Source organism: Nerophis ophidion, linkage group LG01, assembly GCF_033978795.1.
Source record: "Nerophis ophidion isolate RoL-2023_Sa linkage group LG01, RoL_Noph_v1.0, whole genome shotgun sequence".
Lineage (NCBI taxonomy): Eukaryota > Metazoa > Chordata > Actinopteri > Syngnathiformes > Syngnathidae > Nerophis > Nerophis ophidion.
This window is the reverse complement of record NC_084611.1, coordinates 50,390,390-50,444,278: the sequence shown is the minus strand read 5'-3', so window position 1 is coordinate 50,444,278 and position 53,889 is coordinate 50,390,390. Positions and strand designations below refer to the sequence as shown.

The following is a 53,889-nucleotide window of genomic DNA, read 5'->3' as shown; positions in this document are numbered from 1 at the left end:
AGTAAAAATTTGAGTGTGATGTAAGGTTGGACCTTAAATCCTACTGAATAGCTCTTAATCTTCTTCCCTTTATGCGATTTCAAATTACTGGTTTTGAAATCAGCCTCCTCCATTTTTAAAATGATGACAGGGGAAGTTTCACTCGTGACGTCACGAGTTTGACCAGGCAGTAATACTAAGCATGCGCTAATTATTTTGCGAAGCGAGTTTGACCCGGCAGTAATTCAAGGCAGGTGCACACTATATGCCCTGCGGCAATTCAAGGAAATACGGTATATAATTTTTTGTTATAAGCAGCCTCCTGATGGCAGCCATAACTGTGTTGTATCCCTCAATGAAAACTAGTTGGACATCTCTGATCTATTAAGTCACTTGAGGAAATAGTTGATATATTATTGATACGTTATCATGCTATTTACCAAAATGACAACATATTCCTCAAAATGCAAACATAAATGCATAGCATGATATTTGTGTAAAAAAACAAAAACAAAAAAAACAAAAACATTTTTACACCTTTTTCTATGGCCTATCTTTCCTTTGTATTTTGGTTTAAACAGCTGATTATATTAAGTCCATAAAGGTTATGCTAAATGTAGGTATTAGCAGCATTAATATTTTCTTTAAGGAGGGAATATCTCCAATAAATAAATAAAATAATTTCCTGGCAGAACAAAAAGCAATACATCCTGCAGCCACAAGGGGGCAATGCAACAACAGCTATGAAATAAAACAGAGGCCTGCTGACTTTAGCTCAACTTTCATTGCTTTGTCCTTGGAAAATGAATTAAAAAACATTTCCCCTTAAAGCGACTTAAGTCTCCTTCCTGACATCTCAGCCCACTTTGTCCACGTTCATCTTTCATCTCCGTCTCCATGTGTCCCTCGGGGCGCTAAATAAGACAACAGAGTGGAATGTTCCAGGTATGTAGAGCACGTGATTAACCTGCTTTTAGGAGGGCCTGGGGATCAAACTATTATAAACAAGACTTCATATTTATTCCTTGAAATGTACTCCCAATGAGGCGGTGCTATTTTGGAGTATTTTTGTTATTATTATTATTATTATTATTTTTTTTTTTTACAGATATCACTGAAAATGGCTTCATGCTAAGCTAACACGACAGCAACAATGAATAACTTTCACTTTTAGCTGAAGACATCCACAATTTTGTCACATTTTTGAGCGGCAATAACTCTTAAAAGTGTTCACTTATCAGGTTTTCATTAAGGGCCGCTTGTAACAGTAAATCATGTAAGAATTTAATTTCATTATTAATCATATCAATTGTTTTAAGTCAGGGGTGTCCAAAGTGCGGCCCATTTGTGGCCCGTAGGTAATTTTTTAACGGCCCCACGCCACATTTTAAAAATACGATTGAAAACTTTTTGAAACCTAAAAAGTGATATAAGAGAGCAAACGGGTGAATTGTAACAAGAAAATGTTGCAATGTTTACTCTAATAACACAAAGCTACCAGGCAGGCTGTTTCTTTCTTTAAAAAATAATAATGAATCAAAATCAATGTCATTATGAAATATTGACCTATTCAGGGCTCCAATTACGTCACATAAATTTTCCACTCTGACATATTTTTGGGGGAAAATGTTGCATATTTTGTGTTTGCCATATAAAAAAACTGAGCTGTTTTTTTTTTTTAAAAAAGGGCCTAAAATGAACAAACAAAAAACATAAACAACAATAAAACTTATATTTGAAGGATAAATCTAAAGTTGATCTCGAGATAATTGTGTTAAAAGTAAACAGTAAAAAAAATTATAATTTATTTTCTACCAGTTTAATAATTTATTTTATATCACTTTAATGAGTGTTAAAATCACACAATAATTTTTGTGTGATTTGTTTTTAAGTGTCATTGCTCAAAAAATTAGAATTAATTAAAATCAATGGTGTTATGAGTTATTCACCCTTTTAATGCAGCAATCATTATATAATCTCAAATATTCCACTTGAAAAAATTATCAGGTGAAAATATTGCATATTTTGTGATTTTTCCATTAAAAAACTTATTTTTTGTGACAGAAAAAGCATACAACTTAAATCTTTAAAATCATTATATTGACAGATAGACCTAATGTTTATCTAGAGATTTAAAACTTGAATAATAATTAAAAAAATACTATTGAATAATGACACATTTTTAATATTTTTGGGACAAAAACCCTTTGGGATCCCCAGGATCAAGCCTGAGTGGAGGCCCAAATATATATTTTTTATACATATATTGTATTGTTTTTTAAAATAAAAAATATCAAAATAGCCCTTTCTTGCTTTGATTTTTCAGTATGCGGCCCTCAGTAGATAAAGTTTGGACACCCTTGTTTTAAGTGGATTGTCCATTTTTCAGTAAAAACATTACACTTACTACATTTTACTGTAACAATTTATACCGTTTTTTGAATGTTCTTTTTTTTGTTTACAACATTTTATAGTAAATGGAAAAACAGTACCATTGTTTTTTGGGGCGGTTTACAATAAAAGTTGGCAACTTAGTTGCCAGAATGTTAGTGTTAAATTAAAATTTTTACAACATGACATTGTTCATGGAAAAACAGTAAAAGTTATTTTTTCCATTTACAAAATTTTACTGTAGAATATAGTGTTGTTGTTTGACATAAATGGAGAAACAGTACCACTGTTTGTATGGGGTTATTTTTTGGGGGGGGGGGGCGTTATGGAAAAAGCTGGCAGCTTAGTGCCAGAATTTTCGCGTTGAATTAACATTTTTACAACATTATATTGTTCATGGAAAAACAGTACAATTAATTATTTTACATTTAAATAATTTTACTGTAGAATATAGTGTTTTTTAATTTTTTTACAACATTTTACGGTGAATGGAAATTCTGTACCACTGTTTTTTGGGGCGGTTTACGGAAATAGTTGGCAGCTTAGTTGCCAGAATTTTAGTGTTAAATTAAATTTTTTACAACATGACATTGTTCATGGAAAAACAGTACAAGTTCTTCTTTTCCATTTACAAAATGTTATTGCAGAATATAGTGTTTTTAAATTTTTTTAACAACATTTTACGGTAAATGGGAAAAACAGTAGCACTGTTTTTCTGGGATTTTTAATTTTTTTTGGGTGTTTGTGGAAAAAGCTGGCAGCTTAGTTGCCAGAATTTTTGCGTTGAATTAACATTTTTACAACATGATATTGTTCATGGAAAAACATTACAAGTTCTTCCTTTACATTTAAATAATTTTACTGTAGAATATAGAGTTTTTAAATTTTTTTACAACATTTTACGGTAAATGGAAAAACTGTACCACTGTTTTTTTTTTTTTTTGGGGGGGGGGGGGGGGGGGGGGGTTATCGAAAAAGCTGGAAGCTTAGTTTCCAGAATCTTAGTGTTAAATTAACACTTTTACAACATGACATTGTTCATGGAAAAACAGTACAAATTCTTCTTTTCCATTTACAAAATTTTATTGTAGAATATAGTGTTTTTAATTTTTTTTATAACATTTTACGTTAAATGGAAAAACAGTAGCACTGTTTTTTGGGGATTTTTTTTTTTTTTTTGGGTGTTTGTGGAAAAAGCTGGCAGCTTAGTTGCCAGAATTTTCGTGTTGAATTAACATTTTTACAACATGATATTGTTCATGGAAAAACATTACAAGTTCTTTCTTTACATATAAATATTTTTACTGTAGAATATAGTGTCTTTAAATTTTTTTTTACAACATTTTACGGTAAATGGAAAAACTGTACCACTGTTTTTTTTTTGTTTTTTCGGGGGGTTATCGAAGAAGCTGGAAGCTTAGTTTCCAGAATCTTAGTGTTAAATTAACACTTTCACAACATGACATTGTTCATGGAAAAACAGTACAAATTCTTCTTTTCCATTTACAAAAATTTATTATAGAATATAGTGTTTTAAATTTTTTTATAACATTTTACGGTAAATGGAAAAACAGTAGCAGTGGTTTTTTATTTTTTTTAATTTTTTTTTTTGGGTGTTTGTGGAAAAAGCTGGCAGCTTAGTTGCCAGAATTTTCGCATTGAATGAACATTTTTACAACATGATATTGTTAATGGAAAAACATTACAAGTTCTTCCTTTACATTTAAATAATTTTACTGTAGAATATAGAGTTTTTAAATTTTTTTACAACATTTTACGGTAAATGGAAAAACTGTACCACTGTTTTTTTGGGATTTTTTTTTTTTGTGGTGTTATCGAAAAAGCTGGAAGCTTAGTTGCCAGAATCTTAGTGTTAAATTAACATTTTTACAACATGACTTTGTTCATGGAAAAACAGTACAAGTTCTTCTTTTCCATTTACAAAATGTTATTGTAGAATATAGTGTTGTTGTTTTTTTACATAAATGGAAAAACAGTAGCACTGCTTTTTTGGGATTTTTTTTTTTTTTTTTTTGTGGTGTTTGTGGAAAAAGCTGGCAGTTTAGTTGCCAGAATTTTCGCGTTGAATGAACATTTTTACAAGATGATGTTGTTCATGGAAAAACATTACAAGTTCTTCCTTTACATTTAAATAATTTTACTGTAGAATATAGTTTTTAAAAAATGTTTTACAACATTTTACGGTAATTGGAAAAATATTACCACTGTTTGTTTTTTTTTGTTTTTTTTGGTTATCGAAAAAGCTGGAAGCTTAGTTGCCAGAATCTTAGTGTTAAATTAACATTTTTACAACATGATGTTGTGGATGGACAAACAGTACAAGTTCTTTTTTTACATTTACAAAATTGTACTGCAAAATATTGTGTTTTTATTTTTTATTTTCATACATTTTACGGTAAATGGAAAAACAGTACCACTTTTTGGGGGGAGGAGGGGTTATGGAAAAAGCTGGAAGCTTAGTTATCAGAATGTTAGTGTTAAATTAACATTTTTACAACATGATGTTGTTCATGGAAAAACAGTACAAGTTCTTTTTTTACATTTACAACATTTTTACTGTAAAATATAGTGTTTTAATTTTTTACAACATTTTACAGTAAATGAAAAAAACAGGACCACTGTTTTTTTTTGGGGGGGGGGGGGGTGTTAGCTGGCAGCTTAGTTGCCAGAATTTTAGTGTTAAATAAAAAAAAAAGTAAAACATTATATTATTCATGAACAGTACAAGTAGTTTTTTTACATTTACACAATTTTACTGTAAAAATAGTGTTTTTTTGTGGGGGGGTTACAACATTTTACGGTAAATGGAAAAAGGGTACCACTATTTTTTTGGGGGGGTTGGTGGGGTGTTAGTTTTTAGTGTTAGTTTTTTTTTCCTTTAGCACCACAAATGCCATCTCTAATGAAGCATGAGAGCATCGATTGTTAACATTTCTCATCACATCACACAATCATTTGCTCACCTTGATGGATTGTTTTCAAGGACAAGGCTGCAACATACCTTCCTCCTGTCGGGAAAGTGCAAACTCGACACGAAGGGTAGCAGTAAAAACTTTTTTAATGGTGCTTTAGCATACAAAACACATGTTGTTTGTATCTACTGATAAAAGTCATAAAAAGTGCATTTCTCTCTTCTGTACTTTTTGCATTAACGCTTTTTGTCTTCTCGGTTCAGGATATCATTAGTGGGCTTTGGAAACACGCCAGTGCAGTGTCTCACATAAGTCATGTCTTTGACACCTTCTCAAGGGACTGTACCACAAAACGTACATTTACTTTAGAGTAGTCAGTGTCCAGGTTGCCAGATGTACTACGCACGGAAAAGGAGACAATATATTTGATACAAGACAGCTATTGTTGTGGAGCCAGGGGCGGAGCACCAGATTCTGGGCAGCATCCTCCTAAAGGGCCTCCCATCCCACCCTAATGTTGTGGCCCCATACACACACTTGATATGTTTATGTGCACTAAAAAAAAAAAAAAGAATGATTGCATGAATTTAGTTGAGACCAGCTTTTTAAAAAACATGGGCAAATGTTAACTAGGTTTTTGACAAGATAGGATTAACATACCTAGATCCTATCTCGATAAACCCTCTAAATAAGTTGGACACATTTCAAACACAGCTGTCAACTCAATGCCAGGTCGATACATAATTTAATGTGGCCCACCATCTCATTTAAGTGACCCATCATGTCATTCAATTTGACCTGCCACCTCATTAAGTATGGTCCATCACATCATTCAATGTGGTCCGCCACGTCCTAAAATGTGGTCCGCCATGTCATTTAATGTGGCCTGTCATGTCATTCCACCTGGTCTTCCACGTCATTTAACATGGTCTGCCACATAATTTAACGTGGTCGGCCACATCCTAAAATGTGGTTGGCCACATCATTTAATGTGGCTCGTCATTTCATTCAACGTGGTCCGCAAAGTTATTTTAAGTGGCTCACCAAATCATTTAAAGTGGCCCGTCATGTCATACAATTTGGTCTTCCCCATCATTTATTGTGGTTCGCCACGTCATTTAATATGGCCCGTCATGTCATTCAATTTGGTCTTCCACGTTATTTAACATGGTCTGCCACATAATTTAATGTGGTCCGCCACATCCTAAAATGTAGTTCGCCACGTCATTTTACGTGGCCCGTCATGTCATTCAATGTGGTCCGCAAAGTTATTTTATGTGGCCCACCAAATCATTTAATGCAGCCCATCATGTCATTCAATGTGGTCTTCCATGTCATTTAATGTGGTCCGCCACATCATTTACTGTGGTCTGCCACCTCCTAAAATGTGCTTCGCCATGTAATTAATGTGGCCCGTCCTGTCATTCAACGTGGTCCGCAAAGTTTTTTTAAGTGACCCACCAAATCATTTAAAATGGCCCATCATGTCATTCAATGTGGTCTTCCACGTCAAGTAACGTGGTCCACCACGTCCTAAAATGTGGTTTGCCACATCATTTAAAATGGCCCGTCATTTCATTCAATGTGGTCCGCAAATTGTATTTAAGTGGCCCACCAAATCATTTAAAGTGGACTGTCATATTATTCATTCAACGTGGTCTGCCACATCATTTATTGTGGTCCACCACATCATTTAAAGTGGCCAGCCACATAATTTAAGGCGTGGCCCATCTAATGAATTAATATGACCCGCCACGTCATTCAGTATGGTCCGTCACATCATTTAAAGTGGTCCGTTGCGTCAATTATTGTGGTCCACATCATAATTCAACGTGGTCTGTCGCGTTATTTAAAGTGGCTTGCCACACCTTAAGATGTGCTCCACCACATCATTTAAGTGGCCCGCCATGTCATTTAATGTGGTCCGCCATTTAATTTAAAGTGGCCCGTCATTCAATTTGACCTGCCACATCATTCCGTATGGTCCATCCCATCATTTATCTTGGCCTGTCACATAATTTAAACTGGTCCGCCACGTCCTAAAATGTGGTTGGCCGCTTTAATTAATGTGGCTCGTCATGTCATTCAACGTGGTCCGCAAAGTTATTTTAAGTGGTCCACCAAATAATTTAAAGTGGCCCGCCATGTCAATCAATTTGGTCTTCCACATCATTTATTGTAGTCCGCCACATCCTAAAATGTGGTTCGCCACGTCATTAAAGTGGTCCGTCATGTCATTCAATGTGGTCTTCCACGTTATTTAACATTGTATGCCACATAATTTGAAGTGGTCCGCCTCATCCTAAAATGTAGTTTGCCACGTCATTTTACATGGCCCGCAATGTCATTCAATGTGGTCCGTAAAGTTATTTTACGTGGCCCACCAAATCATTTAATGCAGCCCATCATGTCATTCAATGTGGTCTTCCATGTCATTTAATGTTGTCCGCCACATCATTTACTGTGGTCTTCCACTTCGTAAAATGTGGTTCGCCATGTCATTTAAAGTGGGCCGTCATGTCATTCAGCGTGGTCCGCAAAGTTTTTATAAGTGACCCACCAAATCATTTAAAATGGCCCATCATGTCATTCAATGTGGTCTTCCACGGCATGTAACGTGGACCGCCACATACTAAAATGTGGTTCACCACCTCATTTAATGTGGCCCGTCATTTCATTCAATGTGGTCCGCAAATTGATTTTAAGTGGCCCACCGAATAATTTAAAGTGGACCGTCATATCATTCAACGTGGTCTGTCACATCATTTATCGTGGCCCATTATCTCATTCAATTTGGTTTTGTATACTCTAATAACACAAAGCTGCCATGCAGGCAGTTTCTCTCTTTAAAAAAATAATAATGAATATAAATCTGATGTCATTATTAATTATTGACCTATTGCAAATTTTGTGTTTGCCTCATAAAAAACTGAGCTGCTTTTTTTTTCAAAGAGGGGCCTAAAAGGAACAAACAAAAAAACATAAACAACAATAAAACTTATACTTGACGGATAGATCTGAAGTTGATCTCAAGATTATTGGGTTAAAAGTAAACAGTAAGAGTTAATGATTATTTGCACAAAAACTGTTATTTTTAATTTTTTTAACACTTTAACAAGTAGGACCCTTTTGGATACCAAATATTTTTAGTGTGATTTGTTTTTAATTGTCATTGCTCAAAAAATAATAATGAATTAAAATCAATAGGGTCTGCGTATCTGTGTGGGCCCTGCCATGAGGGAGCGACTTGTCCAGGGTGTACCCCGCCTTCTGCCCAAATGCAGCTAAGATAGGCTCCCGTGCCCCCCGCGACCTTAAAAACGGACAAGCGGTAGAAAATGGCTGGATGGAAGGTTGATTGGCAACACTAAAATGGCCCTAGAGTGTGAATGTTGTCTCTCTATGTGTGGGCCCTGCGATGAGGTGGCGACTTGTCAAGGGTGTACCCCGCCTTCCGCCCAATTGCAGCTGAGATAGGCTCCAGCGACCCTGAACGGGACAAGCGGTAGAAAATGGATGGATGTTTTTTAAGTGTCATTGCTCAAAAAATAATAATTAATTAAAATCAATTGGGTCTGTCTATCTGTGGCGACTTGTCCAGGGTGTACCCCGCCTTCCGGCCGAATGCAGCTGAGATAGGCTCCAGCAACCCCCCACGACTCCGAACGGGACAAGCGGTAGAAAATGGATGGATGGAAGGTTGATTGGCAACACTAAATGGTCCCTACAGTGAGAATGTTGTCTGTCTGTCTGTGTGGGCCCTGCGATGAGGTGGCGACTTGTCCAGGGTGTATGTCGCCTTCCGCCTGAATGCAGCTAAAATAGGCTCCAGCGCCCCCGGCGACCCCGAAAGGGACAAGCGGTAGAAAATGGCTGGATGGGATATATTCATATACTCCAAATATATTCTATTTTAATATTAATCATGGTTATTTTATTACGGACGTTGAAACGGCAGAAGAAAATCCAGCCCACTTTGACTCATTTTAGAGGACAGTGCATCTCTGCTGTTACGCAAGTTGCACACTGATTACTCTTAAGTAACATTTTGACACCTTTTGTCCATTGAGAAAATGTAATGCAATGCTGAAATGTCATTGTTGGGAGCTGCTGTATGTCTGATGATGAACGTCGATTCAAAGAAACCACATAAACATTCGTAGGGTTTCTCCTCTCTGTTATGCTTCCTTTGAAGGTGTGGTCTGCTGTGAGGGAGCATGGTGGACCTTTTCAGACACTGGACAAGGACGGGGGAAGATACTTTACAAGTGAACGAAAGAGGAGTGAGAGCAGCCTACATTTGGATCTGTTTCTACTAAGTACAGTAAGTACCTCAACTTGGGAGCTCTATTGGTTGTGTAACGAAGCTCGTAACTCACAACACTCGGATGTCAAATCCTCCTTCCCGCGGTCGGAAAACAAACTTCAGATGTTTTCTCAAATTTTGGCTGTCAACTCGCGGCTGACGTAACGTTCTTTGGTCAAAATGTTGCATAGATTGTTTTACAGACCGTCTTCATGCTGCTTTCTTACGTGCCTTCAATTCGACAGCATCTTCTCCCCTTCATCTTTGCTGCACCGGTAGTTTTTTGCGCTTCCGTAGCGAGTCTACTCATGGACGTAAGTTACAAAACGTTGTGCAAATGGTAAATAAAAAGAGAATACAATGATTTGCAAATCCTTTTCAACTTATATTTAATTGAATAGACTGCAAAGACAATATAATTAAAGTTTGAACTGAGAAACGTTGTCATTTTTTGCAAATATTAGCTCATAATAATAAAAATAAAGCTGGCACAAGTGGCATAAAAAGACTGTGGAATGCTCATCAAACACTTATGTGGTACATCCCACAGGGGAACGGGCTAATTGGGAACAGGTGGGTGCCATGATTGGGTATAAAAGCAGCTTCCGTGAAATGCTCACTCGTTCACAAACAAGGACGAGGCGAGGGTACCCACTTTGTCAACAAATGCCTGAGCAAATTGTTTAAGAACAACATTTCTCAACCAGCTATTGCAAGGAATTTGGCGATTTCACCATTTACGCTCTGTAATATTAGCAAAAGGTTCAGAGAATCTGGAGAAATCACTGCACGTAACATTGAATGCCCGTGACCCAGTCCCTCAGGCGGTACTGCATCAAAAAGTGACATCAGTGTGTAAAGGATATCACCGCATGGGGTCAGGAACATTTCGGAAAACTACTGTCAGTAACTACAGTTGGTCGCTACATCTGTAAGTGCGAGTTAAAACTCTACTATGCAAAGACAAAGCCATTTATCAAGAACACCCGGAAACGCCGCCGGCTTCAAAAATGTGTCTCCTCAGTTCCCAAACGTTTACTGGATGTTGTTAAAAGGAAAGGGCATGTAACACATTGGTAAACATGCCCCTGTGACAACTTTTTTGTCATTCAATTCCTAGTTAATGATTATTAGCACAAAAATAACAAAGTTTCTCAGTGTGAACATGAAATATCTTGTCTTTGCAGTCTATTTAATTGAATATAAGTTGAAAAGAATTTGCAAATCATTGTAATCTTTTATATATATATATATAAATATATATATATAATATACATCCATCCATTTTCCACCGCTTATTCCCTTTTGGGGTCACGGGGAGGCGCTGGCGCCTATCTCAGCTACAATCGGGCGGAAGGCGGGGTACACCCTGGACAAGTTGCCACCTCATCGCAGGTGGCGACTTATATATATATATATATATATATATATATATATATATATATATATATATATATATATATAGAGAGAGAGAGAGAGAGAGAGAGAGAGAGAGAGAGAGAGAGAGAGAGAGAGGGCAACACGTTTGTACACCCCTGGTCTACATTATGCTCTTAAACCGAATAAATAATCAATAAAAAACTATAATGTAAATAAAGTTTATAATGTAAAGTAATCATAAAATATAATAATAATGCAAGTATTAAATTTAATATGACTTAAACCTACATTTTCCATTACTGTAGAACTTTTGACCGTTGTACTGTTATTTAAAAGGTAAATGACTTTGTCCTAAATTAATAAATAATAAAACTTTTAAGTGACTCATTTCTGTAAAAAAAAATGTTTACTTTTTTTCCTAGTTAGAAAAACGACGTTGGATGTTGTAATTTTTTTTGTCTTTGAGTTTGGAATGTCATGAGAATAAAGTCGCATAGAAATGAATCTTACAGGAATAAAGTCCATCCATCCATTTTCTACCGCTTATTCCCTTTTGGGGTCGCGGGGGACGCTGGCGCCTATCTCAGCTACAATCGGGCGGAAGGCGGGGTACACCCTGGAATAAAGTCAGATTTATTTATTTTTTTAATGTTGCTTTTTTAAAAAGAAATAATGGTAAACATTTTTCTATACAACATAGTACTTTCATTTTAGTTTTTTTCTTTAGTTTTTAGATTTTGACAAAATTCAAGTTGTATTTTATCAAGAAAAAGGCGAATTTGCAAGTAAATTAAGTTATTTCTGTTAAAAAAAAAACGCCATAAAGTAAAACAATTAAATAACGATAAAATTTTAATATACTTTTTTGATATAGTCATAATCCTACAAGAATGCTGTTGCATTTTTTTCCTTAAAAAACTCAAATTCACGATAATAACGTCCTCATTTTTCAAAAAGGATCGTAGTCTTAAAAGGGTGCATCGAAAGGGGATATTTTTCGATAATTGTCGTCTTTTTCAAAGACATTTTTTCTTAAGTAGTTCTAACTGTACGAAAATAAAATGTAACCGCCGAGTAACATTTTTTCTTTAAAAAGGTCATAAATCGCAAAATACCGGTAGATTAAAATTTATAAACCAAAAAAATGTGAGACAGGCATTTATTTATCGAGAAAAACATCAACAGGATGCAAAAAGAAGTGATGGTAAAAGTTTTTTTTCATTACATAGAACTTTAATTAGAGGTTTTTTTTTTTGTTTTTTTAGAATTTGACCCAAATTTGACCAAAACCTAGTTTTATCAAGAAAAACGCAAATTTGCAAGGAAATTAAGTTATTTCTGTTTTTAAAAGAGTCATGAAGTTATACAAATAAATAATTTAATTTTAACATAATTTTTTGATATAGTCATAATCCTACAAGAATACTGTTGCATTTTTCCCCCTTAAAAAACTCAATTTCACCATAATAACGTCCTCATTTTTCAAAAAGGACCATAGTCTTAAAAGGGTGCATCAAAAGGGGATATTTTTGGATAATTGTCGTCTTTTGAAGACATTTTTTTCTTAAGTAGTTCTAATCGCACGAAAATAAAATGTAACCCCCAAGTAACATTTTTTCTTTAAAAAGGTCATAAATCGCAAAATACCGGTAGATTAAAATTTAGAAACGAAAAAAATGTGAGACAGGCATTTATTTATCGAGAAAAACATTGATAGGATGCAAAAAGAATTGATGGTAAAAATGTTTCTTTATTACATAGAACTTTAGTTTGAGTACTTTTTTTTTTTTTTTTTTTTAGAATTTGACCCAAATTTGACCAAAATCAAGTTTTACCAAGAAAAGGGCAAATTTGCAAGGAAATTAAATTATTTCTGTAAAAAAAAAAAAAATGTCATGTAGTAAAACAAATAAATAACAATTTAATTTTAACATAATTTTTAATAATAACATTTTTTTCTTTAATAAGGTCATAAATTGCAGAATCAATTTTAATTTAGGAGTGGCAAAAAATGGGAGACGGACATTTATTTATCCAGAAAAACATAGGTAGGCTTAAAAAAAGACATATTTTTGCAAATCTCTTTTTAAAAAAAGAAGAAGTTTTTTAAAAATACCACTTTGTCATGGTTTGACCTTTTCCTCGGAAAATATGACTTTGTTCTAGTCAGATTACTTTTTTGTATATAATTATTTTGGAATCCTATCCTCAAACAAAATCAACATTTTATTCTCTGTGACTTTTGTGCTAAAAAAAATTCATTTAATAAAAATAATCTATTTAGTTATTTTTTATGTATGGCCCTAATAAATATTCCCTTAGAATATAGTTATAGTCATTTCAAAATGTCTGCGATGAGGTGGCAACTTGTCCAGGGTGTACCCCGCCTTCTGCCCGAATGCAGCTGAGATAGGCTCCAGCGACCCCGAACGGGACAAGCAGTAGAAAATGGATGGATGGCATTTTAAAAATAAAAAATTGGAAACTCCCTAACCATCACTAATGAATAAATTATTTTTAAAAACAATTCCATCCTGCAGCCTGAGTTACAACTATTCGCTACTGTGCATCAGAGATGGCAACCGGGGAGGATGCACGTGCATGTACGAGCCAGTCTGCCCCACAACAAGAGGGTCGCAAATAAGAAAGGAACTATTGACTGTAACGTCAGACTATTATGGCAGACTCGCGCAAAGATCTTCGGGTAGATCTCTACCATATATAACACCCGGTACCATATACACCATATATGGGTATATAACACCCGGTACCATATATACAATATATGGGTATATCACACCCAGTACCATATACACCATATATGGGTATATCACATCCGGTACTATATATGCCATACATGGGTATGTCACACCCGTTACCATATATACCATACATGGGTATATCACACCCGTATCATATATACCATATATGGGTATATATCACCCGGTACCATACATACCATATATGGGTATATCACACTCGGGAAGAAGGTATGCAAATTCCATACAGTACGTTGGGAGGAAGTATGAAGGAGGGCAAGATTGTTTTATAAACATCTCCGCCATGGTGTATGTCACCTTTTCGGGACTTATGCAGATCCCAAATACACAAAACCAATACCAATCGTTAAGAAAAGTTGCTTTTGCACAATAGGTCCCCTTTAACGCGTTATAGTTAGCTCTTATCTCAGAACCCTCTCCAGTTGAGGTACCACTGTACCTGCAATGAAAGCACACTATATTTACAAAGTGCAAGTTTGGTTTCCTCAGAGATGGTGCAGTTATAGTTCTTGTCACTGGAGATAAATCCGTAGTCGTCGTTACCTAGAAAGAGAATGTACAATACCTCAAACCAGCACAGTTTTTTTGGCTGAAGCCAAGACATGAGTTTGAGAGAAAGCCTTTTGTTCCAGATGAGTTCAAAGGACTCGGATATTGAGAGGAAACAAAAAGGAGGTCTTGACTGGTGACTGGCTTCAGACTCCAGACTCTCGACTGATGTATAAAGGTAGACCGGGTTGCAGTTTGTCGAGACTGATCTGATTGTCGGTGTCCAGCATGCAGAGCATCTCAACCATCTGCTCCTTTACAAATGTCTCCTTGAGGCCCAGGTGAAATTCCCCTCGCAACTTTGCCTCTTCTAGGCTTCCCGACTCCCTGTTCTCCTCCTCCTCCTCCTCGTCATCATCCCCACAGCAAAGTGCTACCTCGTTTTCGTAGCAGAAGGCGCTCGGGGAGTGGAGGCCCAGGAGTTGGCGGGCCGCCCTGGGAGCAAACGGTGAGGGCGACCTGGATAAACTCGATGCTGAAGATGAGGGCGGACCGCCGCTACCTACCTTCTGGCTGAGCTCCCTGGCACTGCAGTGAGGCGTGGATGGCACTTCGTACGTCTTGTGGAAGCGGGAGTAGTCCACATGGTAGCGGTTCCCCTTCTCAAAGACCACCGGCTCAAATCGTTGACCCCACAAGATCTCCTTTGCTAAGTAGGAGCTACGAGCCTGAGTGGTCATTGCCGTGGCCTCCACCATTCCCTCGAGGATGACCACAATCTCAAAGTCTTCCTTCTGTAGGTCTGTGCTACTCAGATCGTACAGAGGACTGCTCTTGTTGATCTCGTGAACCACCACAAGTGGTGACACGAGAAACAGTCGGTCCAGACCGTCGTCATAACCAACGTCTATGTCTGTTTGCTCCAAAGGGAGGTACTCGCCCTCAGCAGTCACTTTGGGCTTAATAAGCTGGGCACGGACATGCGCCTCGACGATGTGGCTCTTGCGCATGTTCCCCAGGCGCCACATCAGGCACAGCTTCCCGTCTCGTAACGCGATGACGGCATGATGCGAGAAGAGCAAGGTCTGAGCCCGCTTCTTGGGCCGCACCATCTTGGCCATGATGGTACCTATCATAAAAGAGTCAATAATGCAGCCCACGATGGACTGCACCACCACGGTCACCACAGCCACTGGGCACTCTTCCGTGACACACCGAAAACCGTATCCAATGGTAGTTTGGGTCTCGATAGAGAAGAGGAACGCTCCGATAAAGCCCTGAATGTGCAGAATACATGGTCGCCATTTGTCCTGGCCGTCTTCCGCCTTGCTTGGAGTGTCGCCTTCTTTTACGGCGACGTGGAGGTCGAAGTCTCCATGAACTAACGCCACTCCCCAGAAGACAACGCCGAAAAACAACCAGGACAAAAGGAAAGTGGTGGTAAAGATGAGCAGCAGGTAGCGCCAGCGTATGTCCACACAGGTGGTGAAAATGTCAGCCAGGTATCTGCGTTGTTTATCCTCCATGTTGTCAAAGACCACGTTGCACTGGCCGTTCTTCTTCACAAACCGACTGCGGAGGCGACCCGTGCCCAAGTCGAAGCCGACGTGTCGACAGGACGGCGAAGCGCAGCTGCTGTTGGGGACCATGGAGTCGTCCGTCGGTCTCAGAGACAAAGCCCCCCGTCTTTCTTGTTCCCCAGGGTATTTTACCGCTCTTTCATCCTCAGCGTGCATGCAGGATCCCGTCAGGGTCTGCTGAGTCAGAGGACTATGGCCATTATGGAGGCCCAGGGCTGAGATCTTCAGGGCATCCTCGTCTGTGGAAACAATGCTGTATCTGAAAAACAGAAGATTGTCTCCATGTCAACACTGAATGATTTTTGGTCTTTTAGTTTCAACAGCTAACAAGTTTTCTGATGGGGTGAATTATAAAGGGAAATTCAAACGTAGTTACTGAAACCAGTACATTGATGACTCTGTAATAAAATAAATATATCGTCGTGCGAACTGGCCTCCTCTGCAATGGTTATGCAAAACATAAATGTCCACTGTAGAGGACGGTGGGTCTCGGATATACGCCAAGTACATTTAAATAAACTACTCTAGGGGCTGCATTTCTAGGAGGCTAAGGACCGAGGGGCAGGACTTCTCCCGTCCATCCATCCATCTTCTTCCGCTTATCAGAGGACTTCCCTCTCCCCAGCCACTTAGTTCAGCTTCTCTCGGGCGATCCCGAGGCATTTCCAGGCCAGCCGGGAGACATAGTCTTCCTAACGTGTCCTGGGTCTTCCCTGTGGCCTCCTACCGGTTGGACATGCCCGAAACACCTCCCTAGGGATGGGTTCGGGTGGCATCCTGACCAGATGTCCGAAATACCTCATCCGGCTCCTCTCCTTTTGGAGGAGCAGAGGCTTTACTCTGAGTTCCTCCCGGATGACGGAGCTTCTCACCCTATCTCTAAGGGAGAGCCCCGCCACCCGGGGAAGGAAACTCATTTTGGCCGCTTGTACCCGTGATCTTGTCCTTTCGGTCATAACCCAAAGCTCATGACCATAGGTGAGGATGGGAACGTAGATCGACTGGTAAATTGAGAGCTTTGCCTTCCGGCTTAGCTCCTTCTTCACCACCACGGATCGATACAGCGTCAGCATTAATGAAGATGCCGCACGGATCCGGCTGTAGACCTCACGATCCACTCTTCCCTCACTTGTGAGCAAGACTCCGAGGTACTTCCACTCCTCCACTTGGAGCAAGATCTCTTCTCTCTCCTCCCGTTAATAAATATATTCTTATTTTGAGACTCAGCATGGACATTAGTTTTTGATCAATTTATTTGATCAGTTAAACATTAATGTAATGTTTTATTTTTAGGTCTCCTCATAGCTAGCATTAAAAGATTAGAGTTGGTACAAAATGCTGCTGCTCGACTTTTGACAAGGACAAGAATATTTTATCATATTACGCCGATACTGTTTATACTTTTTTATATACCTACATACATCATCGGCGGTCACTGGGGGTGGTAGGGGGTGTATCCCTTTATGGAGGATGCCTGTGCGTGACTTGTTTTACATGGGGAGACTGGTGCACAGACAGTCACCACACAATCCTTGACAGAAACGGGTCAGGGTCCAGTGGCATGGAGTCCAAGACGACTGGGGCCTTCTTCCGCCATCGCAGCCGTTGTGGTAGTTCTTAAATCTACCGTCTTCCGCCCACTCCGCCGTTGAGGCCTTCACCGTATCCCTGGCTAGGGGTCAGTCAGGTATTAGGCCTTTGCCAAGGGCCACCTGGGGTAACAGTAAGTAAAGGGGTTAACATCCTAGTACCCCAAGACCCCCTAGAGGAGCCTCCACTGCCGGATTCACTTTAACGTCATGTCCAGGAAACACCTACATATATATACCTATACTGGCCCACCTGCACCAGCTCCCAGTACACTTAAGATGCGACTGTAAGGTTTTACTACTTACGTACAAAAAACTTAACGGTTTGGCAACATCTTATCTAGCTCAGTGGCCTTGTAGTTAGAGTGTCCGCCCGGTGACTGGGAGGGTTGTGAGTTCAAACCCCGGCCGAGTTGTACCAAAGACTATAAAAATGGGACCCATTGCCTCCTTGCTTGGTGCTCAGCATCAAGGGTTGCAATTCGGGGTTAAATCACCAAGTGATTCCCGAGCGCGGCACACGCTGCTGCTCACTGCTCCCCTCACCTCCCAGGGGGTGAACATGGGGATGGGTCAAATGCAGAGGACAAATTTCACCACACCCAATGTGTGTGTGACAATCATTGGAACTTTAACTGATTGTGTTCTACACTACGTCCCGTCCAGAAACCTCCGTTCCAAGAAAGCCGGCTTTTTTTGTGATTCTTAGGGCCCAGAAAGGGTCTGCAGGCTTTAGGTCGTTTTCTATTCAGGCTCCAGTACTCTGGAATGCCTTTAGAGATGCAACCTCTATAGAAGCAATTAAGTCCCACCTTAAAACTCATTTGTATACTCTAACTTTCAAATAGGCACTGTTTTAGACCAGTTGACCTGCCACTTCTCTCTCTTTTTGGAGGAGATGCTAACAGTTCTGAGTCATGACTTAGTGTGGACCACTTCTCCATGACTTGGTTGGAGACCTCCTATGTTGCCCCAAGTGGACTGGACTCTCACATAATCATGACTATTATGATTGTGGTTTTTGCAGTACCTTCTAGGCACCCATGATTAAGGGCGTTATAAATTAACTCAGATTGATTAATTAATTGATACTTAAGACGATAGACTTGTTATGCAACATAAAAGTGTCGACTGCCGTGAATGGTGGTCTTTGGGAAGATAAATATCGGTGCAAAGATGTGATTTTTAGGGCCCCAAAAAATCTGCAGGCTCTAGACCGCTTTCTATTTGGGCTCCAGTACTCTGGAATGCCCCAGTTGGAGATACCGCCTCAATAAAGTAATTTGTATACTTTAGCTTATAAATAGACTCTGTTTTAGACTAGTTGACCTGCCACTTCTCTCCACCTCGGATAAGCAGAGGAGGATCGATGGATATATATATATATATATATATATATATATATATATATATATATATATATATATATATATATATATATATATAACACATATATATATGTATATGTATACACTATATATATATATATATATATATATATATATATATATATATATATATATATATATATATATATATATATATTTATATATATATGTATATACATATATATATGTATATACATATATATATATATTATTATATTATATTATATATTATATTACAGCTTTAACTCTTCTGGGAATGGCTGTCCACAAGGTGGCGGAGTGTGTTTATAGGAATTATCGACCATTCTTCCAAAAGCCAAAAAGGCCTGGCTCTCAGTCTCCGTTCGAATTCAACCCAAAGGTGTTCTATCGGGTCCAGGTCAGGACTCTGTGCAGGAAAGTCAAGTTAACCCACAGCAGACTCTGTCATTCACGTCTTTTTGGACCTTGCTTTGTGCACTGGCGCATAGTCATGTTGGAAGATAAAAGGGCCTGCTCTAAACTGTTCCCACATGTTTGGGAGCATGGAATACGTTGGAATGTTGGATTAACTCTTAAAGAGTTGATATCAAATCCGTTTCAGATAACAGTCTGGATTGTATATACCTACCTGTTGACTCGCACCGCCCCCATGGCAATGGTGATCATCAGTCTTTGTCTGGAGGTGCAGAAATGTAGGCTGGGACGGGCGGTGCCAACCATGAAAGTACTGTTGCTGGACGAGGATGCAATGTGAGCTCAGGTCTGCCTCGCATTTGTCAACGACAGCGTCTTCTCATCACACATTTTCTGAAAACAAACATACAAAAAATTTACTATTTTAATATGCATGTAGTCACACTTTATATACAAGATCAAGTACTATACAGTATTGTTGGATTAACTTTGTATTTGTTAACAAAGCCATGAAAACAACAACGACAACCTGAACTGCGCTGTTTTGCCAACACAGAAGTCCCTTTGATGCCCTCACAAATGATCAGAAATCACACAAATCCCACATTAGCATTTTTCTACCATAATAAACATCTTAAAAATGACTGTCCGCTTACAAACAGAAAGGAGTAGACACAGGTAGGAGAGACCTGGTGTGTGTGTGTGTGTGTGTGTGTGTGTGTGTGTGTGTGTGTGTGTGTGTGTGTGTGTGTGTGTGTGTGTGTGAGTGCGTGCGTGCGTGCGTGCATGCGTCCGTGCGTGCGTGCGTCCGTGTGTGTCCTGTTGGAAGTGTCGCTGCTGAACAAAAGGTAGTCCTCGCCTCCGTTGTGAAATAAATCCACTTTTCGGAAATTCCGTTCTCATCACAATGAAAAAACTTGCCATGGTACGAAGCCTGCTTCAATACGAGCGAGCACATAAATGGCTGCCAGCGGGACAGGAAATGAACGAACGAAGCCGTCCATAGCGTTCCTACGCCTATGTATTCTTCATCTGTCATTCCAAGCAACGTTTCTAAGTTTTACAATAAAACTAAAACTATTCTTACATATTATAGGGTCCCATGTGCGACATCTGTTGGAGTGCTATATTTACGTGCTATCATGTAATGACGCTAACATAGTGAGCATTAGCTAATATGCTAACATGTTTACAAGTGTCTGTTGAAATGCTAAAATGATAAATAAATAATTAACAACATACCCCAATCCAAACGTATATAAACACATTACTGTCTGAAGAACTAATATACTGTAAATTGCCGACTATAAGCTGCTACTTTTTTCCTACACTATAAACCCTGCGGCTTACTAGACGGTGCGGTTATGGATTCATTTTCGCTGACGGCCATAAAAACAAACAACCAAACAAAAACACCCAGCAAATACAATGACAAGATATTTTATTGTTTGTGCATGGCTCCCTCTTTTGGACGAGTGCCGTTGAGTCTTCTAGCCATCCATAGCGTTGCTACTTGTATGGAGTCTTCATTCTTCACTCCAAGCAACGTTTGTAAGTTTTACAATATAACTAAAACAATTCTTACTTACTAAAGTGTCCCATGTGCGACGTCTGTAGGAGCGTTTTCATGCATATTTGTACCTGCTATCGTAATGTAATGAAGCTAGCGACATTAGCATTAGCTAAAATGCTAACACGTTTTCAAGTGTCTGTGTTAGTATTACTAACTTACAAGGGCATTCTTTTTGTGTTCTTTCAGTTTTACAAATCCCTTAGTAAATTCACCAAAACGTCACCGTGGAGTTTTTGAGTCTGTTTAGAAGATTAGAGAGTTAGCTTGCGCAGCTGGTGGCTCCGTGACCATGACTGACGTTTTGTTTGATCAGCCAGTTTACTGCCCTGTTACAAACAATTAAGGTATGTAAATAAACATTGACAGAATATTTCTGTGCAAATAACTAATTTCACAAGGTATATATCTGCGGCTTAATAGTCCGGTGCGACTAATATATGGAAACATATTTTTTTTCCTTCTAAAATTTAGTGGGCGTGGTTTATAAACCGATGCACTCTGTAATCCCAAAAATACGGTACTTGATTAATACAATAATATCGAGTTAACTCGACATTTTAGCCAGCACTCTTCATAAGATTTTTTTTGTAGTTTAAGTCATATCTTTATATACTTCAACTCAACGTTATTGTCAACGTTATTTCCCTGTAAAAACAAAAGATGTCAAAATGAATGTGTTTGTACTGATTAATAACTATTATTTTTAAAATTAGTAAAAAATAATAAAATATTAATAAAAAATATTAAAAATATAATATTTTTTTCTTTAAAAATATAATGAAGAATAACATTTATAAAATTGTTAGATAAAATACAACAATCAACAACAAAAATAACATTTCTTTGTTCCAATGCACTTCCATCATAAAATTGCCCAAAAATAAGAGAAAATGAATAGCAGGTCCATATTATTGTGCATAAATGTGTTTTTTTTTTTGTTTTAGAAATACAGTTGTGATTTTTGTTAGCATTATCATGATGTTAAAGGTTTTTAATAAACATGTTAAAAGTGCAAATTCTAGGAGTGCACAAAAAAATCGATTAAAATGTGATTCACAATTTGTATTTATTGTGTGAATGCTCCAAAGCATTCACACATTCTTTCCTCCTCTTCTCCTTATTTTGCCACGCTCTACCATCTACATTTTTCACCCGATTCGAACCGTTCCAACTTCAAACTAATCAGCCTTTTTGGGAATCGCGGGATTTTCCTTGACAAATTTCAAAAATTCCAAAATTTCCCAGAATTCCAGGTTTTCCGGGACATTTTTCCCATTCAAAATGAATTGGCCATTTTTCAAGCTTCCACCATTTCCACGTTTTTCAACCATTTCAAAGCATTCCACCTTCAACACATTCCACTAATCCTGGACATTTAAACTATATGTTTTCCAAATAACTTGGATTTTGATACTGGATTCTGATATTTTCAGCGAAGACCGTTTTTAAGAAAAAAATCCCACTAAAATTCTTGGGGATTCAAAAAATATTTTTACTTTTAACCCTCTCGAATCAAGATCAACTTTAGATATATCTGTGGGTTATGAATATTGTTTTATGTTTTGGGTTTTTGTTTTGTTTCCCTGATGTCCTTATTTTTATTTTTTTTTTAATGACACACACACGTCACTTACTATATGCCAGAGTTTAGGATAAAAAAACTATATGTTCAATAAACTATGAAGTATGAACAATAATAATATGGGCTGCTTGTATTGCATTGCAGCAAACCCATAATAAATAAATGGATGAAATTTGGTTCATCGCTTATTATCTGCCAGAGTTTAGGATAGGAAAACTATATGTTCAATAAACTGTGAAGTACGAGCAACAATAATATGGGCTGCTTGCATTGCAGCAGACCCATAATAAATAAATAGATTAATCTTGGTTCGTCGCTTATTATCCGCCAGAGTTTAGGATGGAAAAACTATATGTTCAATAAACGGTGAAGTATAAGCAATAATAATATGGGCTGCTTGCATTGCATTGCAGCAGACCCATAATAAATAAATAGATGAATTTTGGTTTGTCGCTTTTTTTCCGCCAGAGCTTAGGATAGTAAAACTATATGTTCAATAAACTGTGACGTATGAGCAATAATAATATGGGCCGCTTGCATTGCATTGCAGCAGATCCGTAAAAGATAAAAAAGTTTAATTTTGGTTTGTTGCTTATTATCTGCCAGAGTTTAGGATAGAAAAACTATATGTTCAATAAACTGTGAAGTATGAGCAATAATAATATGGGCCGCTTGCATTGCAGCAGACCCATAATAAATAAATAGATGAATTTTGGTTTGTCGCTTGTTATCCGCCAGAATTTAGGTTAGAAAAACTATATGTTTAATAAACTGTGAAGTATCAGAAACAATAATATGGGCCGCTTGCATTGCATTGCAGCAGACTCATAATAAATAAATAGATGAATTTTGGTTTGTCGCTTCTTATACGCCAGAGTTTAGGGTAGAAAAACTATATGTTCAAAAAACCTGTGAAGTACAAGCAATAATAATATAAGCGGCTTGCATTGCATTGCAGCAGACCCATAATACATAAATAGATTAGTTTTGGTTCGTCGCTTATTATCCGCCAGAGTTTAGGGTAGAAAAACTATATGTTCAAAAAACCTGTGAAGTACGAGCAATAATAATATAAGCGGCTTGCATTGCATTGCAGCAGACCCATAACACATAAATAGATTAGTTTTGGTTCGTCGCTTATTATCTGCCAGAGTTTAGGATAGAAAAACTATATGTTCAATAAACTGTGAAGTATGAGCAATAATAATATGGGCTGCTTTCATTGCATTGCAGCAGACCCATAATAAATAAAGAGATTAATTTTGGTTCATCGCTTATTATCAGCCAGAGTTTAGGGTAGAAAAACTATATGTTCAAAAAACCTGTGAAGTACAAGCAATAATAATATAAGCGGCTTGCATTGCATTGCAGCAGACCCATAATACATAAATAGATTAGTTTTGGTTCGTCGCTTATTATCCGCCAGAGTTTAGGGTAGAAAAACTATATGTTCAATAAACTGTGAAGTATGAGCAATAATAATATGGGCTGCTTTCATTGCATTGCAGCAGACCCATAATAAATAAATAGATGAATTTTGGTTTGTCGCTTCTTATACGCCAGAGTTTAGGGTAGAAAAACTATATGTTCAAAAAACCTGTGAAGTACAAGCAATAATAATATAAGCGGCTTGCATTGCATTGCAGCAGACCCATAATACATAAATAGATTAGTTTTGGTTCGTCGCTTATTATCCGCCAGAGTTTAGGGTAGAAAAACTATATGTTCAAAAAACCTGTGAAGTACGAGCAATAATAATATAAGCGGCTTGCATTGCATTGCAGCAGACCCATAACACATAAATAGATTAGTTTTGGTTCGTCGCTTATTATCTGCCAGAGTTTAGGGTAGAAAAACTATATGTTCAATAAACTGTGAAGTATGAGCAATAATAATATGGGCTGCTTTCATTGCATTGCAGCAGACCCATAATAAATAAAGAGATTAATTTTGGTTCATCGCTTATTATCCGCCAGAGTTTAGGGTAGAAAAACTATATGTTCAAAAAAATTGTGAAGTATGAGTAACAATAATATGGGCTGCTTGCATTGCATTGCAGCAGACCCGTAATAAATAAATTGATTAATTTTGATTCGTCACTTATTATCCACCAGAGTTTAGGATAGAAAAAAAATATATTCAATAAACTGTGAAGTATGAGCAAGAATAATATGGGCTTCTTGTATTGCATTGCAGCAGACCCATAATAAATAAAAAAGTTAAATTTTGGTGTGTTGCTTATTTTCTACCAGAGTTTAGGGTACAAAAACTAAATGGTCAATAAACTGAAGTATGAGCAATAATACAAACCCCGTTTCCATATGAGTTGGGAAATTGTGTTAGATGTTAATATAAACAGAATACAATGATTTGCAAATCATTTTCAACCCATATTCAGTTGAATGCACTACAAAGACAACATATTTAATGTTCAAACTCATAAACTTTATTTTTTTTCCGCAAATAATAATCAACTTAGAATTTCATGGCTGCAACACGTGCTAAAGTAGTTAAGAAAGGGCATTTTCACCACTGTGTTACATCACCTTTTCTTTTAACAACACTCAATAAACGCTTGGGAACTGAGGAAACTAATTGTTGAAGGTTTGAAAGTGGAATTCTTTCCCATTCTTGTTTTATGTAAAGCTTCAGTCGTTCAACATTCCGGGGTTTCCGCTGTCGTATTTTACGCTTCATAATGCGCCACACATTTTCGATGGGAGACAGGTCTGGACTGCAGGCCGGCCAGGAAAGTACCCGCACTCTTTTTTACACAGCCAAGCTGTTGTAACACGTGGCTTGGCAGTGTCTTGCTGAAATAAGCAGGGGCGTCCATGAAAAAGACGGCGCTTGGATGGCAGCATATGTTGTTCCAAAACCTGTATGTACCTTTCAGCATTAATGGTGCCTTCACAGATGTGTAAGTTACCCATGCCTTGGGCACGAATGCATCCCCATACCATCACCGATGCTGGCTTTTCAACTTTGCGTCGATAACAGTCTGGATGGTTCCCTTCCCCTTTGGTCCGGATGACACAATGTCGAATATTTCCAAAAACAATTTGAAATGTGGACTCGTCAGACCACAGAACAGTTTTCCACTTTGCATCAGTCCATCTTAATATGATCTCGGGCCCAGAGAAGCCGGCGGCGTTTCTGGATGTTGTTGATAAATGGCTTTCGCTTTGCATAGTAGAGCTTTAACTTGCACTTACAGATGTAGCGACAAACTGTATTTACTGACAGTGGTTTTCTGAAGTGTTCCTGAGCCCACGTGGTGATATCCTTTAGAGATTGATGTTGGTTTTTAATACAGGGCCGTCTGAGGGATCGAAGGTCACGGTCATTCAATGTTGGTTTCTGGCCATGCCGCTTACATGGAGTGATTTCTCCAGAATCTCTGAACCTTTTGATGATATTATGGACCGTAGATGTTGAAATCCCTAAATTTCTTGCAATTGCACTTTGAGAAACGTTGTTCTTAAACTGTTTGACTATTTGCTCACGCAGTTGTGGACAAAGGGGTGTACCTCGCCCCATCCTTTCTTGTGAAAGATTGAGCATTTTTTGTGAAGCTGTTTCTATACCCAATCATGGCACCCACCTGTTCCCAATTAGCCTGCACACCTGTGGGATGTTCCAAATAAGTGTTTGATGAGCATTCCTCAACTTTATCAGTATTTTTGCCACCTTTCCCAACTTTTTTGTCACGTGTTGCTGGCATCAAATTCTAAAGTGAATGATTATTTGCCAAAAAAAAATGTTTATCGGTTTGAACATCAAATATGTTGTCTTTGTAGCATATTCAACTGAATATGGGTTGAAAATGATTTGCAAATCATTGTATTTCGTTTATATTTACATCTAACACAATTTCACAACTCATATGTAAACGGGTTTGTAATATGGGCTGCTTGTATTGCATTGCAGCAGACCCATAATAAATAAATAGATGAATTTTGGTGTAGAAAACCACATAAAACCATATTATCTGCGCACTTTGGACAGCCACGGTTTATGCAGTAAAAGGTTGCGTGGTCAATGATCATGTTCCTAGGAAGTTGATGCTGTTTGGAGCTCTTTGGTTGATGGTTTCCAAGGAAGGACAAAGCCTCAGAAAACATTTCAACAAAGCTGGAGGCAAGTGAAAGCTCATGGACCAGGTTCTGGTCAACTTGCGGGGACAGAGGTCCGAACAAGACTTGAATCCGCTGCCAGAGGAACAATTGATCGGCCACTTGGCCCCCTGACAAGGTTGCAGGGCGTTATTATGTCAGAACCAGCAGAACCCAAAAGTGGCGCTTGCGTAACCGTCAGTGGGTCGATGGTCCTAAAGGGCTTTGGCAGTCAGCAAGGCACTAATGGACAGTCTTGGGAATATTTCCCACAACTGCCTTTTTAAAAGCCTTGGCTCGATATGACGCAGGTCGGCAATAAAGCGTCACGTGTGGCGGCCTTGATGGGATTTGCTGTCATGTAACGGGCATGACGCTCCCGGACTGCCGGGCCCCGCGGACAGATGTCGGCGCCGATTGGCCGGATCACCGGCGATTAATCCCAAGGAGGCAGCCTGACGTCAGCGTGAAGACGCACGCATCTTGGAGGGAGGGGTCTTCCTCACGGATGTCTCGGGGCGGGCCGGTCCTGCATTCTGCTGGCAGTCACTGAGTGTCATTGCGGGGAATCGACCCCTGTCTTTTATGTAACGCCGTATCCCGACATGACCACGTGGACCGAGGAACTTTTGTCCAACTAGATTTGTTGTGTTTTTTAAAACACTTAGAATACTAATGTATGTACTAAATAATCACCACTTACCATCTTTTTAACTCTATTCCACTTTGCAGTATAACAACACTCGAAATCGGTCGAGTTGTCACGTTGTGTAAATGGTAAATAAAACCAGAATACAATGATTGGCAAATCCTTTTCAACTTATATTCAATTGAATAGACTGCAAAGACGAGATATTTAACGTTCCAACTGGAAAATTCTGTTAAAAAAAGCTGGCACAAGTGGCAAAAAGACAGAGAAAGTTGAGGAATGCTCATTAAATACTTATTTGGAACATCCCGCAGGTGAACAGGCTCATTGAGAACAGGTGAGTGCCATGATTGGGTATAAAAGCAGCTTCCGTGAAATGCTCGGTCGTTCACAAACAAGGACGGGGCGAGGGTCAACACTTTGCAAGCAAACGGCAGAGCAAATTGTTTAAGAACAACATTTCTCAACCAGCTATTGCAAGGAATTTAGGGATTTGACCAGCTACGCTCCGTAAAATCATCGAAAGGTTCAGAGAATCTGGAGAAATCACTGCACGTAATCCATGATGTTACACACCTTGGATCCCTCAGGCGGTACTGCATCAAAAAGCAACATCAGTGTGTAAAGGATATCACCACATGGGCTCAGTCGGGAACACTTCAGAAAACCACTGTCAGTGACTACAGTTGGTTGCTACATCTGTAAGTGCAAGTTAAAACTTCACTATGCAAAACCAAAGCCAGTAATCAACAACACACAGAACGCTGCTGGGTTTGAATTTTTTTGTTTTTTTCAAGCTGCCGAGCCTCCTCTGAAGTCTTCCGGGCTTGAGTAGACAAATTCATTATGATCGAGATGTCGTTTGCAATTCTGTCTATTAATAAATTTTTAAAATCGGATTAATCACACTTTTAAATTTGGAATAATCGCGAATAATCGCAAGTATTACTGGTAGCTTTAACCCGCTTGCATGATTTCAATTAACTTAATCTAATTAAATAATAAAAAAATAATACTTTGTCACAAATACAATGTTATTGTTAGGGAGTTAAAAGATAAAGGAGCAAAATAAACTGTGTGATTGTACCTGATTAATCAATGTTTTCTGTGATTAAGCGCATGAGTTAACTTGTTATTTTTTTTACAGTTTTAGTTACATTACACTCATTTTCTACGTCACCTATTACACCTTTACTAAATGAGGCCCTGTGTCTGTAAAAGTATCTAACTTTACTTTTAGCATATCGCTAAAGCAGGCTACGTGGATGTGAAATTATCTTTATTTTTCTCAAGCTGCCGAGACTCCTCTGAAGTCTTCCGGGCAAGATTGGACAAATTCATTATGATCGAGATGTCATTGGTAATTCTGTCTAATAACACATTTTTTAAAATCGGATTAATCACACTATTGAATTTAGATTACCGGTATTCGCGATTAATCGCAAGTATTACTGGTAGCTTCAACCCGCATGCATGATTTGAATTAACTTAAACAATTTAATTGACTAATAGAAAACAATACTTTGTCACAAATACAATGTTATTGTCCGGATAGATAAAAGGTAAATGAGCAAAATAAACTGTGTAATTATACATGATTAATCAATGTTTTCTGTGATTAATCGCATGTGTGTGCGACAATCATTTGTACTTTAACTTTTAACTTATGAGATAACTTGTTATTTTTTTACAGTTTTAGTTACATTACACTCATTTTCTACGTCACCTATTACACTTTTACTAAATTAGGCTCTGTGTCTGTAAAAGTATCTAACTTGACTTTTAGCATATCGCTAAAGCAGGCTAAGTGGATTTGAAATTCTTTATTTTTCTCAAGCTGCCCAGCTTCCTCTAAAGTCTTCCAGGCGAGATTAGGTTGAATTCATTATGATCAAGATGTCGTTGGTAATTCTGTCTAAGAATAAATTTTAAAAAATCGGATTAATCACACTATTGAATTTAGATAAATTGCGATTAGTCGCAAGTATTACTGGTAGCCTTAACCCGCTTAAATAATAAAAAAACAATACTTTGTCACAAATACAATGTTATTGTTAAGATAAATAGAAGGTAAATGAGCAAATGAACTCTGTGATTATACCGGATTAATGCAATGTTTCTGGACTAATCATGATTAATCACAAGTATTACTAGTAGCATTAACTCGCTTAAACCATCTAATTAAATAATTGTAAAAAACAATACTTCATCATAGTTATTGTTAGTATAGCTGGAAGGTAAAGGAGCAAAATGAACTGTGAATATTCTGCATAGATACTTGATTAATCAACGTTTTCTGTGATTAATCGCTCAAGTTAACTCGTTATTTTTTACAGTTTTAGTTATATTTCACAAATTTTCTTTGTCATCTATTACACTAAATGAGGCCCTGTGTCTATAAAAGTATCAAACTTTACTTTTAGCATATCGTAAAGCAGGCTATTTGGATTTAAATTTATTTTTATTTTTCTCAAGCTGCCGAGCTTCCGCTGAAGTCTTCCGGGCTAGATTAGGTGAATTCATTATGCTGTTAGTAATTCTGTCTATTAATACATTTTTAAAATCCGATTAATCACACTTTTGAATTTGGAATAATCGTGATTATCGCAAGTATTAGTGGTAGCTTTCATCCGCTTGCATGATTTCAATTAATTTAAACAAGTGAAGTGAGGTGAATTATATTTATAAAGTGCTTTTCTCTCGTGACTCAAAGCGCTTTACATTGGGAAACACAATATCTAAGTTACATTTAAACCAGTGTGGGTGGCACTGGGAGCAGGTGGGTAAAGTGTCTTGCCCAAGGACACAATGGCAGTGACTAGGATGGCGGAAGCGGGAATCGAACCTGCAACCCTCAAGTTGCTGGCATGGCCGCTCTACCAACCGAGCTATGCCGCCACAATCTAATTAACTAATAAAAAACAATACTTTTTCACAAATATAATGTTATTGTTATGATAGATAAAAGGTAAATGAGCAAAATAAACTGTGTTTATACCTGACTAATCAATGTTTTCTGTGATTAATCGCACGAGATAACTTATTTTTGTTACAGTTTTAGTTACATTACACACATTTTCTAGGTCACCCATTACACTTTTACTAAACTAGGCTCTGTGTCCTCCCCGTGAATGCGTGGGTTCCCTCCGGGTACTCCGGCTTCCTCCCACTTCCAAAGACATGCACCTGGGGATAGGTTGATTGGCAACACTAAATTGGCCCTAGTGTGTGAATGTGAGTGTGAATGTTGTCTGTCTATCTGTGTTGGCCCTGTGATGAGGTGGCGACTTGTCCAGGGTGTACCCCGCCTTCCGCCCGATTGTAGCTGAGATAGGCGCCAGCGCCCCCCGTGACCCCAAAAGGGAATAAGCGGTAGAAAATGGATGGATGGATAATGTTATTGTTATCATAGATAAAAGGTAAATGAACAAAATAAACTGTGTTTATACCTGACTAATCAATGTTTTCTGTGATTAATCGCTCGAGATAACTTATTTTTTTACAGTTTTAGTTACATTACACACATTTTCTAGGTCACCCATTACACTTTTACTAAACTAGGCTCTGTGTCTGTAAAATTATCCAACATGACTTTTAGCATATCGCTAAAGCAGGCTAAGTGGATGTGAAATTATTTATTTTTCTCAAGCTGCCGAGCTTCCTCTGAAGTCTTCCGGGTGAGATTAGGTTGAATTCATTATGATCGAGATTTCGTTGGTAATTCTGTCTTTTTCTACATTTTTTAAAATCAGATTAATCACACCATTGAATTTAGATTAATCGGGATTAATCGCAAATATTACTGGTAGCATTAACCCGCTTAAACAATACAAAAAAACAATACTTTGTCACAACTACAATGTTATTGTTAGGATACATAGAAAGTAAACGAGCAAAATAAACTGTGATTATACCTGATTAATGCAATGTTTCTGGACTAATCATGATCAATCGCAAGTATTACTAGTAGCATTTACTCGCTTAAACAATCTAAATAAATAATAAATAAATAAAATTGTGGTATTTTTGTTCATAGCCCTTGAGCATCTTTAATGCAGAAAACGCATCCAAGCATCTGTAGATTGTACCCTCGCTGATACAAGTTTGAACTCCCCTGCTTCGTGTTGCATAACTTTAGAAAATGTTGGCTGAAAGCGAAGGAGTCCTGTGCGGTTTATTCATATTTTTAACGTTTCTGTTCAGTTGGAGTCGTTGCTGAAGTATCAGCGTGAATTTGGCCGCAGACTTCAACCCCTGGGGGAGGCTGGCCATAATTAGCGGTTGTAAGTCTCCATAGCAACGCGTTTTCTCCATAGCAACGCGTTTCTTCCCTCCTGGTGTTGCCAGCGCGTTTGTGCACTTTTTCTTGTATGACTCACCCGATTCCCACCCAGCACCTGCTCGCTAAAATAATTTGACTTTTTGGGTTTTTTGAGCGCAACGAGACGTGTGTTTGTGTGCGTGTTGACATTGAAGCTTGCTGCAAAATGTTGTCGTGTTGTTTCGATTTAAAAAAAAAAAAGGATGTTAAACTAATACCCCCTTGAATGTATGTATATATATTTTTTAAATATTTGCCTTTTTTTATGATACATTTTTAATTTTATTAATGTATATTTATAGAGTTTATATCTTAAACGCAAACAATATGTACTGAGTGGCCAGGCTGTTTTTACATTTGCACTTTATATTTATTGACAGTTTAGTTAAGAAAAATAAAAAAATCACTTTTAAATGTAGTTAATAGAGTTTATTTGTGTAATATTTTTTAATATGTATATTTCTTAAGCGCCAAAAATTATGACCACAGTGGTCAAGCTGTCCTTTTCATTTGCATTTTAATTTTATTGAAAGTTTAGTTAAGAATCATTAAAAAAAATCACTTTTAAATTTAGTTAGAATTTGTTTATTTTTATAATATTTATTCTATTAATGTATATTTATGTATTTTATATCTTAAGGCCAAAAATTACGACTAAAGTGCTGAACCTGTGTTTTCATTTGTAATTAAATTTTATTGACAGTTTATTTAAGAAGCATAAAAGAATATCATTTTTAAATTTTGTTAAATGTGTTTATTTTTATAATATGTATTTTATTTTATTAATGTGTATTTATTTATTTTATATCTTTAGCGCAAAAATTATAACTAAAGTGGTCAAACTTTGTTTTCATTTGCATTTTCATTTTATTGACAGTTGAGTTAAGAAATGTAAAAAAGTCACTTTTAAATATGGTTAAAATTTTGGGATTTTATAATAATTATTTGATTAATGTATATTTGTGTGTTTTAAATCTTCAGCGCACAAAAATGGACCCGAAGTGGTGAACCTGTATTTTAATTTGCATTTTAATTATATTGACTGTTTAGTTAAAAAAACATTTAAAAAATCACTTTGAAATATATTTAGAATGACCTTATTTTTGTAATATTCATTTCATGTTATTAATGTATATTTATGTATTATATATCTTAAGGGCAAATATTATGACTAAAGTGGTGAACCTGTGTTTTCATTGGTATTTAAATTTTATTGAAAGTTTAGTTAAGAAACATATAACAAAAAAATAGTTAAAATTAGTAAATTTTGATATGTATTGTATTTTATTAATGTATATTTATTTACTGTATATATCAAGCTCAAAAATTATGATTAAAGATGATTTTAATTTTATTGACAGTGGAGTTAAGAAACATAAAAAAACACTTTTAAATTGAGCTAAAATTAGTTGATTTTTACAATATTTATTTTATTAATGTTTATTTATGTATTTTATATATCTAGCGCAAAAATATGACTAAAATGGTCAAGCTGTATCTTCATTTGCACAGTTTTTTTAAAGAAACATTATTTGTTATTAAATTAGTTATATTCAATGACAACATAATAGTGTTTAACAAGTGCCTTATTTTGCAGTATATTAGACTAATATTTATTTTTGTAATCAGCCTGACCTAAGCCTTGATAATCATCTTTGTGATTAAAACACATCAATTGTCAAGGTTGTAAACTGTAAGTAAGGTGGATATAAATAATAAATATGAGTCAAATGAAGACGTAATCCCGCAGCAGGCAAAGATGGAGGAAGCCCTCCCTGGTCAAAAAACAGATTAGTCCTCCTCCTAATCTCCCGGGGCCGGAGCACAATATGAAAGGTGGTGGCTGGCGTGAGCCGGCCTCAACCCGGCAGCGTAATCAGAAAGTGCGATGGAAGGAGCAGGCGTGCTCATGGAGGAACGTGAGCTCCTGACAGGAACATTCCTCCGGCGGACGCGACGAGAGGGGGGAGATTAAGATGAGGAGATTATGACGTGGGCACACATCTAATGGTATTTACTTCACACAAAGAGAATAAACGTGTGAAAAAACACTATGCGCTCAAAAATAGTTTGGATTGTTTGTCTCTTCTGAAGGTTCCCAAAGAGTACATTCAACTAAACCAATCTACACATTCAGTATTTATACACATAAAGTTGATAATTTCTAGGTAATAATTCAACACATTGGGTACAAAAAACAAGTTTTAAATTATTTTAATGACTAAATGAAATAGGTATCTAAAAGGGTGAAACATTCTTTTTTATTTATTCATAGTTTTATTCTAAATAATTATTTTTTTCATATTATATATTTTTTTTATTCATATGTTTTTTGTTCTAAACAATTACTTTTTTATTTGAAATCATTTTTAACCTGTTTATTTTATCATAATGCATTTTTACAGAGTTTTTATACACTATTTTTTCACACTGAGTATTTTAAAATGTTTTTTTTGCACTGAATTTTTAAATTTAATTTTTTAAACACAGAACTTTTTTACAGTGCAATTATTTTTACACTGAATATATTTTACCTTGAATTTTTTTCTCACTCTATTTTAAGACTGAATTTTTAAAAATGCATTTTTTACACTGATTTTTTTTCACGCTCAAATTGTTTGCACTGAATTTTTGTACACTGAATTTTTTTTACACTGATTTTTAAAACTGAATTTTTAAACACTTAATGTTTTACAATGCATTTTTTTACACATTTTTTACACTGAATTTTTAAACACTGCATTTTTAAAAATGCATTTTTTACACTGATTTGTTTTCATACTAAAACTTTTTGCACTGAATTTTTGTACACTGAATTTTTTTACACTGAATTTTAAAACTGAATTTTTAAACACTTAATGTTTTACAATGCATTTTTACACATGTTTTACATTGAATTTTTAAATACTGAATTCAAAACATTCATTTTTTACACAGATTTTTTTTCACACTGAGATTTTTTGCACTGAATTTTTGTACACTGAATTTTTTTTTTACACTGAATTTTAAAACCGAAATTTTAAACACCTAAAGTTTTACAATGCATTTTTTTACACAACATTTTTATACACTGAATTATTAACACTGCATTCTTTACACTGATTTTTTTTTCACGCTGTAATTGTTTGCACTGAATTTTTGTACACTGAATTTTTTTTTTCCAATGCATTTTTTTGGCACATTTTTTACACAGAATTTTTAAACACTGAATTTTTAACAATGCATTTTTTACATGATTTTTTTTCACGCTGAAACTTTTTGCACTGAATTTTTGTATACTGTTATTTTTTTTACACTGAATTTTTAAACATACAATTTGCTAACAGTTTTTTTCTATGAAAATTCTCAGCATAATTTGATGTAAAAATAATTTAATTCACAAAATTCAAACGTAAACAATTCAGTTATATTAATTGAGTTTAAAAAAAAAACACAATCTAACTTCCACATTGACGTATCTCACTTTGCATACAAACACTTTATATCACATATTTTCTATATATTCCAATTTTGTAGAGTTTCACCTTTACTTTTATTTTGTCTTTTTATTTATGTGTTAAATACAGTGAAACATACTATTAGACATACATAAAGTGCACTGGATTAGAAACTTTTACAGCGTTTGCACCACTAAAAAGGTCTTCCAATGAATTCCGGTAATTATCTATTACACCTATAAATAAATAAATACAAATTCTTTAGTTTGGGCTCATTTGGGCGTACGACGACAAGTGACGATGAACTTCACCCTGAAAGTTTCCACCTCTGGCCGCGGTCGATGGCACAAGTTGTGACGGGCCAGTTTGCCGACTCACCAGCGGGAGTGACGCGTGTGGGCCGAATTGAGGCCACGGGAGCTGTCCGGTGCTGAAAATCGATGCGACGCCCGCAGGAACAATCGACAGGCAGGATGGGGGGATGGGGGTTGTGGTGTGGTGCAGCAGTCTCCTGCCCAAACCCCAGTAATGATTTAAATTTTAATTTTTTTATTTTTGGCCATTCAGACATTTACCCCGCTGTGCCACATTTTTGACGGTCGACTCACTCAGACACATTAGGGTCAATTTAGTGAGTGTGAATGTTGTCTGTCTATCTGTGTTGGCCCTGCGATGAGGTGGCGACTTGTCCAGGGTGTACCCTGCCTTCCGCCCGATTGTAGCTGAGATAGGCGCCAGCGCCCCCCGCGACCCCGAAAGGGAATAAGCGGTAGAAAATGGATGGATGGATGGACTCACTCAGACTCAAGAACGTTTTGCACAAATATCGATCCGCTTGTTTCTGCAACAAGTCCGTCAGCTTCCCTTGAAGTTTTTTTTTTTTTTTTTTTTCCAAATAAGTGAGCTAAATTAGGAAGATTCCTGCCATTGGGATAGAGAAAATCCGTCCATCCATACTGTATCTACTTGATTATTATGACGTTGCTCACCTCTGATGGTAAAAAAAAAAGTGTCCCTCTCCTTAGTGTCCCTGCTGAGCGATTCATTCGAAGACAGAAGTTTCTTCTCGAGGTCCTCGTTGTGTTCCTCTCTAATATTTCATGGCCTCGCTCCAACTTGGTAAATGTCTCCTCTCGCAGCTTCGTCGCATTGTTCCATAGTGCTGAAGAGTGCCTCCCGCTGCAGCCTCGCTTGTGCATCCGCCTCCATCTCTGCGTGTGCATGTGTGTGTGTGTGTGTGCTCGCGCGCGCGCGCGCGTGTGTGTGTGTGTGTGTGTGTGTGTGCGTGTGTGTGTGTGTGTGTGCAAGAGAGAAACAGAGACAGATGCATGATTATCTTCCTATTCACATGCCATTGTTTTCTTTCCGTGTGTGTTTTTAGATGTCGACCTACTATCCAAACAATGAAATTAAAACAGAAATCTCTCAGAATTGTTGTGAATTTTCCATCAACTTCGGAAAGAAGTTTGCAGATCCAGCGTGGATATGGAATAAAATGACAGCCCAAAGTTTGTGTCACTCAAGCCCATTGGCAAGTAAAATTGAAGTTTACTAAGAGAAAAAACGATTCGAAAATATAGAAAAACTCATTTTTGCAAGTGAGAAAAAAAAACAATTTGCAAGTATAAAAACACGTTTTTGCAAGTAAAAAAGCAATGTGTAAGTATTAAAAACATTTTCTGCAAGTAAAAAAACCATTTTCAAGTATAAAAAACAAGTTTTTGCAAGTAAAAAAGTGATTTGCAAGTACCAAAATTGTTTTCTCCAATTAAAAAAAAATATTTCCAAGTATAAAAACAAGTTTTTGCAAGTAAAATGACGATTTGCAAGTATTAAAAACATTTTCTGCGAGTAAAAAAAGCAATTTTCAAGTATAAAAACAAGTTTTTGCATGTAAAAAAGCGATTTGCAAGTACCAAAAATATTTGCTCCAAGTAAAAAAAATCTTAGCAAGTATAAAAACAAGTTTTTGCAAGTAAAATAATGATTTGCAAGTATTAAAAACATTTACTGCAGGTAAAAAAAAAAGCCATTTCAAGTATAAAAACAAGTTTTTGCTAGTACAATGACAATTTGCAAGTATTAAAAACATTTTCTGCAAGTAAAAACAGCAATTTTCAAAGAAAAATTTTTTTTTCAAGTATAAAAAAAAGTTTTTGCAAGTACCAAAAATATTTTTGCAAGTAAAACAACGATTTGCAAGTATCAAAAACATTTTCTGCAAGTAAAAAAAGCAATTTTCAAGGACATTTTTTTTTCAAGTATACAAACAATTTTCAAGTATAAAAACAAGTTTTTGTAAGAAAAAAGCTATTTGCAAGTACCAAAATTATTTTCTGCAGGTAAAAAAAAATATTTTCAAGGATAAAAACAAGTTTTTTGCAAGTAAAAAAAAACATGTGCAAGTATTAAAAACATTTTTCTGCAAGTAAAAAAAAAAAAATCAAGCAAAAAAACAATTTTTAAGTACAAAAAGAAGTTTTTGCAAGTGAAAAATTGGATGTGTAAGTATAAAAACATTTTCCTGCAAACAAAAATACGATTTGCAAGTATAAAAACAAATATTATTATTTTGTAAATAAAAAAACAATTTTCAAGTATTAAAAACTTTTAAGATTTGCAAGTAAAAAAAAACTTTTTTCAAGTAAAAGACAATTTTCAAGTATAAAACAATTTTCAAGTATAAAACAGGTTTTTGCAAGTGAAAAGGGGATGTGTAAGTATAAAAACCTTTTTCTGCAAGCAAAAATATGATTTGCAAGTATAAAAACTAATTTTTGAAAATAATTTTAAAAAAAGTATTAAAAACATTCTCTGCAAGTAAAAAAATATATATATCTTTGTGTGTGTTTTAGACGTGGACCTACTATCCAAACACTTGTAACAGAAATCTCCCAGAATTGTTGGGAATTTTCCATCAACTTTGGGAAGAAGTGAGCAGATCCAGCGTGGATATGGGGTGAAATGACAGCCCAAAGATTGTTTCACTCACGCCCAACGATTGGCAAGTAAAATCGGAGTTTACTAAGTAAAAAAAAACGATTCTAAAGTATAGAAAGTCATTTTTGCAAGTTAAAAAAAACAATTTATGCAGGTAAAAAAACAATTTGCAAGTATAAATATATATAATTAAGTATAAAAAAAAGTTTTTGCAAGTAAAAAAGCGACTTGTAAGTATTAAAAACATTTTCTGTATGTAAAAAAATATATATTTTGAAGTGTAAAAACAAGTTTTTGCAAGTAGAAAAAACAATTTGTAAGTATTAAAAAACATTTCTGCAAGTAAGAAGATCAATTTCCACTTATAAAAACACGTTTTTGCAAGTAAAAATAACGATTTGCAAGCAGTAAAAAAGATTTCTGCAAGTAAAAAAAAATTTAAAGTAAAAAAACAATTTTCAAGTATAAAAACAAGTTTTTGCAAGTAAAAATGATTTTTAAGTATTAAAAACATTTTCTGTATGTAAAAAAAATCTATTTTCAAGTACAAAAACAAGTTTTTGCAAGTAAAAAAAACGTTTTTTAAATATTAAAAACATTTTCTGGAAGTAAGAAAATCCATTTTTAAGTATAAAATACGTTTTTGCAAGTAAAAAAACGGTTTGCAAGTATTAAAAACATTTTTTGCAAGTAAAAAAAGCAATTTTCAAGTAAAAAAAACTATTTTCAGGTATAAAAACACGTTTTTGCAAGTAAAAAAGGGATTTGTAAGTATAAAACTATTTTTCTGCAAGCAAAAATACAATTTGTAAAAAAACTAATTTTTGCGAATAAAAAAAAACAATTTTTAAGTATTAAAAACATTTTATGCAAGTGAAAAAAGATCTGCAAGTAAAAACTAAAACAAATTTCAAGTAAAAAAACTATTTTCAAGTATAAAAACAGGTTTTTGCAAGTGAAAAAGAGATTTGTAAGTAAAAGAACATTTTTCTGCTAGCAAAATAATGATTTGCAGGTATAAAAACTAATTTTTGCAGATAAAAAAAAAAGAATTAAAAACATTTTATGCAAGTAAAAAAAAAGATTTGCACGCATTAAAAAAAATGCTGTGTGTGTGTTTTAGACGTGGACCTACTATCCAAACAATTGAATTATAACAGAAATCTCCCAGAATTGTTGAGAATTTTTCATCAACTTTGGGAAGAAGTGGTTAGATCCAGCGTGGATATGGAATGAAATGACAGCCAAAAGTTTGTTTCACTCACGCTCAACCATTCGCAAGTCAAATCGGAAGTTACTATGTAAAAAAAACGATTTGAAAGTATAGAAACTCATTTTTGCAAGTAAAAAAATACATTTTCTGCAGGTAAAAAAGAATTTGCAAGTATAAAAACAAGTTTTTGCAAGTAAAAAAGTAATTTGTAAGTATTGAAAACATTTTCTGTCTGTAAAAAAAAAACAATTGTCAAGTATAAAAACAAGTTTTTGCATCTAAAACGATTTGCAAGTATTAAAAACATTTTGTGCAAGTAAAAATACTTATTTTCAAGTATAAAAACAAGTTGTTGCAAGTAAAAAATTGATTTGTAAGTACTGAAAAAATTTTCTGCAAGTAAAAAAAAACAATTTTCAAGTATAAAAACAAAATTTTGCAACTAAAAAAGCGATTTCTAAGTATAAAAACAAGTTTTTGCAGTTAAAAAACAATTTGCATGTGCGAAAAAAAATTTCTGCAAGTAAAAGTACCTATTTTCAAGTATAAAAACAACTTTTTCCAAGTAAAAAAACGATTTGTAAGCATTAACACATTTTCTGTATTATCAAGTATAAAACCAAGTTTTTGCAATTAAAACGATTTGCAAGTATTAAAAACATTTTCTGCAAGTAAAAAATAAAATTTGCAATTATAAAAAAAAAGTTTTTGCAACTAAAAAAGAGATTTGTAAGTATTTAAATAAGTTTTTGCAATTAAAAAAAAAACAATCGATTTGCAAGTATTAAAAACATTTTCTGCAAGTAAAAATATCTATTTTCAAGTATAAAAACAGGTTTTTGCAAGTAAAAAAAGCGATTGTAAATAGAAAAAAAGTTGTTGCAAGTAAAGAATTGATTTGCAAGTATTAAAAACATTTTCTGCAAGTAAAAAAAACAATTTTTCAAGTATAAAAACAAGTTTTTGCAAGTAAAAAAGCGATTCGTAAAAATTAAAACAAGTTTTTATAGGTAAAAAAGTGATTTGGAAGTATAGAAACATTTTTCTGCAAGCAAACATATGATTTGCAGGTATAAAAACAATTTTCTGCAGGTAAAAAAACGATTTGCAAGTATTAAAAACATTTTCTGCAAGTAAAAAAAACAGCTTGCAATTATATAAAAAAAAGTTTTTGCAACTAAAAAAGCAATTTGTAAGTATTAAAATAAGTTTTTGCAAGTAAAAAAACGATCGATTTGTAAATATTAAAAACAATTTCTGCAAGTAAAAATATCTATTTTCAAGTTAAAAACAGGTTTTTGCAAGTAAAAAAAGCGATTGTAATTATAAAAAAAAACTTGCAAGTAAAAAATTAATTTGCAAGTATTAAAAAAATTTCTGCAAGTGAAAAAAAACAATTTTCAGGTATAAAAACAAGTTTTTGCTAGTAAAAAATGTGATTTGTAAATATGAAAACAAGTTTTTGCAGGTAAAAAAGTGATTTGGAAGTATAGAAACATTTTTCTGCGAGCAAAAATATGATTTGCAGGTATAAAAACAATCTTTTGCAGGTAAAAAAAACGATTTGCAAGTATTGAAAATATTTTCTGCAAGTAAGAACCTTTGCAAGATTAAAGACACGTTGTACAGGGTAACAGAACAGGAATGCTGATGGGCCGCCCCTGATTTTTACCGCACAATTCTGGCAACTGACCTTGTCACTTGATTGATTGATTGATTGATTGAAACTTTTATTAGTAGATTGCACAGTACAGTACATATTCCGTACAATTGACCACTAAATGGTAACACCCCAATAAGTTTTTCAACTTCTTTAAGTCGGGGTCCACGTTAATCGATGGTAACGATGCTGTATAACGCAGTAGAGAGGAACCCAAGGATGCAGACGGACGGCGAGTAAAAGAGTTATTTTTACTTAGGTCATGTACTCACAGACAAACAAAAGGCGACGGTGCAAACAGGAGAAAACTAAATGTAAAACGTGGAAGAAACTAAAACTACAATGTATAAAAATAAGGTAAACATAGGTTGGACTTGCAAGACATGCCGAATACAAAAACAACACCAAGCTGGATGGCAAAATAGCAAGTAGCAAAGAATAACTGAAAAATGGAAGTTTGTTAGGCGTGGAGAGCCTTCCCTGTTTTTACAGTGCAATACTGGAAATGGTAACATGGCACCTCTGATGGTTTTACAGTAATTTGTCATTTTCTACTGAGGATGTCGTTGTGGTTTATGTTGTGGTTTGTACAGCCCTTTGAGACACTAGTGATTTAGGGATATATAAATAATCATTGATTGATTGATTGATTGATAATTTCTGGCAACTGAGCTGCTAGTTTGTTTGTTTTTTACCAGAAAATCCGCAGACTTTTTGACGGTGCAGCCTTGCAGCTTGTAAGAGGTCAGTATGATTATGTGTCATTTTATGGCAGCCACCCTCTGGCGGGTCAAACCAAATGAAACGCCGGGCCAAATTTGGTCCGCGGGCCCCCACTTTGGGCATTGCTGGCACAGAGGCTGATGTTCAGTAGCCGTGCGGTGTCATGGCCGTGACAAGTCGCCAGGCCGGCCTCACATGCCGACCCGAGCCAGGGGCAGTGATTAAGTTATCTGAGAGTCATTACGTGATGCTTAGTCACTCCTTATGTAACGCTCACTCGTGCTGGTAATTACACCAGTCTTAATGTTTGGGAAGCTGGATAGGAACACAGATGACGCGCTAGCTGTCCAAAGTCAGGACGCAGGGTGGACCACTCATCTGTGCATCAGGTGGGGACGTCTCTGACCTGTCTCCACTCAAGATGATCTCCTGCTGGCGTCACTGATGAGAGTATTTGACGAGCGCCGTTTTGTCCTACTAATTTCGGCGGCCGTTGAACTCATTGTCGTCGTGTGGACTGTGATGCAACAGTCTGTTTACATGTACAACTTTCTCCGACCCTGCCACAGAAAGCCGCGTTTTATGCCACTCCTTCGTTGTCTCACTTTGTCCACCAAACATTTTATGTTGTGCGTGAATGCACAAAGGTACATTTTGTTGATGTTATTGACTTGTGTGGAGTGCATGACTGCAAGCTAATAGATGCTAACACGCTATTTAGACTAGCTGTATATACATATTGCATCATTAGGCCTTGTGTGTAGCTATATTTGAGCTCATTTGGTTTATTTAACCTTTGTCCTCTTTGTATTTAATTCAATGTCTTATGACACATTATCTGTATGTAATATTGGCTGCATTTCTGATAGTTGTGCGGAATGTTGTTCCAGACCTCGGCAAATGCTACCCAGCTCGCAAAGATTATGTTAGATTTATTAATATTATATTAATTTATTAATATAGCTAATATAGACACTTACATCATGTGTTGTCTTCATTATAACACTTATATAAGACTTTTAAAGTCATTTTGATAGTAGGCTAATATAGCTAATATAGACACTTACATCATGTGTTGATTTCTGTTATGATCCGCCGCCCGGATCATATGTTATTTTGGTTTTTGAGTCCTTTTGTGTTTTTTGATTATTTTATACTCTTCCTGTTCCGAGTTTTGCTCTTCCTGATTTATCTGGTTACCATGGTTTCATATTAGTTCCACCTGCTACTCGCTGTTGACGCGCACCTGTTATTCTTGATTATTGCCAGTATTTAAGCCTGCCCTCTACCTCAGTTCATCTTTGATCCTTTGTTTGTGGTAAGCAACACTCACGTTGGCATTTCCTAAGTCTTGTCTCTATACTAAGTAGCACCTTAGCTTCCCGTGCGCTCGGCACGTCATTTTTGGACCATGTTTTCCATGCTAAGTTTTAGCTTAGCTTCCCGTGCGTTGGCACGTGTTTTCTTTTGTCTGTTTTTGTACCAGTGTTATCTTTTTTTTACATTAAACCAAGCTCTTACCTGCTATTCCTGTCCCTTCTGTTCCATTTGCATCTTGGGGTGAACAAAATGCGCATCCAATATGCGCAACCATCGTGACAATTTCATTATAACACTTATGTACGACTTTTAAAGTCATTTTGATAGTAGACAAATTTACACACCTATATCATGTGTTGCCTTCATTAAAACACTTATACAAGACTTTTAAAGTCATTTTGATAATAGGCTAATATAGACACTTACATCATGTGATGTCTTCATTACAACACTTGTATAAGACTTTTAATATTATAAGGCTCCAGACATTTGTTTTTTGAATTTTTGGTCCAAAATGGCTCCCTCGACATTATTTGTTGCCAAACCCTGGTGTTGGACATGGACTTTCCAGTAAGAGATCCTAAGAAAGTGTAAAAAAAAACATCATAACAAAATAATAGTATGTACTGTAGAGAGAAAATAAAAGCATTTTATCAGTCATATCCCTCAGTGATAGACAATTTAACTCTGTTTTGATTTCCAACTACTTCCAGCCTTTTTGCAATTTAGACAAAACTCTTTAGTTTCCATGGCAACCATATCTTTGCCATTCCAGGGCGTATAAATACACACACTCTCTCCCACTGCGCTGGTTATTTTTGAAACCGCTTTCTTTTTAGTGTGATCCGACAACAGGTAGGTGTTGCGATTCGTGTGGGGGGTGGACAGAGTATCTTCGTGCCAAGACTTGTGGGTTGAGGGTCAAGGGGTCCACCCGAGTGGGCTCACAAAAGAAACGCGTGGGCTGAGATGAACTTGCAGTCCGAGGAACACCGTGTCCAAGTAACAAGTTGGAATGAGAAAAAAAAAAAAAAGTTATGAAACAATGCAAGACTAGCGACGCACTATTAGGGTGGCAGCATGGCGGAGGAAAGTGGGCGTGGCCAAGGCAAATTCTGAGACTCTGAACCAAGATTTTCGGTGGGTTTCTGGACTGACTGACAGATAGAAGGGTGGTTGGTTGACTCATTGGTTGTAATGATCACCATGGTGAGGTACTAAATATGGATTACTGATGCAACTTTAATGTATGTATGTATTGATGCATTTTTTTATTTATTTTCCTAAAAAAACATTTATTACCTGCAATTTTTTAAAACTGTGCATTTGTTTACACACGCGAGTGTTGCAATCTGCTGCTCAGATCTTCACGTTTGTTCTTTCCATCTTTGTTACATTCTCAGTCTGACCCGTTTATTTCCTATTTGCTTTGTCACCATGTCCACCTGCTAGTCTCGCCCCGCACACCTGCTACTAATTTTCACCCTCCTATTTAAGCTCTCCTTTTCTGTTCACTCATTCTCGGATCCTAATTTGCCCACGCGCAACAGTGACGACTCTCATTCTTCGTATGTATTTTCTCGCTAGCTCTTACGCTAAGCCACTTTGTATTCCAGCTTTCATGCTGAATGTTTTTGTTTACTCTTTTGCGTCCTCGTACCAAGTTTTAGTTTTCCTTATGTTTATCCTAGCTTTCACGCTAGCGTCTTTTGTTTGCCTTTTTCTCTTTACACTAGTGTTTTAGTTCCTAGCCTTTTATTATTTAATAAATCCATTTATAACATACCTTTGCTGTGTTCTGCTTCGACGCATCCTTGGAAAAACAACGCCGGCATTACCATGCCGAAGAAGAGTCACCACAGCGAGGAGCTGTTTGCGCTCTCCTTACCAGCGCAACGGGGGTTCCCATGGCAGTACGGAAAAAGCGTACTTCCATGTGCCGGCACAAAGATGAAGGAGCGCAGAAGGAAGTTTACCTGAGCTACTGTGTGGAACAATTTACCTTACCTGGGAACATTAGTGCTACGAAATACTTTTTAGAAATGTCTGCATTACTTTATTTACAATAATTAAATGGTTGATTAATGATGTTTACTAATCAAATTTTGTAATCACCCAATTGCAATCTATGTAAAAAATTATTATTTTGCCCACCTTTGGTGTACCGACTGATGGGTGGTGGGTTGGTCGGTTTACTCAGTGCGTCTTATTTTCTGCGATAAAGAAGAAAACGTATAAATCAGGGGTGTTATAACTTCAAGTGCGGCCCACCGACGTCCTCAAATTGGTGGGCTGTTATGTCATGAAATTAAGAAAAAATCTTCCCCGCGGGGAGGTTGTACACATTCTCAAAATATGCTGCTAATATTTCCCTGTCTAGTGGACAACTTATGTTGTTCAAATCAATGATCTTTATTTATGCCCTTCAAGGGAGCTGTGTGCAGCATTTACTTATTTGACCCCATGCAAACAACCTTCCCCAGTCATGGTGCAAACTTTTTTTTTTTTTTTCTAAATTAAATCCCATTTGACCCATTAACCCATTAAATCCATTACGGAGCATGATTGTAATAAACTTTCATATACTCTTAATATCCAGTTACATGTATATATAGTTACTTTACCTTTTGGCCCTTGAACAAATTTTTTTTCAGCCCAATGCGGCCCCCAAGTCAAAAAGTTTGGACACCAAATATAAATACTATCATTTGTCTACAAAATGGTTATAAGTACACCTCTGCATAACATACAACTGAGTACCGCAGGTGAGAAACACATATCTTTTGGCGGTCCAACAATGGCCCCATGGTTAACAAACACTGCTTTGAATAGTTTCTGTTTCAGATTAAAAACAATGTTATTAATGTTTTTCTTCATTGTAAATTGATTTATATTTATTTTTGTTGTTGTTGTTTTCTTTAATGTTAATAAGCATATAATGTTGTGCAGAGTTGTACTTATAACAATTTTATAGGCTAATTATACTATTTATACCAAGGGTGTCCAAACTTTTTAATTTTGGGGCCGAATTGGGCTTAAAAAAAATGAGCTCGACTGCATGTAAAGTAACAATCTATATAAGTGGACACTAAGAGTATGTGAAAGTTTATGCTAATGTTTCATAAAATATGCTAATGTCTTATATTAGCATGATAACATTAGCATGCTAACGTTTTATGCTAGTTTTTTTAGCTAATTTTGTATGTTTTAACCTAAAATTTATGTTTTTTGGTATTCAGCGCCACCTTAGAAGAATACAAACATTTTTTTTCTATTATCGCACTAATGTTTTATGTTAGATGTTTAGTTCAGTGTTTGCATGTTTAACTCCTACCTTGTTTACTTCTGTGACGACCTCCCTAAAGTGTCGTAATCAATCAGAAATATCAGGCAGCTATAATGCACCAAGCATGGATACGCGTTGTCAGGTTCAAACACTGATGACATCTATTAAACAGACATAGATGCAAGGAATTAAACAGAGACAGAATTAAATTTGGCTCAACTGAGGAGAAAACATCTGGGCTGTACTCTTGCACAGTCTCCAGCACGCTCTGACGAAAGATTGTATGCCTCCTCTTTTATTCGGACTTTCCCTGATTACATGGCAACGGCTGTTTCTAAGGTGCATGGGTCGTAAACAGCCATCGCCTTTGGTTACAGAACAGTTCAAAGAAAATATCATAAAACAGTTCACAGAAAAGGTTGTAAAACAGTTAAAACAAGCGGTGCCTGGAGGAGAGTCAGGCCCTGCTTCCTCTCCGCTTTGTAGTGCTAGGGTCAAACAATATCTTTCTGTTGATTACAATCCATGAAAAAAAAACAGAACACCTTCATGTTGCTTCCCATCCTACACAGTGGAGTTTTACAAGCCTTCTGCTTGGTAGGATTAAAGACAGCTTTAGTGTGCTCGCTGGGAACTCATTGAAACAAAAAAGTTTTGAGATTAATTAATACATACAGACCTAACGGCTAGGCATATCTGCCTGTCGCACCTCCTCCAGTGCACTTCGAGGTCAGCTGCAGGGTCGTCAGCTGGTGCCACCGTTCATTGATGTTTCGCCCCCAAGCCAGGACACCTCGCAGTGGGGCGGCAGTGGCTACGCGGGGACGTCCCCCCGCGCCACTCCCTGCAACTGACCTCACTGAGGTGTTGAGCCCCAAGGGTTGTCCCTCCTTCTTAGCCACATCCAGAAACTTGCCTTCTCTGCCTCTTCTGCAAACTCCTTGATGGCCCTCTTCAGGCTGGAACCGGTCATCCCCGCCGCACGCAGGAGCAGGGTCGCAGAACATCCTACTAAGCCCCTACATCCGATCTCCACGGGGTGAATGGACGCAGACCAGCCTCCCCCCTTGCAGTCCTCTGCTAGATCGCTGAACATTGACCCTTTGAACTCATGTGCTACTGGTATTCCCTCCTCCCATGGCACGGTTAGTTCAATGCTGAGGACTTTCTTCGCAGCTGAGGACCACATCATAACGTCTGGTCTTAGTGCTGTCTGTATTACCTCAGTTGGGAAGACTAGCTGCTTGTCCAGGTCAACTCGCATCTCCCAGCCCTTACTAGAGGTAAGCAGAAGTGATGATCTTCCCTTCGCTGTCTTCTGTCCTACCTCACCTGGTTTGATAAAAGTGATGTTTGGCCGATGGGGATCTGTGGCGTTGTTTTCCCCGACTCTGCATCTCTCTAACAGCTCTGCCAACTTCCTCAGCACCTGAATGTGTCGCCACCGGAAGCGCCCCTGCGTCAGCGCGACGTTGCAACCTGAAAGGATGTGCTTCAGTCCTGCATTGTCTTTGCTGCACAGGGAGCACTTGCTTTCGCTTCCGAACCACTGGGCGAGGTTCCGAGGGCATGGCAGGGTGTCATACGCTGCCCTCACAAGGAAGCTTAGCCAAGATTGAGGAGTTCGCCAGATGTCGGCCCAGGTTATGACTCCTTGGATGCGAGTCCATACCCCCTGTTTTGCCTGGGATACGGCCTTGATCCGATACTGGTCTTGTGCCACTTGTGTGACCTCTTCCACCACCATGGCCTTCCTCTGCTGTCTCATGGCTTTGGACCAAAACTGGACTGGTTCCCCCATCCCTGTCCTGCCCGGCTGTCTTGGACTCTTCCCAGAATCTCCTTGTATTTCAGCCTCGAGACAGCTTGGTCCACTTCCACCTGGGCCCTCCACTTTCGTCCAGTGCGGACAGTCACCGCTGCATTCTTCACAGCTTCGTCTCTTGATTCCCTCATCTCCAGTACAAGGCGTGTCTTCTCCTGCCTGTAACCCAGATTGATGGACTTTAGAGGAAGTTGCAGAATGTTCTTGCCGAAAAGACCTGTGTCCGAGAAACAGCGGGGGTGGCCCAGCCACTTCCTGAAATAACCGTTGGCGGTGCTGTCCATCTTGCTGGCCTGAGATGATGGAATTTCGGCTACTTTCAGCGGCCACATCACGCAGTGGAAAAGTGTGAAGTGGTAACATCAAACCTTGAGCTTCCCAGGAAGTTGGCTGCCTTCGATCCTTACGAGCCCCTCTTTTAGTTGTTTCTGGACCATCCTCCCCATCTGCCTGTCCGAGAGCTCTGCTGTATACTCCCTCCCGAGGCTTCGGATGGGCTGCTCTGCCAGGAGTGGAATCTTCTCACCTCCTGCTGTGAAGACCGTCCTGTCATCTCTCACACCCTTCCTGATTGACAGGCTTCTGGACTTAGCAGGCTTTATCTTCATCCTCGCCCGGATAGTCAGTTCGTCGAAACGCTTGAGGAGTAGTGCTGTGCATGGGGCGGTCTGTTGGATGCTTGTTACATCATCCATGAAACCTCTCAGAGCGGGGAGTCTTCCTCCTGACGGTGTTTTCAGGCCTCTGGCCATTTGCCTTGCTCCAATGAGTAACACTTCAAATGCAGCCACAAAGAGGATTGGTGATATAGAGCAGCCCATGGCAATTCCCACTTCCAAACGCTGCCATCCTGTCATGTAGTTTTCTACTGAGAAGCACATGTGCAGGTTGTTGAAATACTTGGCTATGATGTTCCTGACACACACAGGAACGTGGAAGAAATTCAGGGCAAACTCAACCCGCTTGTGTGGTACTGAGGCATAGGCATTTGCCAGGTCGAGCCATACCACGTGGAGGTTACTCCTTTCTCTTTTGGCACGTTGTGTCTGATTCCAGATCACGGATGCATGCTCTATGTACCACGGAAAGCCTGGCAGTCCGGCTTTTTGACAGCTTGTATAATTGTAGCAGTTGTTGCTGAGGAAGCTGGATATCCTTTTTGCCAGGACAGAGAAAAATATTTTTCCCTCCACGTTCAGTAAAGCAATTGTCCTGAACTGGCTGATGTTGGTGGAATTTTGCTCCTTGGGGATGAATATTCCAACTGCCTCTTGCCACTCTGCTGGAATGGATTGCTTCTTCCACACAACACTCATGAGCTTCCACAAGATTGTGGTCACTTGCGGACAGTTGTTATACACCTTGTACGGAAGCCTGTTTGGTCCTGGTGCAGAAGCTGATCTGGCTTTTTTAAGGACTTCTTTAATCTCGCTCAGCCTAGGTGGGGAAGTGTCAAAAGGGGTCTCTAGGGGGTCTGGACATGGCACATTGCCTGGTGAGCCAAGTGGTGTATCTTTGGCTGCATCCGTACCTGTATACTGGTCCTTGATGTGTTGTTCCAGATCCTCTTTCGCGACAGACAGCTTGCCACTTCGCTTTTCGTCCAGGAGCTTACGGGCAAACCGGAAAGGATCCTTGAAGAAGTCTTTTCTTTCCTTCTTATTTCGTTTCCGGCGCCTTCTGAGTCTCTCTGCCCGACGCAGCTTGGCAAGACACTGCTTGAAATCGTCCCATAGCACTTTGAGGCCTTCTTTTTCCACCGCGGATGCTTTCCTCCACCTCTTACGCAACTGGTGCCTGTTGGTTATGAGGCCCTCGATGTCCCTCTCCCTCCGTCCTTTGTGCCTCTGGGCTGTGGCTCGCTTGTTCGCGCTCTCTCCAAACCTCTCTCTGCACTCATAAATGATGTTACTCAGCGAGGTTAGTTTATGCTCAACCGTCCCTCGCAGGGAATGCTCCAGTACCCCTCTCAGGTGATCGTCAAGCTTGCGCCATTCTGCTTGGTTTTTCGCCCTTGGCCACTTGATCTTCTTGCGCCTTTCTGGATGTTTGCGTTGGCTCTCTGACTGTGCAACTCTCTGGGGGACTGCATGAGTTTCGCCCTCGGGCGCTGCATTCATCTCCCCTCCTACTTCCACTGACGTTTCCCCCTCAGCATTGCGGGGACCCTCTGCACTGTGGCTTGTCACCTGGCATTGGGTCTCTTCCGTCTGACCTGCCGAAGCAGCGCGGTTATGCTGGTCGGGAGTACTCCCATACTTCATTCTCCCTTGATGAATCCGCAGTCCTTAGATATAATTATTCTAAGACGCAAGGAGAGAGTGTTTTTTTTCTTCCATCGTGCTTTGTAATGGATTTAATGGGTGAAATTGTTTCTTACTTTTATGGTGAATGGACATTTTTCATGATGTCCACAAAGTTCAGTGACAATGTCTGTTGACATTTTGTGTTGGTTGGAATTTTTTTATCATTTTTTTGCAACATGACTGGGGACAGTTGTTTGCATTGGGTCAAATAAGTAAATACTGCACAAAATACCATCATTGACCTGGAAAACTCATGTTGTCCACTAGATATGGAAAGAAAAGCATGTACAGTATACAACCTCCCTACGGGGAAATTCCTTCTTAATTTCATGACGTCTTGCCGGCCAATCAGAGGACGTCGGCGGGCCGCATTGGACAGGTGCATGGTTGGATGGCGAGGGGTACAAATACTGGATGGTGGTTGGTGGGCTGAAAATGCTGGTTGAAGGATTTTGGATTGTGTTTTGTGTGAAACTTGATGAATCGTTGAGAAAATCACACATAAACTAATTTCCCAGACACAAAGCTCCCTCAGAAGGTCAGGGATGGCATTAACCACCCAAAGCCCTCCATTGCGTGACGACAACGCTTCCCTTTTAGTTTATTTTTACATTTCAAAGCAGATGATGGTGGTGGGTCTATTTTCTGCTTCTGTGGCACCGGCCCCGTGTGTCATGAGAGCCAATAAACTTGGAAGCACACGTTCGCCTCATTTCTCACTTTTGAGCGCTCATCCGGGTCAACAAATTTGTTTTAGAAAAGCAGGCCGACTGAGCGGGGCAGAAAATGTCCTCCCAGTGGATGAACATGAATTTGAATTAAAGAGCAGTTTAGCTGCACTTTATTTCCCTTTGACTTTGTTCATGTTGAGACACAGTGTCCAAAAACAGCATTTCCAATTATCAACCAATCAAAGTTGACTTACATACCCCTTAATCGCAAATGTCTCAAAGGGCTGCACAAGCCACAATGAATTCCTCGGCTCAGATCCCACATCAGGGCAGGAAAAACTCAACCCAATGCAATGAGAAACCTTGGAAGGGATCACAGATGGGAGGACCCCCAGACCCATGGGTGACATTGGATGCTGAGTGGATACAGTTAATAATGTGAAAGTCCAGTCCAGCAGGGGGACCAGCTGTATGTAAACACTTAGAGACTGATGCATAAGGAATGGTCCACCCTGGGTCCGGACTTTGTTGTCACGGCGGGGGCTTAAACTCGCTTTTCCACGGCAGCTGGGTCTTCCAGCAACTCCGCTGGCAGCGTGCGTAGACACGCCCCTGCTCGCGGTGGCCGCGTCACGCCCACATGCCCGGCAAGGTTGTAGGCAATCGGCAATCTGCCACCTGGGACTTATGAGTACGAGCAGTATAAGGACCAGTGGACCCTAAGATCCTTGCGGGAACTTAGTTCTCTATGATGTACCGTAAGCCGACACAAGCTTGATTTGTCTCCCGTGTCTTCTCCCTTGTGCGAGCAGTGTTTTCCTTCGGTTGCCTTGGTTTTGAGCTGTGCGTCTCGCTCCTTTGGACTTCCCCCCCGGATCTCAACTGCCTCCCCGGATCTCGACCCCTCTTATGGACACGGATTCTGACGCCTCTATCTCGCCCCTGGATCTTTCACCTGCTTACGAACATCCTTTTTGCCTCGTCCTCTTGGACGTCCAGTTTGGAACAACACATCCTGGTAACACTCAACAGATAACTGCTTCACATAGTCTCACACCCCACACACTCTTGAATTTAGTCACACTCCATTCTATAGTTTAATAATTGCATTGTTCATTATTTATTATATTATATTGTTGATTATATGTATATATATATATATATATATACATATATATATATATACATAGAGCAATATTTCCCCCTAGTGGAACTGTGTCGTCACAACTCCCTCCTCCAACCATAACATTCATGTGCAAGTCTAGTCCATCGGAAGAGCAGCTGGGGATCATTATGAATGGAGACAAGTCAGCAGCGCAGAGACGTCACCAACTGATGCATTAGGAGTGTTCATCCTGGGTCCTAACTTGGAACAGCTGGTGCGTCATTCATGGAGCCTGATCCGTGGTCACCTGATAACCTCTCCATGCAGGAGAAGGTCAGAAAAGAGAAACGGCAGATCGACTGGTCTAAAAGGGCTCTATTTAAAGGCTAGAGTATACAAATGAAATTTAAGATAGGACTTAAATGTTTCTGGTCATTTCTACTTATGACTTATACATCACTTTAGCGCACAGGTGTCAAACGTCTGGCTTACCACATAAATATATATATATATATATATATATATATATATATATATATATATATATATATATATATATATATATATATATATATACGTATGTATATAAATATATATATATACATTTTTATATGTATACATGTGAGTGTTTATATATATATATATATATATATATGTAAATACTGTACATATTTATATATCTATACACATATACATCTATACATATACAGTACAAATACATATATTTTCTAGCTCTAATCATTATACACTGCGAGAATCACGTAACAACCAGCAGGAGTCCAAAATAATTATCTCTTAATTGCCCTCACCGGAAGGTGTAATTATAGTTCTACGCCCGGGAGACTTTGGCGGTTCTTTGTGCAAAAGAACTGGTTCTGCACAGTGACTGGCCGGAGCTCACACGGAGCCGGCTCCACAGGGACTGTGGAAATCCCAAGTCAACTAGAGTGTCTACGCTTGGTAAAACAATAGTAGATAAAGATGTATTAGTTATTCATTAAACTAAATGAGATTTGACTCCAGTTTTAAAGAAAAAAAAAAGAACAGTAATAAAATTGGATTTGACAGTATGACCTCAAACAGAATGTCCACACCTCTGTTTGGGTCCACCCTGTCAGGTGATCCCCGGGTGTCAGTGTCTTTTAATCCACCATTCACCGTCATGGTAACCCACTGTGTTGCCTTCTCCATAAGACATCTGCCGGGGAGGAGTCAGTACACTCTCCAAAGAGGCACCTTGCGGGTCTATGTGAAGACCGAGGAACCGCCCGGAACAACTGAAGGGCGACGGAAGGCTTCCACCTACTCACGTCGGGGCTTCAGGAAGACGATTAAGGAACGTAGTCAGAAGGTAGATGCTCATTTTGGATGGGATTTTCCTGGGATTTCTTAGAGAGCTACATATTTGTTTAAAAACATATCCTTTTACATTGTTATGGATCCCTCATGTCTGTGTAAAATGATTAATTACAATGATCCTTGTTAGTCATATTGAGCTCCTTTGCACAAGCAGGAATGCAACAATTAACGATTAAAAATGTCCTGATTACTCACTTTTAACAAGTATTAGTGATATTGCTATTACAAGCGCTAACGCAGACGGACTATTTATAGCGACGACGTAATCACTGTGGTGGTCTGCTGCTTCCTCGCTTCCCTGCTCCCTGTAAGTTTATATCCATTGCCTCCCTGCTTGGCACTTAACATCAAAGCTTGGAATTGTGGGTAAAATCACCAAAAATAACACCCGGACTTGGGTTTGCCGCTGCTGCTCACTGCTCTCCTCACCTCCCACGGGGTGATCAAGGGTGATGGGTCAAATGCAGAGAATAATTTCCCCACACCTAGTGTGTGTGTAGGACAATCATTGGTACTTTTTTTTTAATTTTAGCTCACAAATAATGCATCTCACCTGGATAGTAGAAGTCTGCGTAGGTAATCTGACAAGTTGG

At 37.7% G+C, this 53,889-nt stretch overlaps 1 protein-coding gene across 1 annotated transcript; it reads right to left on the bottom strand.

Moving 5' to 3' along the window:
• Positions 1 to 11,532: 11,532 nt before the first annotated feature.
• Positions 11,533 to 36,089, bottom strand: LOC133556382 (ATP-sensitive inward rectifier potassium channel 12-like). Its single transcript, XM_061906258.1, has 3 exons — positions 35,878 to 36,089; positions 19,426 to 19,604; positions 11,533 to 16,097 (listed from the first exon to the last, which is right to left on the bottom strand). Exons 2-3 carry the CDS (start codon positions 19,515 to 19,517, stop codon positions 14,465 to 14,467), a joined length of 1,725 nt encoding a protein of 574 aa, XP_061762242.1. The 5' UTR covers positions 19,518 to 19,604; positions 35,878 to 36,089; the 3' UTR covers positions 11,533 to 14,464.
• Between the last annotated feature and the right edge of the window lie 17,800 nt (positions 36,090 to 53,889).

Excerpts from the sequence above, each read along its gene's own strand:
- LOC133556382 (XM_061906258.1), bottom strand. The coding sequence starts at position 19,517 with ATGGTTGGCACCGCCCGTCCCAGCCTACATTTCTGCACCTCCAGACAA. Across the intron at positions 16,098-19,425 it reads GGGGCGGTGCGAGTCAACAG|ATACAGCATTGTTTCCACAG; the intron begins GTAGGTATATAC and ends TCTGTTTTTCAG.